Source organism: Scyliorhinus canicula, chromosome 20, assembly GCF_902713615.1.
Source record: "Scyliorhinus canicula chromosome 20, sScyCan1.1, whole genome shotgun sequence".
Lineage (NCBI taxonomy): Eukaryota > Metazoa > Chordata > Chondrichthyes > Carcharhiniformes > Scyliorhinidae > Scyliorhinus > Scyliorhinus canicula.
In genome coordinates this window covers 5,212,045-5,277,924 of record NC_052165.1, presented here as the reverse complement: position 1 = coordinate 5,277,924, position 65,880 = coordinate 5,212,045, and the positions used below count along the sequence as shown (strand labels likewise).

At 46.3% G+C, this 65,880-nt stretch overlaps 1 protein-coding gene and 1 long non-coding RNA gene across 2 annotated transcripts; one reads left to right on the top strand and one right to left on the bottom strand.

Annotated features, from left to right (window-relative positions):
- Positions 1 to 7,439: 7,439 nt before the first annotated feature.
- Positions 7,440 to 36,256, bottom strand: mrps35 (mitochondrial ribosomal protein S35). Its single transcript, XM_038780719.1, has 8 exons — positions 36,050 to 36,256; positions 30,906 to 30,955; positions 29,370 to 29,537; positions 27,449 to 27,509; positions 22,030 to 22,169; positions 18,197 to 18,306; positions 16,955 to 17,024; positions 7,440 to 8,436 (listed from the first exon to the last, which is right to left on the bottom strand). Exons 1-8 carry the CDS (start codon positions 36,177 to 36,179, stop codon positions 8,161 to 8,163), a joined length of 1,005 nt encoding a protein of 334 aa, XP_038636647.1. The 5' UTR covers positions 36,180 to 36,256; the 3' UTR covers positions 7,440 to 8,160.
- Positions 36,257 to 36,622: 366 nt separating this feature from the next.
- Positions 36,623 to 46,995, top strand: LOC119954708. The gene is made up of 3 exons (XR_005458303.1): positions 36,623 to 36,733; positions 41,820 to 41,892; positions 46,638 to 46,995. It is a non-coding gene; the product is annotated as an uncharacterized LOC119954708 (long non-coding RNA).
- The last annotated feature ends 18,885 nt before the right edge of the window (positions 46,996 to 65,880 follow it).

The window sequence follows — 65,880 nt, the reverse complement described above, 5'->3', positions numbered from 1 at the left end:
TCTAAAGTACTCGAACTATAGTGTTTCCAGTCAATATTTGGAAAGCTAAAGTCCCCCATAACAACTACCCTGTTACTTTCCCTCCTATCCAGAATCATCTTTGCAATCCTTTCCTCTCCATCTCTGGAAATTTTCGCAGGCCTATAGAAAACCCCTAACAGGGTGACCTCTCCTTTCCCGTTTTTAACCTCAGCCCATACTACCTCAGTAGACGAGTCCTCATCAAACGTCCTCTCAGCCACCATAATACTGTCCTTGACTAACAATGCCATCCCTCCCCCTCTCTTACCACCTTCCCTGAGCTTACTGAAATATCTAAACCCCGGCACCTGCAACAACCATTCCTGTCCCTGCTCTATCCATGTCTCCGAAATGGCCACAACATCGAAGTCCCAGGTACCAACCCATGCCGCAAGTTAACCCACCTTATTCCGGATGCTCCTGGCATTGAAGTAGACACACTTTAAACCACCTTCCTTCCTGCTGGTACACTCCTGCAACTTTGAAACCTTACTCATGACCTCACTACTCTCAACCTCCTGTATACTGGAGCTACAATTCAGGTTCCCAATCCCCTGAACTAGTTTAAACCCTCCCGAAGAGCATTAGCAAACCTCCCCCCAAGGATATTAGTACCCCTCTGGTCCAAGTGTAGACCATCCCATTTTTAGAGATCCAACCTACCCCAGAATGAGCCCCAATTATCCAGGAATCTGAAACCCTCCCTCCTGCACCGTCCCTGCAGCCACATGTCCAACTGCTCACTCCCTATTCCTCGACTCGCTAGCACGTGGCACGGGTAACAACCCAGAGATAATAACTCTGTCCTAAATCTAAGTTTCCACCCTAGCTCCCTGAATTCCTGCCTTACATCCCTATCCCTACCTATGTCGTTGGTACCTATGTGGACCACAACTTGGGCTGCTCCCCCTCAAGGATCCCGAAAACACAATCTGAGACATCGCGGACCCTGGCACCTGGGAGGCAACACACCAACCGCGAGTCTCTCTCGTTCCCACATACTCTCCTATCTATCCCCCTAACTATGGAGTCTCCAATGACTAATGCTCTTCTCCTCTCCCCACTTCCCTTCTGAGCAACAGGGACAGACTCTGTGCCAGAGACCTGTACCCCATGGCTGACCCCTGGTAAGTCGTCGTCCCCCCCCCCCCCCCCCCCAACAGTATCCAAAGCGGTATACTTGTTACCAAGGGGAACGACCACAGGGGATCCTGTACTGACTGCTTCCTCCCAGCCCCTCTCACCATCACCCATCTAGCTTTATTCTTTGGCGTAACTACCTCCCTGAAGCTTCTATCTATGACCACCTCTGCCTCCCGAATGATCCGAAGTTCATCCAGCTCCAGCTCCCTAAAACAGTTTCTGGGGAGCTGGAGTTGGGCGCACTTCCCACAGATGAAATCAGCAGGGACACTAACGGCATCCCTCACCTCAAACATTCTGCAGGAGGAACATTGTACTGCCTTCCCGGCCATCCCTAGATAAAACAAGAAAAAGAAAGGAAGAGCTTACCTGATATTCCCTCAACCCCTTAGGTTAGAGGAGGTGGAAGGATGGGGGACACTACAAGTGTGGTGCCTCGGGTTTAGCAACCACCCAACCTATATACAGGTACTAACAAATCTTCCCAGAAATCCCCACGGTCGACTTCCTGCAGCTCTAAAGATAAGTTTATTTAAAGGTTAAACTCACCTTCCCGACAGGCCCCTGCTCCCACCGAAAATCTGGAGGCCGCTCCTGCTGTAAAGTAAGTTTATTTAAAGGTTAAACTCACCTTCCCTTGATGGAATTTTATAGTTTCTATGAGATGATCCCTTATTCTCTGAATTCCAGCAAATACAATCCTAACCGACTCAGTCTCTCCTCTTAAGTCAGTCCTGTCATTCCAGGAATCCTCTGGTAACCCTTCTCTGCACATCATCTGTAGCAAGAACATCCTTCCTCAGATAAGGAGATCAAAACTGCACACAATGTTCTTGAAGTGTGACCTCGCCAAGGCCCTGTATAATTGCAGCAAGATATCCCTGCTCCTGTACTCGAATCCTCTCGCTATGAAGGCCAAAATACCATTTGCCTTCTTCACCGCCTGCTGTACCTGCATCCTTACCTTCAATGATCCCTGGAATGAAGAACTTGTCGTATGAGGAACGGTTGAGGACTCTGGGTCTGTACTCGTTGGAGTTCAGAAGGATGAGGGGGGATCTTATTGAAAAACTTACAGGACACTGCGAGGCCTGGATAGAGTGGAAGTGAAAAGGATGTTTCCACTTGAGGAGAAACTAGAACCAGAGGACACCATCTCAGACGAAAGGGACGATCCTTTAAAACAGTGATGAGGAGGAATTTGTTCAGCCAAAGGGTGGTGAATCTGTGGAACGTTTTGCCGCAGAAGGCTGTGGAGGCCAAATCACTGAGTGTCTTTAAGACAGGGATAGAGAGGATCTTGATTAATAAGGGGATCAGGGGTTATGGGGAGAAGGCAGGAGAATTGGGATGAGAAACATATCAGCCATGATTGAATGGCGGAGCAGACTCGATGGGCCGAGTGGCCTAATTCTGCTCCAATATCTTATGGTCTTATGTTTCATAGTTCCGTGCACTCGAGGACACCCAAGCCTCGTTACAATTCGCCTCTCCCAATTTATGGCCATTCAGATAATAGTCTGCCTTCTCATTTTTGCTACCAAAGTGGATAACTTTGTATTTATTCAAATTATACTGCATCTGCCATTCATTTGCCCACTCGCTCAACTTGTCCAAATCACACTGAAGGATCTCTGCATCCTCCTCACAGCTCACCCTCCCACCCAACTTGGTGTCATCTACAAGTTTGGAGATATGACGTTTTATTCCCTCATCTAAATCATTAACATATATTGTGAATAGCTGGGGTCCCAGCACCGATCCCTGTGGTACCCAACTAGTCACTGCCTGTCATTTGGAAAAAGACCCGTTAATTCCTACTATGTTTCCTGTCTGCCAACCAGTTTTCTATCCATCTCAATACACTACCCCAAATCCTATGCGCTTTAATTTTACACCCTAATCTCTTCTCGGGACTTTGTCAAAAATCTTCTGAAAGTCCAAACATACGACATCCATTAGCTCCCCCTCGACAACTCTACTAGTTACATTCTCAAAGAATTCAAGTAGGTTTGTGAAGCATTATTTCCCCTTCATCAATCCACGCTGACTCTGTCCGATCCTACCACTGTTTTCTAAGTGCTCTGCTGCAAAATCTTTGAGAATGACGTGAGGCAGTATTTAAAAACCAAATCCTCGCTAACCATTTAACCTGACAGTAAGTGTGGAAAACAGGTTATCTAGTTGCTTAACAAATGTGCATTTCCAAATTAATCAAACTAACATCCAATTAAATGATAACATAGGTTACGGTACCCAACAGTTGAAGAGTTTGTCATCATTTAGGCTCAAACATGAACATGATCACCAGTTGAGGATTGGGGGGGGGGGGGGGGGGGGGGCATAAAATGCCAAAATTGAAGAATTTATGTATTTTAAGAATGAAGAATATAGCAAATAAAAACTAATGTTTTAGAAACTTTACACTTAAATAAAAAACGGATTTAAAACAAGAGATTAGAAGAGCAGCAGTATGGATGAGTCGGTAAAGATGACGGTCCACTTGGACAGAGGAATAATTGCTTCTGATGTCAGTCTACAAGACCAATTACAAACAGCAAAACCGAGGTTAAATTACTATCACAAAGGCCTTCCCCGATACCCTTCTGTAAATATTATCTAGTCTCCGTTTTAAAATGTCACTTTGAGTCTTATGTTCTGAACACATGAAGCGTGGATCTGCGTGGTAGAGACTGTATAACATAATTGAAAGGATAAATAAGATGGTGACTATGGAATCTGAAAATAAATAGCATTGTTTCCCATTACGACAGGAACTTATTTTTTGCATACATATTAGCATTATCAGAAAATTTAATAAACATTTTATAATAGAAAGATTACACCTGATCAGTAATCCCAAAGTGTATCTTGAATTTCTTTACAAACAGAAAAGGTTTGGAACAGATATGAAAAGAAGTTTCATGCTTGCAAAGTCACAGAATTTTCAAATCCTCGGAGAAAACAGAGAACATTCAGACACTATCCGCAGGGGCTCCACTCAATTTCAATCACAATCCAATGAAAGAGAAACACTTAAATATTTGGTTGAAATGTCAAACACGACTGATGACACGAAGACGAGTGGTTGAGAGAAGTGTGCAGAAGACACTGAAAGTCTGCAGAGGGATATACATAGTTTAGGTGAGCGGGAAAGGTGTGGCAGATGGAGTACAATGTTGGTAAATGTGAGGTAGGCCATTTTGGTAGGAATAACAGTAATATGGGCTATTAATTAAATAGACTGAGTAGACTGAGACTATACTCATTGGAATTTAGAAGAATGAGGGGGGGATCTTTATTCATGTCACAAGTAGGCTTACATTAACACTGCAATGAAGTTACTGAGTTGAGGAGGAACTTCTTCACCCAAAGGGTTGTGAACCTGTGGAATTCCGTGCCTAGTGAAACAGTTGAAGCTACCTCGTTGAATGCTTTTAAAGCAAAGATAGATAGATTTTTGAACAGTAAAGGAATTAAGGATTATGGTGAGCGGGTGGGTAAGTGGCCGACTCCTGCTCCTAGTTCTTATGACTGCAATTGAAACCCATGTTCCTCCATCGAGGAAGTCCAACAATGTCTTACTGAAACTAAGTTACTAAAATGTTTCAAAGTTTTTTTGAGATGTGGGGACAAAGAGGAGAGAAAAAAGGAGCAGAGCAGATCTATAAATATTAGGGTTTGTTAGTACAGAGGAAATGACCAGCGAGTACTAGATTTCTGACATGTTCCAAAGAATGAAACTACTGTCACAATGAAATATGGTACATTTCATTAATTGGATCTAAAACGCAAACAGGAAAAGTATTGACATGGATGAAAATTGGCCATAAACCTGAGATTAGTAATGCATGTTTGTAGATTAGAAGATATTTAATGTTAGAACAGCGCTTTTAAAAAATGTCTATTTATTGGGATTTTTAATTTTTTGCAAAAAAATTCACATGAAACAAACAAAAGCAGAAAGTTGCAGGGGGCCATTAGATAGGTGGTCACAACCCATTAATTAGTTAGAGATTTGGCTTAAGTGGTGATCTCAGATCTCGCCAATAGGAGCAGGCCAGTTAAATCAAAGATTGGCACTCGGTGCGATTCTCAATTTTGGCCCCTCCCTTGATTTTAAAGCCTTGTTGCGCTCTCGCTTAAGTGCAATACAAGCCATTAAATCGCACCCCATACATGACTTTCATATTAACAGCCCATGCAAAAACTTTAAAATGTCTACTGGTTGATGTGATTCGGCAATTAGGCAACACTTGCTGAACAATCCTGAGTATGGCAACAGCTACACTAACAATTAATTTAAGATAATCAGCTCGTATTGCGGCTCATTTATACTTCCCGGAAGTGACATGCATTCATAAGCAGGGACCCATTCTCTGTAAAAAGGAGTATGTTCAAGCCTTGTGCCTTTTTGAATTACCCGAGAGCTTGGGGAGTCTCTATTTCCCTGTTGCTTTCTCTCTGGCAACACCTTGAGCAGAGCTGCCTTGCCAACTGATCAGCATCTTTCCCTCCTGTCGCATAAATTGTTGTGAGCATTTGAAATTTGTCCTGAATAGAGCAAGATGAAAAGGTTTGGCAACATGCCTCCTTTTTCAGCAGTATTCAAATATCTATTTCTGTTCAGTGGCATAAAAAGGTTACCTTTGACATCACACAACTGTTTTTTAAGTTATGGACTTTCTCTATTTTAAAACACTGCTGCTACCGGCCTCACCCTCTGGCATCTTCTACAACAATGGACAGCAACTTCAGAAAAAACAGGCACGAGCAGCACTTTGTCATTAACAAAGGAATACATTCAAGAGGTGGAATTTCCAATTCACAGTGATTTCCCACTTTTCAAACAGAAACATTACATTTACGTAAATAAAAAGGATTAGGCAATAACCTGAAGCATGGATATTAATTAGTTTTAATATCAACCACATTTTTTGGTTTCTTCTCATTCAGATCGCCCCTCCCCGTGGCTCACCTCTGCAGCTCTGGATGTTCCTGCACGCTTTACTGGATTTAAAATCAAATGTTTGGAGCTAGGCTATGCATTTGGAAAGAGAATGTTAATTCTAATTTACAGTTATTCAAGTCCAGATTTTGAACAGCTTATTTCTAAATTGAGTTTTGATTTTGTCACAGGTACCATGGTACAGTTAAAAGTTTTATTCTGTGTGCAGTCCAGACAGATTGTTCCATATATGAAAAACATAGGATGTGGATAAATACACAATGTAAATACATAGGCACAGGCGAGCATAAGGAGTGTAGTACTACTCAGTAGAGATGTGTGGGAGATCAGTTCAGTGCATAAGAGGTTCATGCAGAATTCTGGTAACAGCGGGGAAGAAGCTGTTTTTGAACCTGTTTGTGCGTGTTCTCAGACTTTTGTATCTCCTGCCCGATGGAAGAAGTTGGAAGAGAGGATAACTCGGGCAGGAGAGGTCTTTGATTATGCTGCCCGCTTTCCAAAGGCAGCGGGAGCTGCAGACAGAGGCAATAGAGTCGAGTTCACGTGATGGACTGGGCTGTGATCACAACTCTCTGTAGATTCTTACGGTCTTGGACCGAGCAGTTGCCATACCAGGCTTGATGCAGCCTGATAGGAGGAGTGAATGTCAAACATGCCAAATTTCCTTTGTTTCCTGAGGAAGCATAGCCTATCGTACTTTCTTGGTCGTAGCGTCGACATGGGTGGACCAGGTCAGATTGTTGGTGATGTGCACACCTAGGAATTTGAAACAGTCAACCATCTCCACCATTGATGCAGACAGGAGTGTGGACGATACCTTGCTTCCTGAAGTCAACGACTAGCTAGTTACTTTTGCTGACGCAGAGGAAGAGATTGTTGTTGTTACACCACGCCACTAGGTTTTCGTTCTCCCTCCTGTACTTTGATTCATAGTTGTTTGAGATCTGACCCACTACAGTTGGGTCATCAACAAATATATAGATGGAGTTGGGAGTCAAATGTTGCCACGCAGCGTGTGTGTATACAGGGAGTATAGTAGGGGGCTAAGTACGCAGCCTTGAGGAAGCAAAGATCACAATAATGGAGGCTGGCCTTTCTTTAAAGGGAACCCTGAATGAAATAGGCAAAATAAGTCAACATTAATAGCTGGAGGAACCTCAAATCTACTGGAAATGCACATACAGGTTAGTAGTTGTAGTTTATAGTGAATTTTATTAGTCACATTTGTGGCTTCCTTTACAACATATTTGTAATCTTGAATATTTAGTGAATCTGATTTGTTTAAAAATAAAACAAATTCATAATATTATTTTTGTTAGGCCATTCCGCACTTTAATTTCCTCTTACAATCATTAACTTGCATTCATTCTTTCGTTTTACTTTTGATCCTTGAATGATAGAAGCAGACCTTGCCATCTCATGTGTAAGTGCTTCTTCCATTTGTTAACCAAACAAACAAATCCATGACCGACAATTATGCTCATACCCTGGTTATCCACAGAGCAGAATAGTTGATGTGGTATCAGTGTTAGGGAGATATATAGACAGGGAACCAGAATGTGGCCTGAGGATGCAAGTGGGCTATTTCACACACTAACTCATAATACAACTTAGACACAGTAAACAAATTAATGGAAGGGAAACTTTATTCACAGAATTGAAATACTTTCAATGAGTATATTTGTGGAAGTAAAAATAAGGTTGCTCAGGAATTGGCTGCCACAGTTGGCAGCGGAGGCAATAACCCTCAATTAATTTAAAAGATACCCGGATCTGCACCTGAGGCGTTACAACCTGTACGGTGCTGGAAGGTGGGATTAGAATGAGCAGCCAGTTTTTCAGCCGGCGCAGATATGATGGCCTGAATGGCATCTTCCTGTGCTGTAGCATTTCTATAGCTCTACATGAGCGATTAACGCTTCCCGTCATACAAGATGTTTTATCTTACTGCCGTAAGATTTTTGACAAAATCTGTACTGTGCCAACCTAATAACTCCGTATAAACCGATCATGTCTTTTTCTGTAGGTCATGCTGCACCCTGCAAATGCAGCAGCTTTTTTACAGATTCTTTGTATTGTAAAATGCTATCTTCTGTTTCCCCAACATTTTTAATATTCACCACCGACGTCTTGTAATTGTGGACTTCTGGGGAGTTGATTACTTCTTCCTCTGAAACTGTTACATTTTCAGCTTCGTTCATTCTGAAGATTGTGTGCAAGGCATTTTTCTCAGATTGACTGTTCTCCCAAATATATTCATCCATGTCAGCTTCTGTTTTGTCCGATTCCCACACTTCAGTTTTCTGGGAAGAAGAAAGACAGGACAGCAGATGGTGTGAGTGCTTTTTGTACAAGGCAAATTAGTTGTAAAGAATTGGAGGCCATGGACAGATTCTGAGAAGCAAAGCTTTTCCATATCACCTAGATAATTTGAACAATTAGTTGCCCGAGCATAAACAGATATGGTGGAATGGCTAACCAAAAACATCAACCGGCCGATTTTCATTCTATGATTTATTTTATTCCCAGGCCCATCTCACAATAATTAAAATTAATGCACAACAACTTCAAAAAAAATGTCTGGTTTTCAGATCGCCAGGTGTGAGACACTGGGCGCGATTCTCCGCAAATGTGGCGAGTCGTAAAGGCTGCCGTGAAACTGGCCGTGTTTAACGGCAGCCTCCGCGCCCCCTCCTGGTACCCGATTCTTCCCCCCGGGCGAGGCTAGCAGCGGGGCCCCGTGAACCACGGCATCGCGGCCTTAGCGACCATCGCTTAGTCTGCGCGCCAAGCGTCACGCCGGCTGACGCGCACGATGATGTCAGCCACGCATGCGCGGATTGGACGGCTCCAACCCGCGCATGCGCGGGGCCGTCATCTCCCTCGGCCGCCCCGCGGACTGATTCTGCGGGGCGGCGGAGGGAGAAAGAGTGCGTCCGTTACGGACGCACTGCCCGCGATCGGTGGGCACCGATCGCGGGCCCATGCCCCCCTTGGCACGTCCGTGGTATTGCCGTGCCAATCGGGGCCCTGGATGCCCAGAACGGGCATGTTGCGGCCGTTTTTACGACGGCAGCAAGCAGGTGTGTTTGCTGCCGTAAAAACGGCCGGAAAGGCCTGGGAACTCGGCCCATCGGCCTGGGGAGAATCGCTGTTCGCCGTAAAAAACGGCGAGCAGCGATTCGTGTCGTGGGGCGGCCGTGGGGGGGGGGGGGGGGAGGAGGGGAGAATAGCGGGAGGGCGTGAAAAATGTCGGGGACGCCCTCCCGCTATTCTCCGACCCGTCGTGGGCAGCGGAGAATCGCGCCCACTGTACCTGTACTCTAAAAAGACATGGAGTGGAGTTGGCATTTTTATCTTTTTAAAGAAAGTGTGACTGTGATGACCATCTCCACCCAGCATCATAGAGCAAAAACCCATTGAATCACATGTAAAGAATGATTATGTGGATGTGTGACACAAAGTCATCATCTTCAACTGAGAAGGTGAAAGGGGAATATTGGGAAAATAATCTTACAAAACCACTTGGGGGCAGCATAAGCAAACCCGAATAGACAAGTCGCTTCAGTGACTCAACATTCAGTGAAGGGATTGAATTCAGATTTGTAATTTATTGCTTTTTTCTTAAATCAGCAACTCCACACCTCCACCCCTCAAATACATATCCATTAAATGCCAGATATATTAGGTAATCATTCTGCCACTTTTGCTGTATAATGTGGCTTTAACTTTGCAGCTGGACAAAGTAACATTGTGGATGTGACTTAGAACCATAGAACCACTAGAGTGCATAAGCAGGTCATTTGGCCCATCAAGTCTGTACAGACACTCAAAGAGCACCCTACCAACCCCCCCCCCCCCCACCCCCCACCCCCCCCCCCCCCCCCCCCCCCCCCCCCGCCCTATCCCCCATTCATCTTTGGCCCGTGGGAGGAAACCAGAGCACCTGGAGGAAAGCCACTCAGACACAAGGAGAATGTTCAAACTCCACACAGACAGTCATCCAAGGCCGGAATTTAACCCAGGTCCATGATGCAGTAGTGCTAACCTCTGTGCCACCCATATCTTCCCACATCTGTGCTTAATTATAGCCAGTTTTTCTGCTCATCAAAATGAATGGTGAACGTGCAAGCAGACAGGTTAAAAAAAAATCACAACCATAATTTTAGCTGTGTTTCTATCGGACTCAAGGATGCAGCAGTGCAATAGCCCTTCAGAATGGGCATCTCCTATTTCTTTCTATATAACGTACCATAGAGAGCATTCAGACCAATCAATAGATTTATAGGCACGTCATAAGATTTAAGCAGTCTTTCACATTTTTTGAGAAAGGTGTTCCAACTAGACTCTTTAAACATATTTTTAAAATTGTTTGAGTTGATAATTGCCCATATAAATGTGCATGCATCTCTGCCCTAACAAGCATTGTACAATTCACCCCAAGCAATGGAACAAGGTACTTGCTGGTTATGAACCATATACTACAACAGTGCTACATGATGGGTAATGTAGTGTAACTGCAGCCTAATGTTCAGTTTGCTAAAAGATTTGGGGCAAAAAAGGTGAAAATTACAAGACTGTCAAAACATACTCGTCTCAATTTCCCCACGTGCAAGTAATTGTCACGCTAGCAGTTTGGAGGACATTATAAACTTGAACAAATCAAATGCCTTAGTTAAAAAAGAACACCTGCTCTTTAAGATTGCTGCCACAGGTCACATGATCTTTGGAACTGTAGGTTTGTCAGGCTTCTGGAAGCTTCTAAAGGTGGATCACAATGGGTTATACATGGACAATATCCTTGACAAATATTGCATCTTCCAATTTCGTGGACTTACCCTAAAATAACAAGAATTACAAGTCCTCAGACTTTGTCTCCAGATCTACCAGGTAATAAAGGAGTGATAATGAAACCGATTATGCCCAAGGATATGCTATGGACCTCTATCTACATCAGCATTCATATTTTTAAATGAGCAAATCCACACTGCCAACCTTCAAAATGATGCCAGATAAATAGGGCAATCATGCTGCCACTTTTGCAGAGCAATAAAATAGTTTTACCTTTGCAGCGAGACACATATAACACTGTTGATCGTTCTGACCACGGGAGATGGAAGTTATATTGTTACAATGAACAGACATGGATCGCTTTCCATGGTGTTTCCAATGGCTAGTCATCACATGACTGAAACTTTTGAAAGTCTTTTATTATAGAGTCCTGCTTGTTTTGCAGCACTTGGCTGAAATAACACAAGACGCAGCAGTGCCGGATCCAGGCCAAACATCTGGCCTTGACAGTGCCACAAGGCTTAATATTTAACGCTTCCTTGAATCTGTTCTGAAAGGTTCCATGTTCGCCTGGAAAAGGATTCTCAGGCTACACAAATTACCAAGGCTGTCTACACTACCCTTTGCACAACCTATTCTGAAGATACTACATGGGAAACTGTCTTCAGCTTATGGCCTCATTTGAACTTCAACTTCAGAGTGGAAAAGCTTCCCCCTCTCACTGGAATCGCACAATCACGTAAAACGTTAACTATTCTGTGAAGTCTTAATATTCTGTAGAAGTGAACCCCCCTTTCTCTTACTGTATCATTCTTTGTACTGTGTGTGAAGTAGCAATAATCCTTTCTGGGAAAAGTGTGAGGGAATGAATGCTTTTAAAAAATCCACGAATGTTTGCTGCTGGTAACTTTGAAAAAATTGACCTCACAAAAACAGGGGTTTGGGAACACATCAGCTTTATCAAAATTGAACTGATTGTGGGCACAAGGGAAGAATAACTGCATTTTTTTCAGGTTGATTATCTTCTCTCTCCACGACATAATGAAAATCATATTGGAAACAATCTCCGTTTAAAAAAGAAATTCAAACTTCCAGTTAATAGTTGAAAGTAAGGTTTCACGTTGGAAGACAAGGCAAAAAGTGCAATTAGACCATAAGACCATAAGACATAGGAGTGGAAGTAAGGCCATTCGGCCCATCGAGTCCACTCCGCCATTCAATCATGGCTGATGGGCATTTCAACTCCACCTCCCAGCATTCTCCCCATAGCCCTTAATTCCTCGCGACATCAAGAATTTATCTATCTCTGCCTTGAAGCCATTTAGCGTCCCGGCCTCCACTGCACTCTGCGGCAATGAATTCCACAGGCCCACCACTCTCTGGCTGAAGAAATGTCTCCGCATTTCTGTTTTGAATTTACCCCCTCTAATTCTAAGGCTGTGCCCACGGGTCCTCGACTCCTCGCCTAACGGAAACAGTTTCTTTGCGTCCATCCTTTCTAAGCCATGTATTATCTTGTAAGTTTCTATTAGATCTCCCCTTAACCTTCTGAACTCCAATGAATACAATCCCAGGAACGCCAGCCGTTCCTCATATGCTAGACCCGCCATTCCAGGGATCATCCGTGTGAATCTCCGCTGGACACGCTCCAGTGCCAGTATGTCCTTCCTGAGATGTGGGGCCCAAAACTGGACACAGTACTCCAAATGGGGCCTAACCAGAGCCTTATAAAGGCTCAGTAGCACATCGCTGCTTTTATATTCCAACCCTCTTGAGATAAATGACAACATAGCATTCGCTTTCTTAATCACGGATTCAACCTGCATGTTTACCTTTAGGGAATCCTCGACTAGCACTCCCAGATCCCTTTGTACTTTGGCATTATGAATTTTCTCACCGTTTAGAAAGTAGTCTATGCTTGGATTCTTTTTTCCAAAGTGCAAGACCTCACATTTTCTCACGTTGAAATGCATCAGCCATTTCCTGCACCACTCTCCCAAACTGTCTAGATCCTTCTGCAGCCTCCCCACTTCCTCAGCACTACCTGCCTGACCACCTAACTTCGTATCATCAGCAAACTTCGCTAGAATGCCCCCAGTCCCTTCATCCAGATCATTAATATATATGGTGAACAGCTGCGGCCCCAACACTGAACCCTGTGGGACACCGCTGGTCACCGGCTGCCATTCCGAAAAAGAACCTTTTATCCCAACTCTCTGCCTTCTGTCAGACAGCCAATCCTCAACCCATGCCAGTAGCTCACCTCGAACACCATGGGCCCTCACCTTACTCAGCAGCCTCCTGTGTGGCACCTTATCAAAGGCCTTTTGGAAATCCAGATAGACCACATCCACTGGATTTCCCTGGTCTAACCTACTTGTCACCTCCTCAAAGAATTCTAACAGGTTCGTCAGGCACGACCTCCCCTTACTAAATCCATGTTGACTTGTTCTAATCCGACCCTGCTCTTCCAAGAAATTAGAAATCTCATCCTTAACGATCGATTCTAGAATTTTACCAACAACCGAGGTTAGGCTAATTGGCCTATAATTTTCCATCTTTTGTCTTGATCCTTTCTTGAACAAGGGGGTTACAACAGCGATCTTCCAATCGTCCGGGACTTTCCCTGACTCCAGTGATTTTTGAAAGATCTCAACCAACGCTTCCGCTATTTCTTCAGCCACCTCCCTCAGAACTCTAGGATGTAGCCCATCGGGGCCAGGAGATTTGTCAATTTTAAGACCTTTTAGCTTTTTTAGCACCATCTCTTTTGTAATGGCAACCATACTCAACTCAGCCCCCTGACCCTTTATAATTTTTGGGATATTACTAACGTCTTCCACTGTGAAGACAGACGCAAAGTACTTATTAAGTTCTCCAGCCATTTCCTCATCTCCCATCACTAGCCTTCCAGAATCAGTTTGAATTGGCCCAATGTCTACTTTGGCCTGACGTTTGTTTCTTATGTATTGAAAGAAACTTTTACTATCATTTCTTATATTACTGGCTAGCCTGCCTTCATATTTGATCCTCTCCTTCCTTATTTGTCTCTTTGTTAACCTCTGTTTGTTTTTGTAGCCTTCCCAATCTTCTGATTTCCCGGTGCTTTTGGCCACTTTATAGGATCTCTCTTTTTCTTTGATACATTTCCTGACCTCCTTTGTCAGCCATGGCTGTCTAATCCCTCCCTGGATAATCTTTCTTTTCTTGGGGATGAACCTCTGTACAGTGTCCTCAATTATGCATACAAACTCCTGCCATTTTTGCTCTACTGTCTTCCCTGCTAGGGTCTGCTTCCAGTTGATTTTCACCAGTTCCTCTCTCATGCCCTCGTAATTACCTTTATTTAACTGTAACACCATTACATCCGATTTTGCCTTCTCTCTTTCAAACTGCAGACTGAACTCAACCATATTATGATCGCTGCTTCCTAAGTGTTCCCTTACTTTAAGATCTTTAATAAAGTCTGGTTCATTACATAGCACTAGGTCCAGAATAGCCTGCTCCCTTGTGGGCTCCATGACAAGCTGTTCCAAAAAGCCATCTTGTAAGCATTCCATGAATTCCTTTTCTTTGGATCCACTGGCTACATTATTTACCCAATCCACCTGCATATTGAAGTCCCCCATGATCACTGTGACCTTGCCTTTCTGACATGCCTTTTCTATTTCCCGGTACATGTTGCGCCCCTGGTCCTGACCACTGTTAGGCGGTCTGTACATAACTCCCATTATGGTTTTTTTGCCTTTGTGGTTCCTCAATTCTACCCACACAGACTCCACATCATCCGACCCTATGTCGTTTAGTGCCATAGATTTAATTTTGTTCTTAACTAACAAGGCAACCCCACCCCCTCGGCCCACCTCCCTGTCTTTTCGATAGGTTGTATATCCTTGGATGTTTAACTGCCAGTCCTGAACCCCCTGCAGCCATGTCTCTGTGATGCCTACCACATCATAATCATTCACGATGATCTGTGCCATTAGTTCATCTACTTTGTTACAAATGCTACGAGCATTCAGGTAAAGTGCCTTAATGTTAACTTTCTTATCAGTACAGATATTGGAAGTCCTAAGATGTCCAAAGTTATCCTTCCTTTTTGTTGCATTCCTAGTCTGCCTCAAGCTTAAATCCACCTGCCTACATGTTATCCTCCTGCGTATCTTGCCATTTAACTCCCTGCTCCCTGTCGCTTTCACTTTCCCTTCCCCCCAACTCAGAAGTTTAAAGTCCTACTGACCACCCTATTTATCCTCTTCGCTAGAACACTGGTTCCAGATCGGTTGATTAAACATTCTTTGTAGGAAGCTTCAAATCACAAAACAGGACCTTTCCGCTTTTAGTTTAGCACAGCCAAAGATACACAGATCTGCGTTACACTGTGCTTTAAGTGAACATAATGTGGGCAGCACGTAGCACAGTGGTTAGCATGGTTGCTTCCCAGCTCCAGGTTCGATTCCTGGCTTGGGTCACTATCTGTGCAGAGGCTGCACGTTCCCCCCATGTGTGTGTGGGTTTCCTCCGGGTGCTCCGGTTTCCTCCTACAGTCCAAAGATGTGCAGGTAAGGTGGATTGGCCATGCTAAATTGCCCCGAGTGTCCAAAAAAAAGGTTAGGTAGGGTCACTGGGTACTGGGATAAGGTGGAGGCATGGGCTTAAGTAGGGTGCTCTTTCCAAGGGCCAGTGCAGACTCAATGGGCTGAATGGCCTCCTTCTGCACTGTAGATTCTATGATATGTCTCTCCTTTCTGTAATGTATAAGCTAACATAATTGAAGTTAAAAGGTCGACTTCACAATCAATAAAATGGCCTCACTTCAAATTAGTTCCTGTAACTAACCTGACTTTGTGAAATAAATAAGTATAGCAATGTTATCGAGTATATCTACTTTGAAACTTCAGCTATTGCTTCTATCAATTCAGAATTTACACCATTTGACATTAAAATGAAGCCTATATTTTTCAAGAGAAAAACAATTTAGTTTTCTGAAATTTGAATATCTACTTAAAGTATTTCCTAATATTGATTATTGCATTGAATGGAACATCACCAAGCAAGCTATTCTCCGATTGAAACGCAATGTGACAGGATTCTCCTATCAGTGTGAAGAAAAAGTGTAAAGTTACACTCACTACAGCATGTTGGTATTTTGTTAACTAGGCAATCAACTCAAGGATTATGATTGTACAGATTCTTATTAGACAGCTTACTACAATAACTAATGTCTAAATAGTGCAATTATTTAACAGTACTCATGCCCACAAAAGTGTAACATCAGACAGGTGCAGCTCCTGGAACAATATGTTTCATGCATCTTTAAGCTAATGGAAAGAGATTGCATTGAGCATGGAAAATCAAATATGTCACAGTAATCATTAAAGTTTCATAAAAATCATTCACAATTAGAACTGATTGACACCTCCATTAACTATTGATATTAGATCTGAAAGGTAACAGAAAGGCAGCCATTTCACCAAAGGCTTTCCTGTGTATTCAGAATACAACACACACAACATGAAAATATCGGATGACCTGGTCTCCCCAGCTAAGTAACATTATAGTCAAAAGAATGAAGGGTTTGTCTACCATTAATAAACAAGTCATCTCCTAATCTTTCACCAATAGCACTCCGCTGGCATTGAAAGTTTCCACCTGCCACCAGGTTAATGGCTTTTCTCATCAGTAATAAAAGATTACAGTGTTCAAGCACTGACAGCAATGGACCTTGAAAGTGTAGTGACAATGAACTTAGAAGTGCATCATTACAGGGAGGGGAAAAGACCCACTTGCATTCCAGGTGCTTGGTAAGCCTGGGACCTTTGGTATTTAACATCACGGTGGTCTAGCACAAATATACTGCAGAGTGTCATTCTTTTAAGTAGTTAAGCTAGTATTTCAAGATAATCATTAGTAATAGCTGCTTTTTTGCATAAAATATAAGGATTTCCTACAATTTTCTGAAAGAAAACAAATAAATTATTAGCTCAGCGTGTCAAAAGTTGATCAGTTCTTCAAAATAAGTAAACTTACCCATGATTCATGGTACAAAACAGTGAGCAAATACATGGCATAATCATAATTCTGTCGCCGCAGTGGGCACCTGAAACAAAAATATTCAATATCTGTAACCTACATGTGGTATCAAAGTTGCTTAAAAACGAGTTAAGCTACTCTTTCCAATCACAAGTTTCTAAAGCTATCAAAAGCAGACCGAAATATGTTGCACATCGTTCCTCGGTAAGTGGGGTTGGTTGTGGTGGGGGGTGGGGCAGACCCACAGCAATGTGGTTGACTATTAACTGCCTCCTGAAATGGCCGAGCAAGTCACTCTGTTGTATCACGACCGCCAAAAAGTCTACAAAGGCGAATGAAACTGGTCGAATCACCGGGCATTGAACTGGGTAGTGGTAATAACCCATCTAGCCCAGCCGACCCTGCAAGGTCCTCCTTACTAACATCAGGGGGTTTGTGGAAAACTGGGAGGGCTGTCCCACACATTAGTCAAGCAACAGCCTGACATAGTCATACTCTTAGAGTCATAATCCCATCACCGCCATCACCATCTAACAAGAGATGACAGGTGGCACAGTGGTATACAGTCGGGATGAGGTTGCCCAGGGAGTTCTCAGCATTGACTCTGGAGCACTATGTTGAATAGTAATTGGTAGAAGCACTGAGGGTGGCAAGGGCACGGAATGTACTCTGGGTGGAGCATTTCAATGACCATCACCAAGAGTGGCTTGATAGCACCATGAATGGGTAAGCTGACCAAGTCCTAATGCACACAGCTGCTGGTAGGTGGTGAAGCAATCAACGAGTGCGAAAAAAACTACTTGATCTAGTCCTCACCAATCGGCCTGTCGCAGGCGCATCCGTCCATGAAACTAAAAATAATAATTTATCCACTTTTGTCATGGCTCAAATTTCCCCCTCTATTTCTGTGGCATTACTTTTGATTTCCATCTTGGTTTCTTCACGTACAAATTATTCAAAATTAAACTCGGATGCAGAAACAGGATAGATGAAACATGCAAAAACAAAAGACAAGTGTTGCTATGAAGAAATGAATAACTGCAATGCACTTTAAACTGTACAGCGTCACACAAGTTTATTGCTGTGGGGGTTGGGATGGGGGGGGGGGGGGGAAACTGCAGCACTTTGCGAATTTGCCATTAGATACTTAGCTTTCTTGCTTCATAATGAAGTCAGTGGCTAATTGGCATGATGACCTTAATTGCATTTATAACTGACATCTGCTTCATGTTACTGTACCTGTCTGTCGTAATGGTAAGCGTATCCGTATCTTTGTTGTATCGATTTCCTACAATTTTAATGAATTTCTTCCTGGCATGGTCATCCAAATAGAGATGCGAAAGTCTAATCTTCAAAATACATAAAGAAAATGTATTCAAGTTAAATCAAAATATTAGATCAGAATGATACAGATGTGCAATCTGTAACCTAGATAATAAAATTATCTTTCTTACAAGTGACTGAACAAAATTCCCTGGTTTAACCATCTGGCAAGAACCCTTCCATTGTTTAATAATGCATCAAAATAATAAATAATAAACCTCAAGTAAAAGCATTACCAGAACCATCAGAAAGGTTATTGAGCCTCAACTCAATTTTATTGACACATTTTAAGATAATCATCATAGCATGTATAATCATTGCAACAAAATATATTTGATGGCCAATGACTGGTTTGGGAGAGTGGAATACTTAGAATACGAACAGGGAACAGGACACAAAAATCTCCCCACTTTGCCGATGGCTAGGAAAGTAAAATTCTGGATTTCAGCTACTCCACGTTCACAATTCACAATCCATCAATTCATCATATCCAGAGGTCTGATCTATTAGCACTGATATAAAACAAAATACAGCAGTCTATTTCTGATAACAAAAGTTGCAATTCACAAAAATCACTGTATGGTCGCCACTCTGCTCCTTCCTTCATATAAAGAATGATATGCTTGTTTCCAAAGAATGAACTCCTGCCAGTACTTAAAATAAAAAATGGAGAGAGAAGAGAGAATGAAAGAAAAAATGGGGCCAGGAAGAGGTGGCAGGGAGGGAAAGGAAACCTGCAGGGTGGTGGTGGAGGAGTAGCCAATTGTTTGGCTGGGCAGAAGAAGGGTGGTTGCTTTCCGTGAATTCACTATGAGCAATGCAATCACAATACACACTAGTAAGGATTTGTCAGTGATGCAGCTTTGCGAGGTTGCACCTTCCTGTGGAGTGTGTGGAGAACTTCTGTGACACTTGATCGCACAAAAATAAGGTACCTGACTACTTTTTGGGTTCACAGAATCCCTACAGTGCAGAGGAGGCCATTCGGCCCATCAGGTCTGCACACATCCAGCGAAAGAGCACCCCACCTCGGCCCACTCCCCTGCCTAATCACCCTAACCCCACCTAACCCGCACATCTTTGGACTGTGGGAGGAAACCGGCGCACCAAAAGGAGACCCGTGGAAACGGCTCCTTCATTGTTGCCAATAGCAGCAGATCTGTTTGCATCTTAAGGAAAGGCTATGTGGCACTTCATGAGGAGTCTCCCAGCCCCAGCTTCAGGTGGATTCCTTCTTTGCCTGCAGGTTAAGATGAGGGGAGAAAAAGGACAAATTCCGATGGGATAACTAACAAGATTAGCTTTAACTTGGTTTCCTGAGAGGGATGGGTTAAAACCGACCCTCCCAAATTACAGTTACAAACAATGCGAGGAGGCTTTTCCAATATACTTGAACCATTTCTGCCATATTTCAAATGTGGATTGCAGTGCTAAGGACCCTGAAACCCTTTGCAAACACTTGGCTATCTGAATTTATTGAATATTTTTGTTCAATACCTCTTGTGCACAATCTAATCAAAGACAAAATCAGTCTCCTTATTCTGAGGCTGCAATCCTTACTTCCAGGCTCCCCAAACATGGAAGTAAAACTCCCACTATCCACCCTGTCAAACCCCTCAGAATTGGATATATTTCAATGCGGTTACCCCTCATTTTTCTAAACTTGAGAGAGAATAGAGGCCTTGCTCCTCAATGGGCAATCCCCCTCAACCCGGAATCAGTGTAATGAACCCACGCTGCACTTCCTCTCAGACATGTCTGTACTTCCCGAGGAAAGGAGACAAAACCTGTACACAATACTCTAGATGCTGTCCCACCAGTAGTAGAATTTTCTAGAAGTGCCCTAAAAGTGCAAAGAGGTGTCTTAAAATTGTGCTCGACAATCTGGGGAAAATAAATCAATCAATTCCAAGAACTCTGAGTGCTATAACATTGTATTGGGAATTTTTCAGCAGTATCTAGTTACAATTGATGGCTAGACCTAGGTACATCAGGCCAGGTTTTTGAAAAAAAATAATTTTTACAGGATGCGGGCATTGCTGGCCAGGCCATCGTTTATTGTCCATCCCTAATTGCCCTTCAGAAGGTGGTGGTGAGCTGCCTTCTTGAACCGCTGCAGTCCCGGAGGTGCGCGAACACGCACGGTGCAATTAGGGAGGGAATTTCAAGATTTTGATCAGACGGCAGTAAGGAATGGTGATATATTTCCAAGTCAGGGTGGTGAGTGATTTGGAAGGGAACCTCCAGGTGGTGGGGTTCCCAGGTATTGGCTGCTCGACCTTCTAGCTGGTATGGGTGAGGGTTTGGAAGGTGCTGCCCAAGGAGCCTTGTCGAGCTCCTGCAGTGCATCTTGTAGATGGTACACACGGCTGTCATTGTTCGTCGGTGTTGGAAGGAGTAAATGCTTGTGGAAAAGAGCAATTGAGCAGGCTGCTTTGTCTTGGATAGTGTCTAGCTTTTTGAGCGTTGTTGCGAGCTGCACTCATTCAAGCAAGTGGAGTGTCGCTGAGTTTGAATCGAGGGCTATGGGGTTAGATTCTCTGTTGGCGGAGTCTTCTATTTCGCTGGCAGCGTGCTCACGCCTACGGATTTCCTGATGGCGTAGGGGTGCCCATAATGGTAAACCCCATTTGCTGGCTGGCGGGACGGAGCATCCTGCTGCTGGCGATATGCACTGCACCAGAAAACAGGTGTGGCGGGACCGAGAATCCCGCCCAGGATATCAAGGACCATCTGAAGAAAAAACACTATATAGTATCTGGTTGCTGCTGACAAGGGCCTGTACAGACCCATTGTGCTGAATATCCATGCTGGATAGTCACCCAGTCCATCTGGATTTGCATTTTCAGACCATTTAGTTTTCCTTGCTGTTGCTACACACCACACTGTTGGTTTCAGTGGACCAGCCACCAGTGCCCCACACCCTCCTCATGTGTTGCATCTTGTAACATAGAACCAGTTAGTTTATACACTCCACCTTTGCACTACTTTAAGATCCTTCTTAAAACAAATGTCTCCTTCATCGGATGAGGCTCCATTTTTTGAACATACCTTTGTGATGGAGTTCGGGCATTTTCTACATTAAAAGTGCTACATTTCCCACAAAGCTCCCAATTCTCTTGTTTTAATTTCCACCTATTTAGCTGGCTTATTAATGTCTACACTTAAAACTGTCCCTTTATCAGTTCATGGTCGACATTTACTATCAAGTTTCTGTAACCGTTCTGCCTCCAAAACTTTGCTTTCTTTCTTGGACAGCTGTTTCAACCTTCCCTTCACCGTACACGTTTAAATTCTCCTAAAATACTGCATTTAGTCTGTCTGCAAAGACATCCGTAATGCTTGATACAGCTTCCTCCCCTCTTCTCGTGTCGTAGTTGTCATTGTCCTCGGTACCTGAAAATCTCCTCCCTTACACCATCTATTTTTGGTTTAGCCACACATTGATCGGGAGGAGGTGGCCGATGAAAACAAAGTAGGCTGAACTGGGCCACTTTTTCAATAACAACCAGTTTCATAGCACAGTTGTTTTAGCCCAAGAAACACAATTCTTTATTAGGAAAATTACATGCACAAGTTGATTTTGTGAGCTGGTAGCATCAGGGCAGATCTAATATGTCCTGACAGTATCCATTTTACTGATGAAGCAGTCAAATTGACTTGCTGATATGTGATTACAGTAAATCAGTTCTCTAAAGTTCCAAAACTCTCAGTTAAGAGAATTTAGCCACTGCTGCCTCATTACTTACTGACAAGCTGACCACTCTAGCCATGGAGTTGCGGACAGAGGGTCCTGCTGCAACATAATCTGTTGTCTTAATCTCGATGGGGAAGTGATGCTGACATTTCTCATCACTATCGAGTGCTGCTGGCCACTCAGTGCAGAACTCTGAAATCAGAGAAATGAATCAAAAGTGAAGCATTTAGTCCACATGGCACTAATAAGGAATCAATATTGCAATGAGAGTTGAAGTAGTTATTCGTGACGTTAGACTATATGATTATAACCGAGAACCTCAGCATCATAAATTATATTTAGTATGGATGGAAGATCTCCACATAGTCTGTGCTAATTTTCTGCATTAGTACTGATGGTACAGAACTGATACACAAGTCTACAAGAAAATACTTCTTTTTGGTACTAACATGATTGCCATGAGAATTATCTTTACAACAAGAAAGATAGAATCCAGGTTTGATATCAGTCCAAACTACATAAAACAATTCAGAAAACCCACCCAAAACAAGATTGGAAATCTTATAAACGATAGAAAATTAAAAACATCTCACTAGTACAGAGGGGATGTCTTTCTCAAGTTTATGTGAAGGTGCATTGTTGGAAGCTTAGAGTTTGAAGGGAGTTGTTCATAATGCAGGTATGCTCAATGATGGCAATGGATGCTGAAAGAGATTCTCTAGATCAAAGATTTCTCATCGGCTCCACCCTCTGCGACTGGATCCTGAACTTTCTAACCCACAGGCCATAATCAGTAAAAATAGGCAACACCACCACCTCCACGATCATCCTCAACACCGGTGCCCCAGAAGGCTGTGTCCTCAGCCCCCTACTATACACCTTATACACCTATGACTGTGTGGCCAAATTCCCCTCCAACTCGATTTTCAAATTTGCTGATAACACCACCATAGTGGGTCGGATTTCAAACAATGACGAGACAGAGTACAGGAATGAGATAGAGAATCTGGTGAACAGACAATAATCTCTCCCTCAATGTCAACAAAACGAAGGAGATAGTCATCGACTTCAGGAAGCGTAGCGGAGAACATGCCCCTGTCTACATTAATGGGAACGAAGTAGAAAGGGTCAAGAGCATCACGGTTTTAGGTGTACAGATCACCAACAGCCTGTCCTAGACCCCCATGCCGACACTATAGTTAAGAAGGCCCACCAACGACTCTACTTTCTCAGAAGACTACGGAAATTTGGCATGTCAGCTACGACCCTCACCAACTGCTGCAGAAGCACCATAGAAAACATTATTTCTGGTTGTATCACAGCTTGGTATGGAGCCTGCTCTGCCCAAGACTGCAGGAAACTACAAAAGGTCATGAATGTAGCCCAGTCCATCACGCAAACCAGCCTCCCATCCATTGACTCTATAATTCCCGCTGCTTCAGAAAGGCAGCCAGCATAATTAAGGACCCCACGCACCCCGGACATACTCTCTTCCACCTTCTTCTGTCAGGAAAAAGATACCAAAGTTTGAGGTCACGTACCAACCGACTCAAGAACAGCTTCTTCCCTACTGCCATCAGACTTTTGAATGGACCTACCTCGTATTAAGTTGATCTTTTCTCTACACCTTGCTATAACTGCAACATTATATTCTGCAGTCTCTCCTTCCTTATGTACAGTATGCATTATTTGTACAGCATGCAAGAAACAATACTTTTCACTGTATACTAATACATGTGACAATAATAAATCAAATCAAATTTCATCATGATGAGCACAAACAAACTTCTCAAAATGTTTTTAATGTACGTCATAAAAAATTGGACACATTTCATTGTCTCCAAACACTCAGACACGTTTGTTTATTTACCACAATGGATAGTCCAAATCAAATACTTCTGGATTTTTCAAGGACATTTTGACTGTGGATTGTCATTTGAAAAATATATACACAATGCCAGCTACAGCATGATTTGCACCATACAGAAAGGTTAAAAATTGTCAACTATCATACATTGTAAAATTAGTTTTTAAATTAAGTTCCAGCTGATCTTCCATGTCATCACCACAGTGCAAGGGTGCCTGGGTGGCACTGCCAAGGGTCAGGGCCTGAGGGGGGCCATGTCCATGAAAGGAGGGTGGAGGGGGATTTTAAGGGTGGAGGGTTGCATGGCAAGTAGGTAGTGACCTCTGGGAAGTTGTGGGTGTGACGGGTGCGGGGTGCCTGAAGTGCCCCTCCCCCCCCCCCCCCCCCCCCGGGACCCCATAGCAGAGTGTCCTCACTTGGGGTGGTGTAGGGTAGTGCCCATGTATGTGGGGCGGGATGACATTGCCCATGGGTGGCAGGAAGCCACAAGCTCACTTAGAGTTTGGGGTACCCATTTCAGAATGGTCGCCCGATCGGAGTTCAGCTTCCCAGTGCTGAAAAACATTCTGGACAGGATACTGTCGGCTGACACCAGACTTGGGAAACAGGATAGGATGGAAAATCAGTTTTGACGCCAAAATCGTTGCAGGCACTGGTTTCAAGTCAACTCATAATTCTCCGGTGCCTCGACAGCAGCTTCAATGCGTTCCAGAACGCATGTACAGTAAATGATGTTGGCCTATCATTAGTGGTATTCTCCAGGGCCTCTGCGATGCTCTGCCTGCACTGGGTCGAATTCCCGATGGCAAAGTTCACTTGTGCTTTTAAAAATTGTGAAACGGGTACTCTGGCTGCTGAGGGAGAGAGAAGGGGACTTATGGAAAGTGTCCAACATCGCCATAGTTTGCTGACAGTTGTGCCGTTGGCCGGGGGGCTTCTGCCAGGGCCAGAAGTAGTAGCCGAGAGGGAGGGAGGGAGGGAGGGGGGGTGGGGGGGGGGGGGGGGGGGGGGGCAGGACGTGGACTGTGGGGTCAGGGTGGATGGGCATGGAACACCATTGAACACAACCAGTGCCATCTTGTTGGCTGGGATGACTGCGTGTGGGCATTGTAATCTGTAAATGCAGCTGCAGCTTGTCAGCCGCCCAAGTGTCAATCACGGACCTGGTGAATCCCGCACTGTTTCTCAATGGAATCAATTACGTTCCATGTGGCGCTGGTGCCAGCACCTTCATGGTCGCTGTATTGGTCCAGGTATGGCACCAGTTTTGATGTCGAGGAAGTCCATGAATCCTGCCCCGGTGTCAACACTTAGTCTCAGGCACGGAGAATCCTGGCCTTTAAGTGTGGGCTAGGGCGGCACGGTGGCACAGTGGTTAGCATTGCTGCCTACGGCGCTGAGGACCCGGGTTCGAATCCCGGCCCTGGGTCACTGTCTGTGAGGAGTTTGCACATTCTCCCCGTGTCTGCGTGGGTTTCACCCCCACAACCCAAAGATGTGCAGGTTAGGTGGATTGGCCACGTTAAATTGCCCCTTAATTGAAAAAATGAATTGGATATTCTAAATTTAAAAAAAAAAAGTGTGGGCTAAACCAGTGAGAAACTCCCCAGGGCCCAAAATAGTAACTAAGTGTCGTTTGATAGCAGTGGGGAACTCACCAGCAGAGCCGGCAGGAAACTCCCTGAAAAACCTGCCACAAATGAACTTTGGCATTTTCCCATTAAATGAAATGAATGAAAATCGCTTATTGTCACGAATAGACTTCAATGAAGTTACCGTGAAAAGCCCCTAGTCGCCACATTCCTGCGCCTGTTCCGGAAGGATGTTACGGGAATCGAACCGTGATGCTGGCCTGCTTTCAAAGTCAGCAAATAGCCCTGTGCTAAACAGCCTCAGACATTCCGTCCATAGTCATAAATGGGCGGCACAGTAGCACAATTGTTAGCACTGTTGCTTCACAGCACCAGGGACCCAGGTTCAATTCCTGGCTTGATCACAGTCTGTTCTCCCCGTGTCTGCGTGGGTTTCCTCCGGGTGCTCCGGTTTCCTCCCAGAAGTCCCAAAAGGCGTGCTTGTTAGGTGAATTGGACTTTCGGAATTCTCCCACAGTGTACCCAAACAGGCGCCAGAATGTGGCGACTAGGGGCTTTTCACAGTAACTTCATTGCAGTGTTAATGTAAGCCTATTTGTGACAATAATAAAAGATTATTATTAGTTTAAAGTTCAATCCCTCAGCCATTAATAAGATTCCTTCGCCCTGCTTTAACCATGTCAAATCTGCTAATGCCCTTTTAAAATAAGGTCGCTCAACCCTTTGAACATAATAAAATGGACTCTTTGTTGGAATGTTTAGTGTGGTGGTTCTGTAGTCTCTTTTACAATCTTTCTTTCTTCAACATGGGTTCTATCCTTACCAGCCATCAGTGGGTGGCAGTGACGTTAGTGGTCTAGCGATATTGTCGCTAGACTCGTAATCCAGAGACCCAATCCCACCACGGCAGATGGTGAAATTTGAATTCACTCAAAAAGTCTAATGATGACCACGAAACCATTGACGATTGTTGCACAAATCCATCTGGTTCGCTAATGTCCTTTAGGAAAGGAAATCTGCCACCCTTACCTGTACTGGTCTATGTGACAAACCCACAGCAATGTGGTTGACTGTTAAATGCCCTCAGGGATGGGCAATGAATGCTGGTCCAGCCAACGACCCCCATATCCCATAAACAGAAAAAACACTCAAATGCAGAGCTTTCTTCTGTTTGACATCGTAGTGCCTGTTATGGTTTTCCCCCCGAAAATCAACTGGTCTCACTCTGAATCTGAGGCAGTGAGGCCTTTGGGTCCACGAGTCAAGCTCATACCTGACTTTGAATAAGGTTTGCCATGGGGTAGGGCCAGTAAAAAGGTCACATGGGCTTACCACCAGGCAGAATTCAGCACAACTTCACCCCCCCCCCCCCAAATTCCGGGGCATTGTTTTGCTTTAAATTACAAGAGGCAGTTTTAAACGTTATAAAAAAATTCCACAACAGCTACCAGTGATCATTTTGCAATCACTAGACAACCCAAAGCACTTTACAGCCAATGATGTACTTTTGAAGTGTAGTCACCACTGAAATATAGGAAACGAGGCAATTAATCTGCACTCAGCAAATCCCACAAACAGTAACGTGACAATTGCCAGATAGTCTGTTTTTGTGATGCTGTTGAGGGACAAATACTGACCAGGATGCCAGTGATGACTCCCCTTCTTCAAAATATTTCCATTGGATCTTATACATCTACCTGAAGAGTGCAGGAAAGGCCGCAGTTTAACATCACAGAGGCAAGAAGACACCTCGGACTGTGTAGTGCTCCCTCAATATTGCACCACAGTTTTGTGCTGTCCTGGTGTGGAATTTGAATCCTCAACACTCTGCCTCAACCATGGCTACTAAAATTTAGCTATGCCTATGTGTGGCAGCCGACTGTAAAAATGACATGCAACTGTAAGATTCATTTCACCATCACGGTGGAATAAGATGTGATAAGAATCAATTGTAAAGCTTACTTTAGAACCATCCTCCATCAATGATTGGCTCAGCATGTCCTGTGACCTACCTTTTAAAGCTGTGCAATGTCCTTTTATCGCAGGTGGAGTGAGATGCAAGAAATTTGGGATCTGAAACAAATTTATCAACAGATTAACCCTTTATTATCCATTTTCTTAGCTGTAAATTGATATAGGTTAGTAAGTAGTAATGGTATCCTCAGCAAGATCAGTGACATTATGCAGCCTATATACGAATACACGTCAACAATATTAAACACAGCAACTTGGACCGCAGGTAAAATGAATGAAGAGTTTAATAGAAGCTCAAGCTGTATTATCGGTATTCCTCAGATCTAATAATGTAGTTACCAGACATTGTCACAATGATGTTACATGCGCTTGTGTGATATTACTCTTTAATTTCATCAGCTGATCAAACAAATATTGAACTGTTTAAAAAGGACATTTAAAATCAAGCAAAGACATTGACTTAAGATGGCTGCCACAAGTCACGTGAAATCTGTTATTCACAAGTTAATCAGTTTTTTGGAAGGTTCAATATGAAATACAATTAATACTTGCCCAGACACCCTCCTACAGAATTTTAAGCCTGCTGATGTCAAGAGCTATTTCAAAGGATGAACTGAAACTGTATTGCTTCTTACATATGCATTTCCATAAAGCTACCTCTCAAGCGGAGACTACTGGGATAATAACTACATGGAAAAGCATTTTTCCTAACTCATCAAGATGGATAACGAATCATTTGGAGTTAACGGTTGGGACATTAAATCATCTAATCACCTATACCATAGGTCAACAGCCACAGTCCTTCCAGACTGGAGCTAATCAATTATCCTCTGAAATCAATGTGGGGGGGGGGGAAGAGGTCATGTGACTGAAGTAACCATTTTTGAATGTATTTTTATTACAACACTCTAAGCTGCATGCAGTCTACCAGAATCCTCCAATGGAACAGTAATACTCTACATTTCCCTTCTCTCCCAAGTTTCAAGATTGTCCTTCAATCACTGTTCAAACCACAGACAGAGAATTTCCATCGAAAGGAACATCACATGCAAAAATCATTGATTTTTGGTGAAAGATGATTAAACTGTCTTAAGAAATTTAGGTTTGCATGGATTCAACTCAACTGGATGTCTCTTTGTCAAAGCTAGAGAGAGCTGGAAATAGGATCTGATTTATACTATTGTGGGTGGGGTGGGGGGGGGGTTGGAGCAGTGGGGCTGGATAGAGGGCCAGCGATGGGTGGAGATTGACAAAGATGTCATGGACAGAAAGAGAATGTAAATGGTGATAATCAAGGCGAAGGGTGCGGATAGTGGCACATTTAAGAGATCAGAATAAGGGCAGCACGGTGGCCTAGTGGTTAGCACAGCTGCCTCACGGCGCTGAGGTCCCAGGTTCGATCCCGGCTCTGGGTCACTGTCCGTGTGGAGTTTGCACATTCTCCCTATGTCTGCGTGGGTTTCGCCCCCACAACCCAAAAATGTGCAGAGTAGGTGGATTGGCCACGTTAAATTTCCCCTTAATTTGAAAAAATAATTGGATAATCTAAATTTTTTTAAAAAAGAGATCAGAATGTGTTAATGGCAGAACAAAGGTAAGGAGTGTGTTAAAGGACAACTAGGAACAGGTGGCCCTAGTGGGGGGGGAGGGGGGATGACAATGGCGAGGGAAAACGATCGATGGACAAAATGAAAATAGAAATGGGGTGAAGGTGAAGGAGAGTTCAGAGTCAGAAGTTGTGCCAGCTTTGATAAAGAGTCATCCAGACTCGAAACTTTACCTCCCTTCTCTCTCTCCAGACACTCTCAGACCTGCTGAGATTGTCCAGTATTTTCTGTTCTTATTTCCCATTCCAGCATCCGCAGTAATTTGCCTTTATCTCAGGTATATTAATGAGAAGCTTTCATGCTGTTCTTGGATATCAGAGTCAGGAGATTAAACCATACTATTCTTACTTACCTTTATTAGCTCTAGATTTCCTATTTTGTCTGGCGGGACTCCTCTTTTTATTGGATAGCCCATGCGAACAGGAAGAGGTACAACAGAAGACTTAAATGCTGCCGCAGTTGGGTACACATTGCACCAATTCTGGTCCACTTCCATCTTTTGAGTCCTTGGAGGTACAGGCTAAAATATAAAATTACATTTATTTATTTTTATTTTTTTTAAAAAAAGGTTTGGTTTCCTACATTAGTACTTTTACTGATCGCGTTCTGAAAGAATAAAACTTCAAATGTGATATTTCATCAGTATCACCAAATGCAGTGAGCAAAATAATGTATTTTTTTCATTCTCAGGATGTGAATGTCGTTGGTAAGGTCAGTATTTGTGTCTATCCCTATTGGGAAGACGGTGAGGTTGGGCTGATCTCCTGAACAAGGCAATCTCTGTAGTGAAAGTGCTCCCACAATACTGTTCAGTCAATAGTTTCAGGAGAGACAAGGAAGAAACATGTCCAAGGCAGAATGGTGTGTGGCTTGGCTGGGATCTGGTGAGCTATTCTCATGCTACCTTTGCCTAGAAGCTACAGCGAGCTGTGAACACCACCCAGTCCATCACGTGAACCCGCCTCCCATCCATTGACTCCATCTACACCTCCCACTGCCTTGGGAAAGCGGGCAGCATAATCAAAGACCGCTCCCACCCGGCTTATTCACTCTTCCAACATCTTCCATCGGGCAGGAGATACAAAACTCAGAGCACGCACAAACAGATTCAAAAACAGCTTTATCCCCGCTGTCACCAGACTCCTAAATGACCCTCTTATGGACTGATCTGATCTCTTCACACATCTTCTCTACAGAGTAGTACTACACTCCTGTATGCTTCACCCGATGCCTGTGTCTATGTACTTATATTGTGTATTTTGTATTTGCCCTATTATGTATTTTCTTTTCATGTGTGGAATGATCTGTCTGAGCTGTACGCAGAACAATACTTTTCACTGTCCCTCGGTACACATGACAATAAACAAATCCAAATCTAAAGGACTGGAGGTTCACATGTTTTGGAGGAGCTGCCAAAGAAGGTGAGTTGCTACAATAAATCCCATAGATAGTACACACCGTGGCCACACTACGCTGGCAGTAAAGGAAACGGCCACTTAGATTACTGGGCGAGCAAGGCAGCTGCTTTGTCCTGGAAGGTTTCGAGCCTCGTGTTGTTGCAGCTGCACCCGTCCACAAATGTGAAAACTATTCTATCACACTCATGACTTACGCATGAAAGATTTTGGAGTGGCTTTGGAAAGTCAAGCACTTGACACAGAATACCTAACCGTTGACTGCTCTAATAATGATGTTTGTGAATGGTACTGTCCATACCATCAGTAGGAAAGGTAAAAAATAATACTTTCAACACCAATAATAATTATCAAAAATCTGTTATTCTATGTTGTCTTCTGGGAATAGTCAAGATTCTGAAAGTACTGTGCAATTGTCATGCCTCTCACTTTGTGGAACATTGTACGATTTTTATACAGGGTTTAATAATTACCTCTCGCCTTTGTTTTTCTTTTGGAGATGCTCGCTTGCCTCTCGTCACAGCTGAAGAAATAAAACATCCAATAAAGTGAAATTAGAATGACATAGTAAGTGACTAGAACTCTTTTTTATATATATTTCAAACATAAAGTCCAAAGATGTGCAGGTTAGGTGGATTGGCCATGCTAAATTGCCCTCGTGTCCAAAGCGTTGAGGTGGGGTTACTGGGATCGGATGGAGGTGTGGGCTTAAGTAGGGTGCACTTTCCAAGGGCCGGTGCAGACGCGATGGGCCAAATGGCCTCCTTCTGCATTATAAATTCTATGGTTCTATGATAATACAACTTTTTCTTTTAAACTTCAAGCAAAATGAAAAGGGTGCGAGGGAAGACATGAAAATGAAAAAAACAAACAAATTCTTCCATAAATATTTTGGCTGATTACTTGAACATTAAAGGTTTTACCAAAAAATGTAACTTTTGACAATCTTTATTCTATGTATGTGTTATATTCTCCAGTAGGACACACGATACCCAGTCATTGGTGCAAGTTAGCCAATGTCTATCGATGTCAGTCCCCAGCCTGGATAAATGGGGAGAGTATCGTGCTGCAAAGCCATCTACCGCATCCAAAAAAATAATTCTGGCTGATGTGGAGGGTGATCATCCACATCCCCCCCCAGTCAGTGGTCTGAATGGCTGCTTCGTGGTACGGAGTGACGCCAGCAGTGAGGGTTCAACTCCCGCACGTGTACATGGACACACTTTTCAAAAATCACACTATTTATAATATCCTTTCTTTCAATTTCAGTCCTAGCATGGATTGGTATTGCTGGCTGGTCTGTTTCTTTACCGTATTTCCTATTTCAAGTGCATTGCTTCGTCTATCTCCTCTCCTCACTGATCTCCCATCAGTCATACCTTTGACCATTCCGTCACCCAATTAATGCCATCCTGAACTATGCAACTATTTTCATCACGACCCAAATTATCAAACTTTAGGTGGTAAGTGGATCAAAAATCAGACATGGTTTTTCTCAAATGACAATATATTTTAGGGGGTTATATGACCCACGCTGAAAATTAATTTAGCTCAGGAACTCAGTTAGCTATATGAATTTATCGATCAGCTGCACCACGCAATCCTGGCTACATCACCCACCATTCTCATAGAATCCCTGCAGTGCAGAAGGAGGCCATTCAGCCCACCGAATCTGCACCGACAGTCTGAAAGAGCACCCTATCAAGGCCTACACCGCTCAACCTATCCCCATAAACCAGTAATCCCGCCTAACCTTTTGGATAGCAAGGGGCCAATCCACCTTGGTATCCAAGGTAGCGTGCCTCAACGACTACCGACCGGTGGCTCTGATGTCTGTTATCATGAAATGCTTCGAGCAGCGAGTTATGAGACGCATCAACGCCAGCCTCCCAGACAGTCTCGATTCATTAAAGTTCGCCTAGCGCCACAACCGGTCCACAGCAGAAGTTATCCCTCTGGCCCTATAATCAACATTCAAAAAGCTCGACAACCAGGACACCTTCATCAGACTACTGTTCATAGACTACAGCTCCGCCTTCAACACCATCATCCCGACAAGGCTAATAACCAAACTCCGCAATCCAGAACATGACCCCTCCTTGTGCAGCTGGATTCTTGACTTCCTCATCAACAGACCGCAATCTGTCAGGATCGGCAACAGCACCTCCTCCACAATAGTTCTCAACACCGGGGCCCCACAAGGATGTGTGCTCAGTTCTCTACTGTACTCCCTATACAGGCACGACTGTGTACAAGGTTTAACTCAATTTGACCTATAAGTTTGCGGATGAAAAGGCGCCGGAATGTGGCGACTAGGCACGTTTCACAGTGACTTCATTGCAGTGTTAATGTAAGCCTACTTGTCACAATAAAGATTATTAAAGATACGATTGCAGTGGGTTGCATCTCAAACAACTACGAATCAGACTACAGAAGGGAGATAGATCACCTGGGAGAATGTACAGAAAACAACCTCTCTCTAAATGTCGGCAAGACACATAGCCACCCCCCCCCCCCGTCTACATCAATGGCTCCGAAGTGGAGATGGTCGATAGCTTTAAGTTCCTGGGAGTCACCATCACCAACAGTCTGTCCTGATCCATTCACGTTGATGCAACAGTCAAGAAAGCCCAACAACGTCTCTACTAGCTAAAGAAATTCGGCATGTCTGCATCGACTCTCACAAAATTCTACAGATGTGCCATAGAGAGCATCCTATCTGGCTGCATCACGGCCTGGTATGGCAACTGCTCAGCCCAAGATTGCAAGAAACTGCAGAGTGTGGCGAACTTAGCCCAACGCACCACACAAGCTGGCCACCCCCACATTGATTCTGTCCACATCTCTCGTTGCCTCAGAAAGGCATTGTCAGAGACCCCTCCCACCCAGGCTATGCCTTCTTCCAGACCCTTTCATCAGGCAGAAGGTACAGAAGTCTGAAGACCAGCACATCCAGACATAGGAACAGCTTCTTCCCCACAGCTGCAAGACTCCTCAACGACTCCCCCTCGGACTGATCCGTTCCCTGTAAGAACACTATTCACGATGCCCCATGCCGCTTTTGCTCATGTGTTTGCTTTTTTGGCCCTTGTTCCGCACTGTAACCAATCACTATTTGTCGATGTACCATTTGTCAATGTTCTCTGTTGATTATTCTTTTTGTCTACTATGTACGTACTGTGTACGTTCCTCAGCTGCAGAAAAATACTTTTCATTGTACTTCGGTACATGTGACAATAAATCAATCAATCACCTAACCCGCACATCTTTGAACTGTGTGAGGAAACCTACGTAGGTATGGAGAGAGCGTGAGAGATCCTTGTCCCAGTCAGTGGGAGGCCCCGGCTCCGGTCAGTGGGGTGACCCCGGCCCCGGCCAGTGGGGTGACCCCGGCCCCGGCCAGTGGGGTGACCCCGGCCCCGGTCAGTGGGGTGGCCCCGGCCCCGGTCAGTGGGGTGACCCCGGCCAGTGGGGTGACCCCGGCCCCGGCCAGTGGGGTGACCCCGGCCCCGGCCAGTGGGGTGACCCCGGCCCCGGCCAGTGGGGTGACCCCGGCCCCGGCCAGTGGGGTGACCCCGGCCCCGGTCAGTGGGGTGACCCCGGCCCCGGTCAGTGGGGTGACCCCGGCCCCGGCCAGTGGGGTGACCCCGGCCCCGGTCAGTGGGGTGGCCCCGGCCCCGGTCAGTGGGGTGACCCCGGCCCCGGCCAGTGGGGTGACCCCGGCCCCGGCCAGTGGGGTGACCCCGGCCCCGGTCAGTGGGGTGACCCCGGCCCCGGTCAGTGGGGTGACCCCCCCGGCCCCGGCCAGTGGGGTGACCCCCCCGGCCCCGGTCAGTGGGGTGACCCCGGCCCCGGTCAGTGGGGTGACCCCGGCCCCGGCCAGTGGGGTGACCCCGGCCCCGGCCAGTGGGGTGACCCCGGCCCCGGCCAGTGGGGTGACCCCGGCCCCGGCCAGTGGGGTGACCCCGGCCCCGGCCAGTGGGGTGACCCCGGCCCCGGCCAGTGGGGTGACCCCGGCCCCGGTCAGTGGGAGGCCCCGGCTCCGGTCAGTGGGAGGCCCCGGCTCCGGTCAGTGGGGTGACCCCGGCCAGTGGGGTGGCCCCGGCCCCGGCCAGTGGGGTGACCCCGGCCCCGGCCAGTGGGGTGACCCCGGCCCCGGCCAGTGGGGTGACCCCGGCCCCGGCCAGTGGGGTGACCCCGGCCCCGGCCCCGGCCAGTGGGGTGACCCCGGCCCCGGCCAGTGGGGTGACCCCGGCCCCGGCCAGTGGGGTGACCCCGGCCCCGGTCAGTGGGGTGACCCCGGCCCCGGTCAGTGGGGTGACCCCGGCCCCGGCCAGTGGGGTGACCCCGGCCCCGGTCAGTGGGGTGACCCCGGCCCCGGCCAGTGGGGTGACCCCGGCCCCGGCCAGTGGGGTGACCCCGGCCCCGGCCAGTGGGGTGACCCCGGCCCCGGTCAGTGGGGTGACCCCGGCCCCGGTCAGTGGGGTGACCCCGGCCCCGGCCAGTGGGGTGACCCCGGCCCCGGCCAGTGGGGTGACCCCGGCCCCGGCCAGTGGGGTGACCCCGGCCCCGGTCAGTGGGAGGCCCCGGCTCCGGTCAGTGGGAGGCCCCGGCTCCGGTCAGTGGGGTGACCCCGGCCCCGGCCAGTGGGGTGACCCCGGCCCCGGCCAGTGGGGTGACCCCGGCCCCGGCCAGTGGGGTGACCCCGGCCCCGGCCAGTGGGGTGACCCCGGCCCCGGCCAGTGGGGTGACCCCGGCCCCGGCCCCGGCCAGTGGGGTGACCCCGGCCCCGGCCAGTGGGGTGACCCCGGCCCCGGCCAGTGGGGTGACCCCGGCCCCGGCCAGTGGGGTGACCCCGGCCCCGGTCAGTGGGGTGACCCCGGCCCCGGCCAGTGGGGTGACCCCGGCCCCGGTCAGTGGGGTGACCCCGGCCCCGGCCAGTGGGGTGACCCCGGCCCCGGCCAGTGGGGTGACCCCGGCCCGGTCAGTGGGGTGACCCCGGCCCCGGTCAGTGGGGTGACCCCGGCCCCGGCCAGTGGGGTGACCCCGGCCCCGGCCAGTGGGAGGCCCCGGCTCCGGTCAGTGGGAGGCCCCGGCCCCGGTCAGTGGGAGGCCCCGGACCCGGTCAGTGGGAGGCCCCGGCCCCGGTCAGTGGGAGGCCCCGGCCCCGGTCAGTGGGGTGACCCCGGCCCCGGTCAGTGGGGTGACCCCGGCCAGTGGGGTGACCCCGGCCAGTGGGGTGACCCCGGCCAGTGGGGTGACCCCGGCCCCGGCCAGTGGGGTGACCCCGGCCCCGGCCATTGGGGTGACCCCGGCCCCGGTCAGTGGGGTGACCCCGGCCCCGGCCAGTGGGGTGACCCCGGCCCCGGCCAGTGGGGTGGCCCCGGCCCCGGTCAGTGGGGTGACCCCGGCCCCGGTCAGTGGGGTGACCCCGGCCCCGGTCAGTGGGGTGACCCCGGCCCCGGTCAGTGGGGTGACCCCGGCCCCGGGGGTGACCCCGGCCCCGGCCAGTGGGGTGACCCCGGCCCCGGTCAGTGGGGTGACCCCGGCCCCGGCTCACAATGGACAAGGGCCAGGTTACCCCAAGGGACAACCACCCTCGCGTGCCTCCCATTACCTTGGGTCGCTGCAGCAGAGGTTGGAGCAAGTGGCGTGGAATAAAAAGCAGCGCCTGTCAGGCGGGGATTCACGCGGTTCCGCACCGCCAACGATCTCCAAATACATCCGCTCACCGCCACGGTCGCCATGATCCACTCCTCCAGTAGCCCACAATGCACTGGGCGCTGCCGGCACCCCGACTCCTACAGCAGCCCACAATGCACTGAGCGCTGCAGCCACCCCGACTCCTCCAGCAGCCCACAATGCACTAGGCGCTGTCGGCACCCCGACTCCTCCAGAGCCCACAATGCACTGAGGCTGCAGCCACCCTAACTCCTCCAGTAGCCCACAATGCACCGGGCTGGTTGCTGGTCAGGTGCAAGGTTAGAGTCTCCTCAGGAAACATCTCCATCAAACTATTCTCCACTGATTCTCTCAATGTGAACATTGGAGGAGAATATCACAAAATAATAGATCTTACATGGATATAATATAATAGATAAGATAAAATAATATTTTTGAAGCACATCTCTAGCACCCTCCCCTTTTTGGTGCTTGATGATTGGAAGTCCAAAATTCTTGTGAAAAGACAGGAATTTGCAAATTTCCAGCAGCGGAATGTTAGGATCCGGATGAGACCCAACTAATTTTGAGCTGTGAGGAAATGTTACCGCATCCTGGGAGTGATAACACTGACCCATAGGTATGTCAAATCAAAACTTTAATTTATAAACATAGAATTAACTGCATCAGCAACAAATAAATAGCTTTAGTGTTAACAGTTCTTAAGTGAAAGAGAAAAAAATGTTAACTTACTTCCCAAACCTGCCACTACATTCCAATTAAGCAAACCAATATATTTCAAATACCACTCATGAATAAAGTTAACAATCAGATTTCTACTTTTCTCTATGTAGAATCTTTGGAGCGAGAACAGTTAAAGGCCAAACTAAAACACTTATGTTCAGATGAGAGACATAGGGCCAACTGCCTTTTAAGACACATCTGACTCCTCCAATTAACTACATCATCTGTACCAAATCATGAGGCAATCTTTTGTCTCTTACAAGATGTCCCTTGACTCGTTTAACCAGGACCAAACACCATACCCCACATAAATTATCTATACCCAGGGGTCCTTCAAATGTAACAATATCCCATTAGCTATCTAACTATAAACCAGTAAATGGTTCTCAAGGTCTATTAGCAGAACACTTCACCTAAAAATCAATGATTAGCTCACTTTTACAACACCTTAATCACAGCTCAAGCAGTCATACTGTCTATGCGACTTAACCCAGGTTTTCATAATGTTATTGTACACAAGAAACAGGACAATCCAACCTGGTGAATTATTGCCCCATCAGCCTACTCTTGATCATCAGTAAAGTGATGGAAGGGGTCATCAACAATGCTTACTCAGCAACAACCTGCTCACGGACGCTTAGTTTGGATACTGCCAGGTTCACTCAGCTCCTGACCTCATTACAGCCTTCGTTTGAACATGGACAAAAGAGCTGAATGCCTGAGGCGACAGGGACTGCCGTTGACATAAAGGCAGCATTTGATCGAGCATGGCATCAATGAGCCTTAGCAAAGCCGGAGTTAACGGGAATCGGGGAAATCTCTCCACTGGTTGGAGTCAAAGGAAGATGGTTGTGGTGGTTGAGGTCAATCATCTCAGATCCAGGACATCACTGCAGGTGTTCCTCTGGGTAGTCTCCTCGGCCCAACCATCTTTAGCTGCTCCACCAATGACCTTCTGTCCATCATAAGGTCAGAAGTGGGGATCTTCACAGATGACTGCACGATGTTCAGCACCATTAGTGACTCCTCAGACACTGAAGCAGTTCATGTCCAAATGCAGGAAGACATGGACAATATCCAGACTTGGGCTGACAAGTGGCAAGTATCATTTGTGCACCAAGTGCCAGGCAATGACCATCTTCAATAAAAGAGGATCTAACCAACACCCCAAGACATTCAATGGCATTACCATCGCTGAATTCCCCGATGATCAACATCTTGGGGATTACCATTGACCAGAAACGGAACTGGATTAGCCACATTAATGCTGTGACTACCAGAGCAGGTCAGAGGCTGCGATTCCTGTGGCAGATAACTCCCCTCCTGAGCCCCTCAAAGCCTGCCCACCATTTACAAGGCACAGGTCAGGAGTATGTTGGAATACTCTCCACCTGCCTGGATGAGTGCAGCTCCAACAACACTGAAGAAGCCCAACAGCATCCAGGACAAAGCAGCCTGCTTGATTATTCCTCGTTCTACAAACATTCAAACCCTCCACCACTGACGAACAGTGGCAGCCGTGTGTACAATCTACAGGATGCACTGCAGTAACTCACCAAGGTTCCTTGGACAGCACCTTCCAAACCCATGACGTACCACCATCTAGAAGGACAAGAGCAGCAGATACTTGGGAACCCCACCACCTGGAGGTTCCCTTCCAAACCACCCTGACTTAGAAATATATCGCCGTTCCTTCATCGATCGCTGGGTCAAAATTCTGGATCGGCATCCCTAACAGCACAGTGGTGTACCTACACCTCAAGGACTGCAGTGGTTCAAGAACGCAGCTCACCGCCACCTTCTGAAGGGCAACTAGGGATGGGCAATAAATGCTGGCCTAACCAGCGATGCCCACATCCCATAAATTAATTCGAAAAAAATGATAGTTTTGATACAGATGCAAGGCCTCTTGTTTTGCCAACATACAAATTCTGGCTCACAGAGATATTGATGTCAGACAGGTAATTGACACAATAATGACAAACTCCCACCTCATAAATCAGGAGACAAACTCTTAAAAATCAAGAGGTTTGGCTTTAGAATTACAAGTCACTTTTTTTTTTCAAAGCATAACCCAATATAATTTTCAAAATAAATCGCAATAGTGGCTTATTTTATCTCCAATAGGCCGGAGCTCTGTATCGCTGCATCTGAAAATATTTTACAACAACAATATGTATCTATGCAGTGTTTTCACTGTAATAAATCTTCCCACGTCACTTCAGTGAAGTGTTGTAAAGCAAAATTTATCACTGAACCACATATGTCCACTTTCGGGCAGATGGGCAAAACCTTGGTAAAAGAGATAGGTCTTCAGGAGTGTCATGAAGGAGGTAAAAGGGCTAGAGTGGTTTATAAATTCCCACCCTAGCAGGTAATGCAATTTGGAAATATTTTAGAGTCATATGGTTCTACAGCTCAACAGGAGGCCCTTTGGCCCATCGTGGCTGCACTCGTCATCAAGTACTTATCCTAATCCCATTTTCCAGCAACTGGACCTAGACTTGAAGCTGCAGCATTACAATTGCTCATCCAAATGCTTTGTAAATGTGAGTGCTCCCACCTCAATGAGCTCCGAATTCCCGCCACCCTCCGGGTAAAAAAGCTTTTCTTCAAACTCCCTCTAAATATCCTGTCATTAGTTAAGATTACCTCGAGGATAAGATGATCTACCATAACCATTCATACAATCACCAGTTTCCATCCCAACTTCTACGCATCATATTTTAAGTTATTTTCCTTCAAGCATCTGTCCAACTTCCTTCCCCTCCCAACTTTAGACACCAATTCTGGCTGTGATAACAATTCAATTAGCATCTCATCCAAGTTACCCATAGGTCAGCTATAGCTATCAGATACGCACAATCGAGTTTTCACTCAATATCCACACACACAGACGCACAAATCCCTGGTTTTAAGCATTTTCCAGTCGAGATCACAAGACAGCAATTCTAGAGCAGAAATTCCATCAAGACGTTTTCTCTCCATAGACTGCTGAACATGAAGACCTTTGCATTGCCCGGCTAGACCCAGCCAACAAAGCACAGATTTCACCAGAGTACTGGGCCTTTCTGACCTGGACACTACACAGTCAATTAACGGGGTGTTACCTCAGACCAACACATGGTCACAGGCCTGGAGGTCCTCGCCACTACTGTCAGGGTTTCTCACACAGTTGGCAGTACCAGCTAACTTGCACTTTCCTTTTCTTCCCGTGGCCTCCACCTTACCCACTGTTGCAAGCTTTCTTGGTCGCCGCCAGTTTCCTGGCTCCGGCGACAACCTGGCTTTTGACTTTCCGGCAACGCAGAACAGCAAAATCCTGAGATTTTGGTGCCCTCTCACAAGATTACCTGACAGGCATCATTGCACTGAAATATCTCTCATGCTCAGTTTGCAAGAATCTGCGTGTTTGCTTCAGACTGACAACAGCCTGAGTCAATGGATAATGCAGCATAGTAGTGCTGGCTATTGTCAACAAAGGTTCAGACACCTTGGGCAGGATTTTGAGCCTCCACCTAGGCCTGGATGGGATGTGGGCAGGAGCTGAAAGTAGCTCTGCTGTAAATGCCAGCTCCATTCCGCTTCCAGCCATTTCTGAGGAGGTGGGTTGGAAGGATTGCAGGGCTCCTGGCCTGCAAATGGTTGGTAGCCAAGATGGCTTGTCATGAGCCTACTGAGTTACATTAAACTGGCATCAATTCATCACCTTCACTGAGGCAAGCAAAAGAAAAATCAGAGATAATATCCCAATGCTGAAGTGCAGGAAGTAATTCCAGGGGACAGTAGAATTGCCGATTATGTGACTGAGGAGAGTTAGAGAATTATGGTCACAATAATAGGGGAGATCATTGGTGACATTGACCAGTACAGTCTGCTACTGTGTATAGGCATATAGCTGGGCTGGAGGGATTTGAATAAAGATTGATAAGAGTGGTTAGAAACTATTTGCAATGCAACAGCACATTCCATGATCTTTGAGAGGAAGGAAAGTGTGGAGCGTGAAACTCTGTGGGTGTCACTGGCAACGCCAACGTTTGTTGCCCGTGCCTTGAACGGAGTGTCTTGCTAGCTCACTTCAGAGGGCAGGTACAGTCAACCACATTTCTGTCAGCCTAGAATCAGTAGGCCAAACCAGGTAAGGATTTCCTTCCCTAAAGGACATTCGTGGATCTGATGGGTGTTTACGACGATCAGTGATAGTTGTCTTGGCTATCATTACTGAGATCAGCTTTAGAGATTGTAAATAGTTGGGGCCCAAGGACCGAACCCTGTGGCACCCCCACCCTAGTTACATCTTGTCAACTAGAAAAACACCCATTTATCCCAACTCTCTACTTCTATTCAAGCTAATAAATTACCCCATATCCCATATGATCTTACCTTTTATATTAACCTTTATCAAATGCCTTCTGGAAGACCAGATACACCACATCTACAAGATCCCCATTTTCTACTTGGCTTGTTACTCATTAGACTTGGTCCTTGTCCTAATATGACAATAAGTGGGAGCTAGGCTTGCTGCTATCTGTAGGCTACTGGTGTTTTCCTACTCCCCTTGATTTTAAGTATCTCCCCAGTATAAGTGGCTAGCTTGGCCACAGTGTTGTCCAGCCTCAAAGGTTGGACTGCATCCTGCAAATAACGGTAAGTTTGTTCCGCAGTGACAGTTGCTGAAGACCCATTTTCAAAGGCCATCTATTAACTAGCAATACCAAGGTGATTGTGGCCACTTTGCCCACGTCAATGTGGTTTATTGTCAACATATTCCATGCAGGCGACTGTTCCTCCCCATACTGTGGACTGGAGCTGGCTTCTGTCCCCTTCTAGGCCTTAAGTGACCCCTCCTACTGCACCTGAAACACTTCTCCGCGGTGTGACTTTCCCCACATCTGAAACACTTGTTAAGATTTCTTGTTTGGTCAAAACAATGGCTTTTACCTCAGTTTTCTGCTTCAGTCATCTTTCCTTTGTTTGAACAGGCACCCTCAACCCCAATACTGCAGCTGCCGTTGCTTGCGGTCCCTTTCTCCAACTGGTGGACCTCGCCTCCAGGTACACTTTGCAATCTTGAACGCCTTTTTCTGCGCTTTCCATGGATAAGGTTTCTTCTATTGCCTTTGTGAAGTCAAGCTGTGACTTTGCTAGCAGCTTCCTTTGGATTGTCATGTTATTTATCCCGCACAGTAACCTATCTCTTAACATATCATTCAGGGATACGCCAAACTCGCAATATTCCACCAGTTTCCTTAATCTGACTACAATATCTGCAACAGATTCTCCTGGGGCCTTCCCTGTCAAATTAAACGTATACCTCTGGATAATGGTAGAGTTTCGGATGGTAATGGTTCCTGACCAACTCCACGAGCTCGGTAAATGATTTTGAATCAGGTGTCTCTGGGTAGGTCAAACACCTTATTACACTCTATGTCTGAGTGACGCAGGCTGTGAACAAATAATTTTCTCTTCCCTCTCCACATCGTTTTCTCTGAAACAAATAATGCATCCGCTCTACGTATTGCACCCACTCTTCTTCATTTGCATCAAATAGCTGACGTTTACCAAACAAATGGCATGATGGTTCTCCTTTTGACTTGAATAAGAATGGAAACTCCTTTACAGTTCCTCGGAAATGGAGTGCCAATCATCCTCATTGCCTATGTCATAACAAAAACTCCAGGTGACCACCAGCGAATAAGGCAATAACCATTTTATTTATAAACAGAAACACTTTACAGGATACAGCAATGACAATCCATACTCCTGCTACTCTTTCAGTCCAGACAAAAAACGACGTGTTTAAAGTCCACCCTCTCCGTTAAACCACGTGCGCTCCCATCCTATTGGACGAGAAGTCACGTTCTCTCCAGGAATTGGCGCGGCAGGTTTGAATTTTTACTTTCTAAGAATTGGGAGTCCTCAGTTGTGTTTGATCTAAAAGATATGAATAACTAGCATTTAGAATCAAGTGGAATTTATGAAGCAATATTTTGCATCTACTTAACAAGTCGCAGTGAAAACATAGAAGTTTCTCATTTCTCACGATCCCAAGAACTCTTGGTGTTGTCAGAACAGACAATGTCCTTCTTCCTTTATCTTTGAAGTGATGTTGAACTGTGTCCAAAAGAGTCATAACCCAGAAACCATGGTATCACTGTACGAACGAGGATTACTATTTCTAAACTTTTATCTCCCAGTCTCCCCTCCCTCCTTTTTTTGGGAATGGTCCAAGTTCACTCCTCCTTTTGGCCACGGGACACAAATCATCTTGTGTTACCGCACCTTTGCAGCAACCTCTGCTTTATGGCCCACAGACTCCAGATGTTTACATTCCATCACAAACAATTTCACATTTCCTTCCAGCTACAAAGAAGCCATAAATAAAGGCACATTCTCTTGTCAACATATCTGCACCCAATCCCCATATTAGAGCTTTTAAAATCAACAGTCAAGACCACTTCTATCATAATATCAGAGAACAAAGATTTCCCTCTCTGGTGCTGATCAATTAAAGCAAAGCCTGGTTTGTTTAAACATGGTGTCATCTTAAATCCTCAATCTTTTTAGTCATTCCTCCAACTGACTTACAAAAGTAAACATCTAATTGTATTGACAGCTTCAGCTCAAGACTCAAAGGAGCTTTGTCATAAAACAATAAAAATAATTGTTTAATCACAAACACCTGCTTTCCTGTCCCCAACGAACTTGACTTAATTGTCCAACAAAACGTCAAACCTGAACCACTCAATTTTAAACTGTGATTAAAGAACAAAATCCATAGATATTACAGTTTCTAAAAACTGGTAGAATTATCAAAATCTTACAACCTGTGCATGTTCCTCCAATCACTGCTCTTCTGTCAGTTCCCACTCTCAGCAATTTCAAGTGAAAAAAGACTGACTGAGAGCAGGAAGGACCTGTGGTTGGGTCTCTTCAAAACAACCCAATTGTTCAATAAGTGGCCCAAATCACTCGTTGTCATCAAATTTCTCCCAATAGATTTATAAAACGTTTAATCTGTTCTTGCTAGCCATTGCAATCTATTTCTTGCATTTCCTTTTTTGCAGGTCTTACACTTTCATTTTTTTCCTTTGCTGTTCTTTAAACCGGTCCCAGTCCGTTGGATTTCTACTGCTCTTAGCTTTGCAAAAGGTCTTTCTTTTACTTTTCTAATATCTCTCACTTCGCCTGATGACCAAGGTTGTTGAATTGTACAAGTGACGCTTTTTTCCTTCAAAGGGTGTTTCATATCTTTAAAGGGAAAGGGCTTCACTTGTACAGGGCAGCACGGTAGCATTGTGGTTAGCACAATTGCTTCACCACTCCAGGGTCCCAGGTTCGATTCCCGGCAGGGTGACTGTCTGTGCGGAGTCTGCACGTCCTCCCCGTGTGTGCGTGGGTTTCTTCCGGGTGCTCCGGTTTCCTCCCCAGTCCAAAGATGTGCAGGTTAGGTGGATTGGCAATGCTAAATTACCCTTAGTGTCCAAAATTGCCCTTAGTGTTGGGTGGGGTTACTGGGTTATGGGGATAGGGTGGAGGTGTGGGCTTAGGTAGGGTGCTCTTTCCAAGAGCCGGTGCAGACTCGATGGGCTGAATGGCCTCCTTTTGCATTGTAAATTCTATGATTCTATGATAATTGAACAACCTTGGTCAACAGGGGAAGTAAGATATTACAAAACACCTCCCACTGTTTAGTTTTATAAATTTTTAATTCTTCTCAGTCTATTGTGGCCATTTCCCGCTCATCACTCGAAAATCAACCTTATCCAAATTAAACTCCTTTGTTCATGAATCACTCAATCATTCTTAACCATAACTATCTGGTCCAGAGTTAAACGAACTCTGCCACATAACACATTTGTACAATATATTTGCTAAAGAAGGTATATATTCAACATTTATCACGGAAATAGAAATCTTCCATATAAAATTTCTCACACCCCCCAAAACCTATTCGGCTAAATCAGACAAGTAATCCCAAATATAGTTTCAACATTTCACTACGATTAATCATGCTAAATCTCAGACTAAGTCAAATCATAGGTAAACATTAATGAAAAAGTGGGGACTGAGCAAGGATCCTTTGACGGTAGCAATTGAGAAGATTATTGTGTTGAATTGAGGACATCTGCTCCTCCTTATATGGAACAGACTGTTCTCCATACAGACTAATATAGGCATTAATTTTCCTTATATTCATATGCCATGCCTGTACTTTCACAGGTATATTTTGTACCCTCTATACCTGTGTGTGTAGCTATTTAAAGTATTGAATGTCTTGAATGTTAGGAAGAGTAGAATAACATCCTTTCAATGCTGAAGTATTGTTGGTTGCATATTCTTCCATTCAACGTAATCTTTATAATGCTGCGACGGGAGACTACAAAATAATTCTGCACTTAATATGGCTTTTGCAAAAATTGCGTTGGCATTTTAACTATTTCTAACAATATTTTAATTTTAAAGATATACGTATCAGCACACAACCTGAGTGGCATTACATAAATTGGTTTTGATATTCGTTTCTATTCAATTTGCATATTAGAAATTGCAATTGCTTAGAGAAATAATGGCGATGAACAATTTTGTAAAAGCATTTTAAGTGATTTGATCAGTTCAGCTCCCTGTTTTTAAATTGTTTTTGAACGATATTCAGGATTGTTTCCAGTTTTTAACTGGCACTTTTATGGTCACATTCTGAATCTTTGGTTTTTACATGACCTAATCCTTCAGTTCTAAATTGACTTTGAGTGACATGATGAAATATGATTGCAGAAGTGTAATAGAAAAGGTGTGAGGACAGGAAATAAACATAAAAACATGGATTGTGCCCTCGGGAAAAACACTTCTGATAGAATCTCTACAGTGCAGAAAGAGGCCATTCGGCCCATCACGTCTGTCCTGACCCTCTGAAAGAGCACTCCACCCATTCCTCCACTCTATTCCAAAACCCCCCACCTATCCTATGAACATCTTTGGACACTAAGGGGCAATTTAGCATGGCCAATCCACCTGACTTGCACATCTTTGCAATGTTTTACGTATTTGTAGCTTTACTCCTACAAATCTTCCGATATGATGGTGTTGTGATAAGATCATCGGGTACAGTGTGGGAGAGAAACACTTGGTGATTAGAAGAGCAGCGACTACCAACTGGGTGAGTTCAGGGCATGAGGAGCCGAAGGGAATCGAGGAGCAGGATCCATGGAGCCAAGGGCCAGGGAACTGAGGAGCGAGGCCCAGGGAGCCAATGAACAGGGGGCGAGAAGCCGAGCACTGGGAAGCCAATGAGCAGGAACAAGGCCCAGGGAGAGGGATGCCGGGTTGTGGGATCTGGGGAGCACATGTGCCAGGGAGCAAAGGGGCCGGGGAACATTAGTACTGGGGTGGTGCTTGGGCGTCAAGAACAAGACTCTCTAGTGTCTGAGTGAGTGAGTGAGTGACAGGAGAATGTGTGTGAGAGAGAATGTGAAGGGGCGAGAGAGAGAGAGAGGACGAGGGGGAAAGGGAGAGTGTGAAGTGAGCTGAAAGAGAGTGTGAAGAGGGATGAGAGAAAATATGAATTGGGTGAGAGTGTGGGGGGGGGGGTCAGAGTGTGAGGGCTGAGAGAATGTGGGGGTTGAGACAGGACGTTGAGAGAGAGCAGAAGGTTATTTTGTATTTTTCAACATTTGTTCCTATAATAGAAATGATTTTCATTATTGGCTCTGCGCATCAAAAGATGTGCAGGTTAGGTGGATTGGCCATAATAAATTGAATATCCCCCACGATGTACCAATGCCATCTACTTTCCCTTGCAGGGCAATGAGAAGAGCAGTGCGGACCATCATCGCGCCCCCTGGAAACCACATACCCGAGCAGCTCAAAGGGAGACCTCTTGGCGACAACCATCGAGGAGGCGTCACATCTGTCACCAGTACCTTCCACCAGCGCAGATACTCACACCTCGGTGCGATTAACTAGTAGGCAGGCTTCTGGGTCACTCGCTGGTCAGCACTTCACAGCTGATGATCCACAGCAGCTGGAGGCAGGGGTGTCCCAGGGATCCCACACTGGGAGGGATGCCGGAGCCCAGGACTCTGCTGAGCCCCTGGTCTATGAGTGCCCTGGGTCCAGTCGTCCCAGAGCTGATGGAATATCAAAGGTAGAGTTGTGAGAATCAGGAAGGGCTGACAGCATCTATCCTTGGACTGTAAGGCCAACTGGAGGAGTCCAATCACCTCTTACTGAGGAGACTGTGCCATCAATGCAACACCATATGGCCAACGCTGCAAATGTGGCATCCGCAGTGGAGACCCTGGTGCAAGAGATGTACTCCATAGCGGGAGATGCCCGCTCCATGGCTCAGCTTATGACGTCCATGACTGAAGGCATGACCTCCATGGATGAGGGCATGACCTCCATGAATGAGGGCATGACCTCCATGGAAGAGGGCATGCGCTCCATGGATGAGGGCATGAGCTCCATGATGCAGGGCTTCAACAACATGGCATAGGCACTGGTGGGAATCCACAAATGACAGCGCCAAAGGACGGTGGGGCTTGTGAATCTCGCTCCAGCTGTCTCTCTATGCCATGGAGGACCACAGGAGCCCCGGGCACCCAAAGGGAAGAGGATCAACAGGGTCATAGCCCGGGGCCCTCCACCCAGGGGCGCAGCCCGGGGCCCTCCACCCAGGGGACCCCGGGGGTGTCCAGCCCTTCTAAAATCTCCATCTCTGTGAGTGACACACCTCAAGGACATCAGACTCCTATTTATTGATTACAGCTCCGCCTTCAAAACCATAATCCCAGCCAAGGTCATATCAAAGCTCCAAAACCTAGGGCTTGGCTCCTTACTCTGCAACTGGATACTCGACTTTCTGACCACAGACCACAATCAGTAAGAATAAACAACAACACCTCCTCCACAATAATCTTCAATACCAGGGCCCCGCAAGGCTGCATACTTAGCCCCCTACTCTACTCCCTGTACACACACGACTGCGTGGCAAAATTTGGTTCCAACTCCATCTACAAGTTTGCTGACAATACGACCATAGTGGGCCGGATCTTGAATAACGACGAGTCAGAATACAGGAGGGAGATAAAGAACCTAATGGAGTGGTGTAGCAACAACAATCTCTCTCTCAATGCCAGCAAAACTAAAGAGCTGGTCATTGACTTTAGGAAGCAAAGTACTGTACACACCCTTGCCAGCATCAACGGGGCTGAAGTGGAGGTGGTTAACAGTTTCAAATTCCTCGGGGTACACATCTCCAAAAATCTGTCCTGGTCAACCCACGTCAACGCTACCACCAAAAAAGCACAACAGCGCCTATACTTCCTCAGGAAACTAAGGAAATTCGGCATGTCCACATTAACCCTTACCAACTTTTACAGATGCACCATAGAAAGTATCCGATCTGGCTGCATCACTGCTGGTATGGCAACTGCTCGGCCCAAGACCACAGGAAACTTCAAAGAGTTGTGAACACCGCCCAGTCGTCACACAAACCTGCCTCCCATCCATTGACCTCCATCTACACCTCCCGCTGCCTGGGGAAAGCGGGCAGCATAACCAAAGACCCTCCCACCCGGTTTACTCACTCTTCCAACTTCTTCTGTCAGGCAGGAGATACAAAAGTCTGAGAACACGCACGAACAGACTCAAAAACAGCTTCTTCCCCACTGTCACCGGACTCCTAAATGACCCTCTTATGGACTGACCTCATTAACACTACACCACTGTATGCTTCATCTGATGCCGGTGCTTATGTAGTTACATTGTGTACCTTGTGTTTCTTTTCATGTACTTAATGATCTGTTGAGCTGCTTGCAGAAAAATACTTTTCACTGTACCTCGGTACACGGGACAATAAACAAAATCCGAAAGCCCCAAATACCGAGGAGGGTAGGACTGCAAGACCCAAGCTGCCAGAATATACGCCCGGGTCCTCAGGATCCAGGCCCCCCCCCCCCCACCGGGGTATGCCTGCTAAAGTCATCTCAAGCAACAGGCCGTGGAAGGCAGCAGACCGTCTCAGCTTCAGCTGATAATCCTGGGGATACATCTGGACATAGTGGGAGGGTTTGGAGGAGTCAGGAACACCTAGTTGGGCATGGGTGAACATAGGCACTGGATAATATAGGTCATGATAAAAAAGCCCATGTAAATAAACATCACTTTGTTCACCAGCAGATCCTCCTCCCTGTCATTTCGAAGCAATGTACTCTGCAAACCCCCGAGCATAATTGGCGCTTCATCCCTGTGCAGTGTGAGAATGACGGTGCTATGTCTCTCCCACCTCCCATACCTGGTGACTCAGTAAAGACGTCCTGCCCCCGTACAGCATCAATGCTCAGCCTCTCATTGCAGCCACACTTTTCCAGTGCAAAGGATGCCATTGACCGACAAAAGTTTGAAGAGGCTGACCCGCCCCGGAGGTTAACTTGAGAAACACAACCTAGATAGAAAACTGGTTGGTAGACCGGAAACAAAGAGTAGGAATTAACAGGTCTTTTTCAAATTGGCAGGCAGTGACTCATGGGGTATCGCAGGAATCGGTGCTAGGACCCCAGCTATTCACAATATATATCAATGATTTAGATGAGGGAGCAAAATGTCACATCTCCAAATTTGCAGATGACACCAAGTTGGGTGGGAGAGTGAGCTGTGAGGAAGATGCCGAAATCCTTCAGTGTGATTTGGACAAGCAGAGTGACTGGGCAAATGAATGGCAGATGCAGTATAAATTTGGATAAATGCGAGGTTATCTACTTTGGTAGCAAATTCGAGAAGGCAGATTATTATCTGAATGGTCATAAATTATGAGAGGGGAATGTGTAATGAGACCTGGGTGTCCTCGTACACCAGTCACTGAAGGTAAGCATGCAGGTGCAGCGGTAAAGAAGGCAAATGGTATGTTAGCCTTCATTGCGAGAGGATTCAAGTACAGGAGCAGGGATGTCTTGTTGTAATTATACAGGGCCGTGGTGAGGCCACACCCGGAATATTGTGGGCAGTTTTGGTCTCCTTATCTGAGGAAGGATGTTCTAGCTATAGAGGGAGTGCAGCGGAGGTTTACCAGACTGATTCCTGGGATGGCAGGACTGACGTATGAGGAGAGTTTTAAACGGTTAGGATTGTACTCGCTGGAGTTCAGAAGAATGAGGGTGAATCTCATAGAACCTATAAAATTCTAACAGGACTGGACAAGGAGATACAGGAGGGATGTTCCCGATAGTGGGGGTGTCCAGATCCAGGGGTCACAGTCTGAGGATACGGGGTAGAACATTTAGGACAGAGATGAGGAGAAATTTCTTCACCTAGAGAGTGATGAGCCTGTGGAATTCGTTACCACAGGAAGTAATTGAGTCCAAAACATTGTATGGTTTCAAGAAGATATAGCACTTAGGGCGAAGGAGATCAAAGGATATGGGGGAAAGCGGGATTAGGCTATTGAGTTGGATGATTAGCCATGAACATAATGAATGGTGGAGTGGGCCTGAAGGGCTGAATGGCCTCCTGTTCCTATTTTGTTATATGATTCTTTTTCTAAATCCCTGACCTCAAAGGAGGCTGTTGCAGATGAGAGCCCATCACATAAGAACTAGGAGCAGGAGTAGGCCATCTGGCCCCTCGAGCCTGCTCCGCCATTCAATGAGATCATGGCTGATCTTTTGTGGACTCAGCTCCACTTTCCCGCCCGAACACCAGAACCCTTAAACCCTTTGGGCGCGATTCTCCGCCCCCCACGACGGGTCGGAGAATAGCGGGAGGGCCTTCCCGACATTTTTCCCGCCCTCCCGCTATTCTCCCCCCCCCCCCCAACTCCCGACACGAATCGCTGCCGCCGTTTTTTTACGGCCGGCAGCGATTCACAGCTGATAGATGGGCCGAAGTCCCAGCCTTTACGCTGTTTTTACGAACGGCAAACACACCTGGTCTGGCCGTTCGTAAAAACGGCGGGAACAACTCGCTTTTTATAACCATGGCACCGATTGGCACGGCAGTACCACGGCCGTGCCAAGGGTGCCATGGGCCCGCGATCGGTGACAGCGGGCCCAATGCCCGCGCACTATTTCTCCCGGCCCGCGCATGCGCGGGTTTCGCGCAAATACGCGATGACGTCATCCGCGCATGCGCGGGTTGGAGTCTTCCAATCCGCGCATGCGCGGCTGACGTCATATGACGTGTCAGCCGGCGCTAACTCCGGCAAGTGGGCTTAACGAAATTTGCTGAGCACTGTGAAAAATCGCTTGGAAGGTTCTCCACTGTTCCTCAACTGTTTCATCATGAAGTCTTTGCTCCCAGTCTACCTTAGCCAGCTCTTCTCTCATCCCATTGTAATCTTTGTTTAAGCACAAAACACAAGTGTTTGATTTTTCCTTCTCACCCTAAATTTCATCATATTGTGATCACTCATTCCGAGAGGATCCCTAAATATGAGATCATTAATCAATCCTGTCTCATTACACAGCACCACGGGTCTCTGAACTCCATGATAAGACCATTCATTGGTAGAACGTGTTCAGCTCTCTGCCAGACAGGAGTCCGACATATCACCGAGAAAGAGTGGAGCTTCGCTCTGTCCTCAATGCAAGTCTTCAGCATCCTCCTGCAGAGTCCAACCAATGGTTTTATCCCATGAAATGGGCACCATCATGGAAACTTACCGCTGGCATCAGACTAATTATGAGATAATTGCCCCCACAAGAGATCTCCCCCTCATCCGAAGCCCAAGTTGGCCCTGGCCTGAGATCCTTCATCATCCTCCATGGGTTGCCCCTCATTGCCCTCCTCATCTGAGGAGATTAGGCACTTCTTCATTTCCTCCTGGTCAAGGTGATCTTCCCTCTACAGCACTCTGTTGTGGAGAGCAGACCACTGTTATGTGGGTCACCATTTGTTGGCAAGATTGGAAGCTACCCCTTAATCAGTCCGGGCACCGGAACTGCATCTTCAGCTGTCCAATTGCCTGCTTGACCAGCACGCACGTTGAAGCTTGAGCCTTGTTGTAGCGAGTCTCTGCCTCAATTTGTGGCCTTAGCACTGGCTTCACCAACCACCTCCTTATTGGGTATCCCTTGTCCCTGAGGCGCTATCCTTCCATATCCTGCTCTCCCACGTCTGGGATCTGTGAGTAGCCCAAGACATAACTATCATGGCCCCTGCACGGGAAACGGGAACACACCTGCATGATTCTGTTACTGCCCCCTGGGCTGGTGCACGGTCAATTCCAGACCCACTTGACCCTGAGTCGCAACACAATTTAAATTAACAAGTAATTCTTAGAAAAACCTCCCAGGTCTTTGACCCTTGGCTGCCCAATAACCATCTTCACCAGGTTTGTAAATTTAAACACAATTGACTTTATTAATAACAAGAACCATACTTAAACATGTAGCAGATATAACAGGTTAAATATTAACTAATTCTTAACCCTCGACTGAAACACTCCACCCTCGACACACACACAGGACAGACAAACAGAGAGGGGAAAAGGGGGGTGAAAAATAATGATAAAAGTAAAAAGGATAGGAGTCTTTGTTTCAGATAGTTGTTTCCAGTACCTTCAGTCCAGGCTTTCAGTTTGAGGTTTCTGTTTCCAGTCTCTAATGGTTTTCACTGTAGATTCATTCATGTTTATGCAGTTTCAGAAATATAGCAGCTGTAAAGCTTTTCTGAGAGAGAGAGAGAGCAGGTCCTCCCCTCTGATGCCAAAGTTCTTTCCTTAGTTCTCTGAAATCATCCCACTTGGGTCTAACGCAATAACTGCCAGGCAGAATACAGCCTTTTGCCCAGGTCATAACCTCGGTCCAAACAAAACCTACGGTGTCTTCCCAGAATCCTTAGGGGAGTATGCGATCCCTCGCTGAGGGGGCAGGACAGCTGATGAGTTTCCGGTATAAAATCAGCCGGCCGGGAAACGGCCGGCACTCACTCAGATGAGTATCATCTCATATCTAATGGGGCTGGAGCTGGAGCTTGAGCTGGGTGAACTTCGGATCATTCGGGAGGCAGAGGGGGTCATAGATAGGAGCTTCAGGGAAGTAGTTACACCAAAGATTGGAGGTAGATGGGTAACTGTAAGAGGGACTGGAAAGAAGCAGTCAGTGCAGGGACCCCCTGCGGTCGTTCCCCTGAGTAACAAGTATACCGTTTTGGATACTTGTGGGGGGGGGGACTTACCAGGGGTAAGCCATGGGGTACGGGCCTCTGGCACGGAGTCTGTCCCTGTTGCTCAAAAGGGAAGGGGGGAAAGGAGTAGAACATTAGTAATTGGGGACTCAATAGTCAGGGGCACAGATAGGAGATTTTGTGGGAGCGAGAGAGACTCACGTTTGGTATGTTGCCTCCCAGGTGCAAGGGTAAGTGATGTCTCGGATCGTGTTTTCCGGGTCCTTAAGGGGGAGGGGGAGCAGCCCCAAGTCGTAGTCCACATTGGCACTAACGACATAGGTAGGAAAGGGGACAAGGATGTCAGGCAGGCCTTTAGGGAGCTAGGATGGAAGCTCAGAGCGAGAACAAACAGAGTTGTTATCTCTGGGTTGTTGCCCGTGCCACGTGATAGTGAGATGAGGAATAGGGAGAGAGAGCAATTAAACACGTGGCTACAGGGATGGTGCAGGCGGGAGGGATTCAGATTTCTGGATAACTGGGGCTCTTTCTGGGGAAGGTGGGACCTCTATAGACAGGATGGTCTACATCTGAACCTGAGGGGCACCAATATCCTGGGGGGGAGATTTGTTAGTGCTCTTTGGGGGGGTTTAAACTAATTCAGCAGGGGCATGGGAACCTGGATTGTAGTTTTGGGGTACGGGAGATTGAGAGTATAGAGGTCAGGAGCACAGATTTGACTTCGCAGGAGGGTGCCAGTGTTCAGGTAGGTGGTTTGAAGTGTGTCTACTTCAATGCCAGGAGTATACAAAATAAGGTAGGGGAACTGGCAGCATGGGTTGGTACCTGGGACTTCGATGTTGTGGCCATTTCAGAGACATGGATAGAGCAGGGACAGGAATGGTTGTTGCAGGTTCCGGGGTTTAGGTGTTTTAGTAAGCTCAGAGAAGGGGGCAAAAGAGGGGGAGGTGTGGCGCTGCTAGTCAAGGACAGTATTACGGTGGCGGAAAGGATGCTAGATGAGGACTCTTCTTCTGAGGTAGTATGGGCTGAGGTTAGAAACAGGAAAGGAGAGGTCACCCTGTTGGGAGTTTTCTATAGGCCACCTAATAGTTCTAGGGATGTAGAGGAAAGGATGGCGAAGATGATTCTGGAAAAGAGCGAAAGTAACAGGGTAGTTGTTATGGGAGACTTTAACTTTCCAAATATTGACTGGAAAAGATATAGTTCGAGTACATTAGATGGGTCGTTCTTTGTACAATGTGTGCAGGAGGGTTTCCTGACACAATATGTTGACAGGCCAACAAGAGGTGAGGCCACATTGGATTTGGTTTTGGGTAATGAACCAGGCCAGGTGTTAGATCTGGAGGTAGGTGAGCACTTTGGAAACAGTGACCACAATTCGGTGACCTTTACGTTAGTGATGGAAAGGGATAAGTATACCCCGCAGGGCAAGAGTTATAGCTGGGGGAAGGGCAATTATGATGCCATTAGACATGACTTAGGATGTGTTGGTTGGAGAAGTAGGCTGCAAGGGTTGGGCACACTGGATATGTGGAGCTTGTTCAAGGAACAGCTATTGCATGTTCTTGATAAGTACGTACCAGTCAGGCAGGGAGGAAGGGGTCGAGCGAGGGAACCGTGGTTTACCAAAGAAGTGGAATCTCTTGTTAAGAGGAAGAAGGAGGCCTATGTGAAGATGAGGCGTGAAGTTTCAGTTGGGGCGCTTGATAGTTACAAGGAAGCGAGGAAGGATCTAAAGAGAGAGCTGAGACGAGCAAGGAGGGGACATGAGAAGTCTTTGGCAGGTAGGATCAAGGAAAACCCAAAAGCTTTCTATAGGTATGTCAGGAATAAAAGAATGACTAGGGTAAGAGTAGGGCCAGTCAAGGACAGTGGTGGGAAGTTGTGTGTGGAGGCTGAGGAGATAAGCGAGATACTAAATGAATACTTTTCGTCAGTATTCACTCAAGAAAAAGATAATATTGTGGAGGAGAATGCTGAGACCCAGGCTATTAGAATAGATGGCATTGAGGTGCGTAGGGAAGAAGTGTTGGCAATTCTGGACAAGGTGAAAATAGATAAGTCCCCGGGGCCGGATGGGATTTATCCTAGGATTCTGGGAAGCCAGGGAAGAGATTGCTGAGCCTTTGGCTTTGATTTTTAGGTCATCATTGGCTACAGGAATAGTGCCAGAGGACTGGAGGATAGCAAATGTGGTCCCTTTGTTCAAGAAGGGGAGTAGAGATAACCCCGGTAACTATAGGCCGGTGAGCCTAACGTCTGTGGTGGGTAAAGTCTTGGAGAGGATTATAAAAGATACGATTTATAATCATCTAGATAGGAATAATATGATTAGGGACAGTCAGCATGGTTTTGTGAAGGGTAGGTCATGCCTCACAAACCTTATCGAGTTCTTTGAGAAGGTGACTGAACAGGTAGACGAGGGTAGAGCAGTTGATGTGGTGTATATGGATTTCAGTAAAGCGTTTGATAAGGTTCCCCACGGTCGGCTATTGCAGAAAATACGGAGGCTGGGGATTGAGGGTGATTTAGAGATGTGGATCAGAAATTGGCTAGTTGAAAGAAGACAGAGAGTGGTAGTTGATGGGAAATGTTCAGAATGGAGTTCAGTTACGAGTGGCGTACCACAAGGATCTGTTCTGGGGCCGTTGCTGTTTGTCATTTTTATAAATGACCTAGAGGAGGGCGCAGAAGGATGGGTGAGTAAATTTGCAGATGACACTAAAGTCGGTGGAGTTGTAGACAGTGCGGAAGGATGTTGCAGGTTACAGAGGGACATAGATAAGCTGCAGAGCTGGGCTGAGAGGTGGCAAATTGAGTTTAATGTGGAGAAGTGTGAGGTGATTCACTTTGGAAAGAATAACAGAAATGCGGAATATTTGGCTAATGGTAAAATTCTTGGTAGTGTGGATGAGCAGAGGGATCTCGGTGTCCATGTACATAGATCCCTGAAAGTTGCCACCCAGGTTGATAGGGTTGTGAAGAAGGCCTATGGTGTGTTGGCCTTTATTGGTAGAGGGATTGAGTTCCGGAGCCATGAGGTCATGTTGCAGTTGTACAAAACTCTAGTACGGCCGCATTTGGAGTATTGCGTACAGTTCTGGTCGCCTCATTATAGGAAGGACGTGGAAGCTTTGGAACGGGTGCAGAGGAGATTTACCAGGATGTTGCCTGGTATGGAGGGAAAATCTTATGAGGAAAGGCTGATGGACTTGAGGTTGTTTTCGTTAGAGAGAAGAAGGTTAAGAGGTGACTTAATAGAGGCATACAAAATGATCAGAGGGTTAGATAGGGTGGACAGCGAGAGCCTTCTCCCGCGGATGGAGGTGGCTAGCACGAGGGGACATAGCCTTAAATTGAGGGGTAATAGATATAGGACAGAGGTCAGAGGTGGGTTTTTTACGCAAAGAGTGGTGAGGCCGTGGAATGCCCTACCTGCAACAGTAGTGAACACGCCAACATTGAGGGCATTTAAAAATTTATTGGATAAGCATATGGATGATAAGGGCATAGTGTAGGTTAGATGGCCTTTAGATTTTTTCCATGTCGGTGCAACATCGAGGGCCGAAGGGCCTGTACTGCGCTGTATCGTTCTATGTTCTATGTATCTTGTAGCTAAAGCTATGAAAATAAATCTTTTGATTTCATTCAACAAGGTGTGGACTCTATTTATTGCAGGCGTTAAAGCCCAATTCGTTGGTCACCAGCCAACCAATCAAACTGAATCTCTCTCTCGGGTGCCACAAAGTCTGAGTTCTGCTGTCCGAAGGTTAGCACGGTGTACTATGTTATAATTTTTTCAGTTCCACACTTCCCCTGCTCGACTTAAAGATATATGTTCATTAGGAACCATGGATCAAAATAATCACAGCAAAAATGAAGAAAGGGGAAAATAGTGAATCAATAGGAAGGGCCCTTACAATTTGCGTTGTGTGGTCACAGGCGATCTGCACATTGAGTGGAATCCCTTGCGGTACATAAATGACGCTACATAATGCCATGGAGACTCCGTGGCCCTGTGAGTGCAGTGTATCACATCCTGAACCTGGGGCGGCCTACTAAACGGGCAAAGCCCATGGCCCTGGTGCCTTGGCTCTCCTGGTTTCAGTCCAAGTTGATATACATGTGGCCCCTCACGTAAAGGGGGCAAGATTTTCGGTGTTGAAATTGTGCTCTGTGCGGGGGCGGAGAATGGGGCGTCAGACTTACGATCGGGTCTGACGCCTTCCTGTGATTCTCCACGGACCAGAGAAAGGCCCCCGCGGCAATCCTCCGCCAGCCGAGTTCCCGCCAGTATGGTTCACTCATGGTTCCATCCAGCGGGAAGTCGGAGTGGCGGCTGTGGACCCAGTCCTCGGCCACCCTGGTGGGATGCGGGGGGAATCTGTTACCGGTGGGGGGGCCTCCAGGATGGCCATGCTCACCGGGGCCACCGATCAGCAGGCGCGCGCGATCTGGGGCCGGCCCGCTGTGTGGCTCTGCCACGTTGCACGGGACCACCACCGCGGGCGGCCAGCGCGCACATGCGCGGACCCGCTGCTGGAAGTGCAGGGTCCCGTACCAGCAGCCGGAGCTGCGAAGACTACTCCGGGGCCCTGCTAGCCCCCTGCAAAATGGAGAATCAATCTGGACTTTCTCCAAGAGAGTCCAGAGTGATTCGCACCTATTTTCACGTTATTGGAGAATCCCGCCCGGTGTATTTGTAACCTCCATAATGCATTTGTGTGCGGCTGACTGGGAACGCCACACAGATTACAGGTGCTGCCCTGAAATGAGCCACTTGCATAGAAGTTCAAAGTGGCTGTCACTTTATGGGCCATGGGCAATGGTTGTCTTCCTGTTCCATGTGTTGCCAGCTCTTCCAAGGCATGGCAACTGTGGTCTATCGTCCCCTGGGACAGGCACAGTCTTCTCCGGCACTGTGTTTCGACATCTGCAGATAGGATGTCGAATGTCTGTTATGGGCCAGAGAACCCCAAAGTGTAACATGGAGTTCACCTGACCCACAACTTTTAATAGATTGTGGTGTGGGGAGCACACGGCCCACCCTATAGGTGTGGTACAGCAGAAATGGAAAACTATTTTTTGAAGCAAAACAATGTTTATTCTATGAACTCAAGTTAACCCTTTTAAAACATACAGTGAACATCTTAGCAACCATTAATTCAAATACAACCCCAAAGGACTACAACACTATGTAAACCTTTAAGCTTTCCTTTTTAACATCCATAAGACTTAAAATATCTTTTACCAGAAGCACATCAGGTTAAAGTCACTACTGTTATTAGTTTTAAATCACCAGGATCGATTTACAGTCTTTAGATTACAGAGAGAGATACATACACCTTCTGGCTGTGACTGCAGCTATCCAGCTCTGAAAACAAAACTGAAACACATACTGCAGCAAACAGCCTAAAACGAAAGTAAAAATCTGACAGACAGCCCAGCTCAACCCACTTTCTGACATCACTGCAGTAATAATTTCTTAAAGGTACTCTCACTACAGATACTTATATACACACCCATTTATAAACACTCATTTCTTAAAGGTACTCTCACATGACAGTCGGAATACACTTGGCACGCACTCTCAAACGGGCGGCACAGTAGCACAATGGTTAGCACTGTTGCTTCACAGCACCAGGGTCCCAGGTTCGATTCCCGGCTTGGCTCACTGTCTGTGCGGAGTCTGCACATTGTCCCTGTGTCTGCGTGAGTTTCCTCCCACAAGCCCCGAAAGACGCGCTGTTAGGTAATTTGGACATTGTGAATTCTCCCTCTGTGTACCCGAACAAGCGCCGGAATGTGGTGACTAGGGGCTTTTCATAGTAACTTCATTGCAGTGTTAATGTGACAGTGTTACTTGTGACAATAAAGATTATTATTATTATGAACTGGGATCCATCCTCTGTGGTGCTGCTTCTGGAACAGCAATGGGTCTCGCCTCCCCCTTCTCAGCAGTGTGCTGGCCCTGGCCTTGTGCAGCGGCACATTTTTGTCTTTGCTGCTGCTCTATCGTGAGTGGTAGGCTCCAAGATTGTCCAGACTCGTGCAATGAAAAGAGAAGAAAACCAAAGTGAGCTGATAAATCCCTTACTCTCAGCCCCCTACTCGTCTGGTACCTCCACCCATGTGCTTCCCCCTCAGTGAGGGCCTCTCCACTGAGCCTCAATCCTCTCCTCCTACAGTGGCAAATTCACATACCTATCCCTCTCAACTCCATGTGGAATAGGCATCTGGACCATTGAGACTCACTGGCACATTTCTCCTGACATTTCCCAAACCACCACCACTCCCCCGACCAAACCATGTGTGTAGGTAACAGGACTATTGCGTGGATGCATGGGACCCACGTCTACATCATCAAGGGGCACCTCAAAGATGCCTCCTGCCATGACCTATAACGGGATGAGTGAGAACAGACTTCACCATGAAGCCTTGCTTTGGGATTGACATCAGTGTATCCTGTGTGATATAAACTCTTGTGTGAGCAGTCCATCGTACAAACCTGCCTCCCATCCACTGACTCCATCTACACCTCCTGCTGCCTGGGGAAAGCAGGCAGCATAATCAAGGATCCCTCCCACCCGGCTTACTCACTCTTCCAACTTCTTCCATCGGGCAGGAGATACAGAAGTCTGAGAACACGCACGAACAGACTCAAAAACAGCTTCTTCCCCACTGTCACCAGACTCCTAAATGACCCTCTTATGGACTGACCTCATTAACATGAACTTTAGCTATGCAGATTTCATTGGCACAATTGACTTGCCAACGAAGGGTGATCCAGCCTATCAGGAGGATGACTGACTCTTGTGGCAGACGCAGCACATCTGGATAGAGGGAAACCTGCAATGAGCACGACAGGCACACACCTAGAGGGCATCCTCATTCTCCCATTCACAGCCCTACATACTAATTCCTAACAGACAAGCTTCCCATGACAAGTGGAATAGATATTTAATAGAGCACAACCCATTGATCCTCAATGTACTACAAGAGTGTGAGGTTCTACTTACAATTCAGCTTTGCTTCCTCAAAACCTAGGACAAAAGTTCGGCGCAACATCGTGGGCCGAAGGGCCTGTTCTGTGCTGTATTTCTCTATCAAGTGAGAAGGTCTTCATTCCTCATGAAGCAGGGGTGCAACCTATTCTTGAGAACCCCATCTGCTTTGCAGTCCAGCCTCTCATGGGACCCCAGCCAGGAACCTCACAGTGCTGACCCTCAGTATTCACCTCCTCCCACCCACTTTCCAGTTCCCACTACGGACGGGCACTTCCTCAGCAGTAATTTAGCCACAAGCCCAGCAAGAAGGACACAGGAAGCGATGCCAGCCGCCGGACCCTTGAAAGCAAGCGAGCCCCAAAGTGGATGGAAGGTAAGTCCTGATAGTGACCCTCTCCCCGAGATTGAATGACTTCACCCCAGCCTCGGCCCTGACTTGAATTCATCCCCCACATCCTCTCTGGTGCACCCTGAGCAGCGGAACGCTTGGAGAATCATGGTTGCCTGATCACTACCTCCGATATCACCCTCGGAGATGAGGTCCCTAGGGTCACGTTTTTGTAGGGCTGTTGTAAATGATGCTGGTATGACGTTATGCCAGGGCCCGGTTAGGCGGGGGGGGGGGGGGGGGGGGGGGGGGGGGGGTGGTTTGGAAAGGTTTGGGGAGAATGTTCGCAAATCACATGAAAATGTGTTAAAATGAAGCTCCTGTGCTCCCGATGCATAATTCGCACTACTGCACTGGCGAGGGGGCTTAACATCGCAAATCCCAATCGTGCCAGGAGAGTCATGTTTTGTGATTCTCTTTGGATATTCGGCCTGCGGCCAGTTTCACACAGATGGAGAGTCCGGGCCCCAAATCGCCCCCATGGAGTTCAATGTTGAAAAGCATGAGGTTATCCACTGAAAAATTAAAATAGACCAGAGAATCTTTTTAAATAGTCAAAGGTTTGTAATGGATAAGCAGAGAGATTTAGGGATCCAAATACAGAAATCACTAAAGAACAGGTACAAAAAGATTAATGGAATGTTGTTCTGTGTCTCAATTAGGCTGGAATAGGAAGGTTATATCAGACCTGTACAGAGTTCTGATGAGAACCCATCTGAAATAATGCACCCAGTTCTGGGCATCAAACCTCAGGAAACGTATGGCCTCATGTGGTGGTGGAGCATAGATTCACAAGAATAATATTGGGACTATAGTGATAAAAATATGAGAACAGGGTGCAACGACTGGCCTTGAATATGGAAGATTAAGGGGTGATCTAATTGATGTATTGAGGATGATTAAGTAATTTGCTAAAGCAGACAGAGGGAAACTATTTCCTCTGGTGGGAGAGTCAAGAACAAGGAGAAACTTCAAATTAAAGTTCGGACATTTAATGTGATTCCAGGCAGTACTTTTTCTAAAAGATGAGTGGAAATCAGAAGCTCTTTGTCAATCCTAAAACACTATAGATGCTAAGTCAATTGGAAATTTCAAAACCAAAACTGATCGACTTTTGCTGTAGGCGAGTGTATGGAGGGTTACAGAAACGAGGTGGGTTGTTGAGTAAGGGTACAGTTCAGCCATGATCTAATTGAATTGAGGAACAGGCTTGAGTAACTGAAAGGATTACTCTTGTTCATTTGTTCTTCCTTTCCCTAATTTCTCCAGTATTTTTTTTCTGACTTATGCTTGCCAAAGTTACATTCACGCCACACAAGCGCCAGGCAATAACTATCTCCAATAAGAGCGAATCAAACCATCGCCCTTGACATTCAATGGCATTAGCAGCACTGAATCCCCCACTATCAACATCCTGGGGGTTACCATTGACCAGAAACTGAACTGGATTAGTTATATAAATACAAGAGAAGGTCAGAGTCGAGGGATCTTGCGACGAGTAACTCACCTCCTGACTCCCCCTGCCCACCATCCACAAATCAGGAGTATAATGGAATACTTCCCACTTCCTGAATGAGTGCAGCTCCTATATCACTCAAGAAGCTCAGTACCATCCAGGACAAAACAGCACGCATGATTGGCACCCTTTCCACAAACATTCACTTCGTCCACAACCGATATACAGTAGCAGCAGTGTGTACCATCCACAAGATGCAGGGCAGGAACCCACCACGGCTCCTTAGGCTGCACCTTCAAGGCCCACAGCCATTATCATATAGAAGGTCAAGGGCAGCAGATACATGGGAACACCACCTCTTGGAGGTTCTTCTCCAAGTCACTTACCACCCTGACTTGGAAATATATCGCCGTTCCTTCACTGTTGCTGGGTCAAAATCCTGGAATTCCCTCCCTCGGTGGGTGCACCGACACCACATGGACTTCAGCAGTACAAGAAGGTAACTCACCCATCACTTTCTCAAGGGCAATTAGAAATGGGCAACAAATGCTGGCCCAGCCCAGTGACGCCCACATCCCATAAAAATTAATTTTAAGAAATGGTCCATTACATCATGAACTTTGGATAATACTTTTACAATTTTGGACAGTCTATTAAAATGGCTATGGCAGATTATGTAACCATTGACAGTTGGGGTTCCAGGCAGTCCTGCGTCTCAAGCAAGTACCTAATTACATATGGATATTCACAGGCAGCTGGGAAATTCACACACCTTTCAGGATGGACCAAACAACAGAACTACAGCATTCCAGCTGGCTCATCTTTCTGTTTCGCCATGGACAAAAGAAACATTGAAACTCAATGTGGGTTAGACGAATGTGCAAGGGATCCCATGAACCCTCCATTGTATTACGATGGTTTCTCACCCAAACCAGATAGGATGGATTTTGAAGTGTCAAATGGCAACACAGGATCTGTAATCAACATCCCTCCTCGCCTTTTTTTGAGCTTGTACAAGTCACATGATGAGCACCATGATTTTTTTTCTGCTTTCGAAACGGCAAAAGCTGCTCCCACGGAGAGAGTTCCATCAAAGTCCATCAGATAAACCATCAAACCAGCTGCAAGTTAACTTTGCAGCTAAGGTAATAAACAGCAAATCCTTGAAAGTGGGAGAAGTACCTGTTCCAACTTCAATTTCACCTGAGAACCAATCTCCTGGATATTCAACCTCAGTAAGCCTCACAGCTTACTAACAATCCTTAGCTTTACTTCAACTAAAAGCATCAATTCCTTGAAGAAACGGGCCTGCCATGATAGAGAGACTGAGCAAACAATACTTTGTCATCATGTAACTTTTTTTTCATTTGTATCTAATCTTTGGGCAGCGGCGGTATTGGGGGTTACATTTTCTGCAATTGCCTGGACCTCTGCGGAAGACGTGCAACTTCCTCCAGTCTAGGAGTCAAAGCAAAGTGGTCAGTAACTCCAGCAGCAGCTGCCTCCTCCATGGTGACATGCAGCTGGATCATCAGAGAGGGTGGACTGAAAACTTTGAAGGAGGTGATATCAACAATACAGGGTTTATAGACCAAGGGTAAGTGGCTTTTTGGGACAGCAGTGTCTCAGGCTTTCACAGCAGCCTTCTGCAGCCCTTTGGAAGCAGACCTCCAACCAAGAAGAACAGGGAGCCACGTATTGCCCATGGCTGTCATGACCACCCCACAGCCCTCAATTTATTCCTTTCCAGGATCTTCTAGTGATCTGCTGGTCCCATCTGCAGGATGTCAAATCTATAGCTCACAACTGCATCAGTCAGATCTCTTGTGACTTGTATACGAAGGCTTCCAACTACATTATCTTTGACACAGATGAGGGCAGTCAGGCCCAGAGGGCTGTTGGCTTTGCTTCCCTTGCAGGATTTCCACAAGTCCAGGGAGTCAAAGACCACTTATACAGTGGTCAAAGCACGGTCAGGCATATTCGTTCATTGTATAGCTGGTCTGTGACTATTGCAAAACATATAGCAAGTCTGTGCTAGATCTTCAGTGTGCTCCCAGGACACTTTCTTCCATTGGCAGTCCCAAGTTCAATAGTAGTTTTTTTCCATTAGACAGCCTCAGCAGTTGGCTCTCAGGAGACACAAAATACCTACTCAAGGCCTGGCTGATAACCCCAATGAGGAACCCAAAACAAAGGCACAGGGGGCGGGGGTACAACAGGAGCCATGTCATTACTAAGGCGACAATAGAACAAGCTCAAAATAAGCTCCCTCTAACTTGGCCTGTCTTGAGGTGCTCTTCAAAAAGACCCAGCAAAGGTCTCCAGAACTGATGTGGTCTCCTCTGCTCTTCACAACATTGTGTTGCAGAGAGAACTGGAGCTGGTGCAGGAACAAGGTGGAGAGTGCCTGGCACCTTCGGAAATGGAGGAGGATGATGCACATCATGATATGTCATTGGGGCTCGCAGCCACTAACCTGTCTGCCAGAGAAGCTCATGACACCCTTATCCAGGCATACTTAAGTTGAAAAGTGCGCCTTGTAGCAATGCAAGCTTTCCTTCAAGATGCTTTATCTCACCCCACTACCACCAAACCTCCTCCCTATAGCCACCCAGCCAAACATCACTCTTACTGCATTTACTCATCATCATTCCATTCATCAGCATGAAACTAACTAATGGGCTGGAAGTCATGACAGTGAGTGGTTGACATCAACCTATCCTTTCATTCATATAAAATGCATCAATGGAACAGTAACAATCTAATGAGCACCAAGTGAATCCTTTTGTCAAACTAGGATACTTTCCTCTTACGCTTTCTATTACTTCAACATAGTTCAGTAAGATGAGTCAGCCTGCTCAAAGAACAAAGATCAAAGAAAAGTACAGCGCAGGAACTGGCCCTTTGGTCCTCCAAGCCTGCGCCCTTCCAAACTAAAATCTTCCACACTTCCGGGGTCAGTATCCCTCTATTCCCATCCTATTCATGTATTTGTCAAGATGCCCCTTAAACATCACTATCATCCCTGCTTCCACCACCTCCTCCGGCAGCGAGTTCCAGGCACCCACTACCCTCTGTGTAAAAAACTTGCATCATACATCTCCTCTAAACCTTGCCCCTTGCACCTTAAACCTATGCCCCCTAGTAATTGACCTCTCTACCCTGGGAAAAAGTCTCTGACTATCCACTCTGTCTATGCCCCTCATAATTTTGTAGATCTCCATCAGGTCGCCCCTCAACCTCCGTCGTTCCAGTGAGAACAAACCAAGTTTATTCAACCTCTCCTCATAGCTAATGCCCTCCATACCAGGCAACATCCTGGTAAATTTCTTTTGCACCCTCTCTAAAGCCTCCACATTCTTCTGGTAGTATGGCGACCAGATTTGAACACTATACTCCAAGTGTGGCCTAACTAAGGTTCTATACAGCTGCAACATGACTTGCCAATTTTTGTACTCAATGCCCCGGCCAATGAAGGCAAGCCTGCCATATGCCTTCTTGACTACCTTCTCCACCTGTGTTGCCCCTTTCAGTGACCTGTGGACCTGTACACCTAGATCTCTCTGACTGTCAATACTCTTGAGGGTTCTACCATTCACTGTATATTCCCTACCTGTATTAGGCCTTCCAAAATGCATCATCACACATTTGGCCGGATTAAACTCCATCTGCCATCTCTCCACCCATGTCTCCAAACGATCTAAATCCTGCTGTATCCTCTGACAGTCCTCATCGCTATCCGCAATTCCACCAACCATTGTGTCGTCTGCAAACTTACTAATCAGACCAGTTAACTTTTCCTCCAAATCATTTAAATACAACAAACAGCAAAGGTCCTAGCACTGATCCCTGCGGAACACCACTAGTCACAGCCCTCCAATTAGAAAAGCACCCTTCCATTGCTACTCTCTGCCTTCTATGACCTAGCCAGTTGTGTATCCATCTTGCCAGCTCACCCCTGATCCCGTGTGACTTCACCTTTTGTACCAGTCTGCCAGGATGCATCGGCTGGAGAGGAAAACTGCAGGGGATGGACACAATGGAAATGTGGAGCATGTTCAAGG

Excerpts from the sequence above, each read along its gene's own strand:
- mrps35 (XM_038780719.1), bottom strand. The coding sequence starts at position 36,179 with ATGGCGACCGTGGCGGTGAGCGGATGTATTTGGAGATCGTTGGCGGTG. Across the intron at positions 29,538-30,905 it reads AAGAAAAACAAAGGCGAGAG|CCTGTACCTCCAAGGACTCA; the intron begins GTAATTATTAAA and ends TTTATATTTTAG. Across the intron at positions 22,170-27,448 it reads ACATTGCACAGCTTTAAAAG|AGTTCTGCACTGAGTGGCCA; the intron begins GTAGGTCACAGG and ends CTCTGATTTCAG.